Source organism: Amblyomma americanum, chromosome 9, assembly GCF_052857255.1.
Source record: "Amblyomma americanum isolate KBUSLIRL-KWMA chromosome 9, ASM5285725v1, whole genome shotgun sequence".
Taxonomy (NCBI): domain Eukaryota; kingdom Metazoa; phylum Arthropoda; class Arachnida; order Ixodida; family Ixodidae; genus Amblyomma; species Amblyomma americanum.
The window spans coordinates 60,584,528-60,639,321 of NC_135505.1; the positions used below are offsets into that span (position 1 = coordinate 60,584,528).

Genomic DNA, 54,794 nt, shown 5'->3' on the forward strand with positions numbered 1-54,794 from the left:
CAGTATTGGCCTGCCAAGCCGGCCCGCGGCTCTTGCTACCGTGTTCAAAACGGCGTTGCATGCAATGAGCTGCTTGTGTTCAAAGGTAGCGTGCCACGCTTATCGCGTTTACATATGCCCAAACCTTGGTAAAAGAACTGAAAGGGTCAGTACACACAAGAACTCTTCTTGCTGCTGCTTATACCAAAGTGGCCCACTACCCAGCACAATCATGACGTTTGCTTTTGTTTGGTTTCATTTATAGGAGTTTAACATCCCAAAAAGACTTAGGCTATTAGAGATGCCATAATGAAGAGTTCCGGAACTACCTGAGGTTAACGTGCACCGAGGTCGCACAGTACACAAGCCTCTAGAATTTTGCCTCCTTCGAAATTCAACCACCGCAGCCAGGATCAAAGCTGTGTCTTTCGGGTCAGCAGCCGAGCGCCATAACCACTGAGCCACCGCGGCAGCTGTTTACTATTGTGTTGTGGCAGTTGCTATAATATGGACGGTCTCTTATCGGAGGTTTCACAGCCTTTCAGGGGTGTGGTGCTTTCTGTTCTGAAATTAAGGAGTAGTTTAGACTTCAAAACTTGAGCTCTATCATTCACAAGATCCAGCACAAAATAAAAAGTACTACTTGCGGGCCTGCAAGCAAAGCAAAGCGAAAATTAGGCAAGCGTCATGAACACAGTGAAAATCAATGCAGCTGGTTCTAACCAAGCTTCTGGCCAAGTCAGTATAGAGCTTGTAAACTACAGTCGACAACAGATTTTCCGGACATTCTAGAGTTTATGGTCGTTGAATGTAACTAAACAAGTATGCCTGCTTCTACAAACCTAGCGAACAGGTTTGGGTGTTTCCTTGACAGGGCTGGCATCCCGGTCCCCAAGGTGCACTAACAGCATTAATCTATGCTGTAAAATCTGATGTATCAGCAGTTTAAGACTTTGTGGCAACCAATTGCTGCCCTAAGCAAGTGCGCTTAACTACGTATTAGGCATATGCTTACGTTCATAACTCAGTTCATTCCCGACACATACATATACCCAAAACAACCTGTAGCAATTAGGAATCTGCCACTTAAGTTTTCCACACTGCAGGAATGTGCGATCTGTGGAACGGCTAATCAATTTTCACAGACAAAGCAGTGTTGTGGACTATGAGATATGCCTCATAGTCTCATGGTCCACAACACTGCTTCAGCCCCACAGGGTTAGCACAAGGGCATTTTTGCACTTCACTGCCATTGAAAAATGGCTCTTAATGACCATTAACCAAATGGTTTCAGTTATTCCATTCCTCAATATGTGTGTGGATGATTTGGAAGCAGGAAACAAACATAGTAACTTACCTGAAGCTTGTCATCGTGGTTTGTGTGGGTGTCGAACAGCTGACGGAATTCATTGGTCAAGCTGAAGCAGTGAGCAATGTTTTCTGGAGAGACAAAATCTTCAGCCACCTTTATGCAGCTATGCAAGTTTCGCACCTGCAACACAAAGAAATGCAGAATATTCACTTAAGAAGGCACTGCTCTTTTGGGCCGAAAATTCGCAAAAAAAATAGGTTTTTAGAAAATGTTATTTTTGAAATCAGCAGCTATCTATCACCTATCTGCATCAGACTTATCTATCCCCTATATACCTACCTACCTGCTAAATTTCTCATCTCTAAGATCAGTATTTTAGTCATAACACCAATCTGTATAATCCATGTTGCTGAAATCAATGCCGAAACAGCAGAATTCCGCAATGCGTAGCTCCCGTTTGATGCGCGGCACCATAGCCATCCTGATTTCATTTGAAAAAGCCACCTTTCGTCATCGATTTGCCGCCACTGCTGCTTCCTTTCGCCCATTAGTTGCAGGGAAAAAACAAAAAAAGAAAAGGTAGTATTTAAAATCCTATTGGCTGCCGTGGTGCACGTGACAGCAGGTCGTCATCCGATTGGTGGAGCTGGCAAGCAGCGTCTGCTAGGCGCTCCCGAGCTGCTCCGGGAAGACGAGACGCTTTTGTTTCGGACCATGCCACGCGAGAAATGCACGATGCCTGGCTTGGCGCGCAAAGTGCATACAAGGGATCAATTCGGCCAGAAAACAAAGAAGTCGCTGGTCGCTAACTTCAACAGATTCCCTGCTCCAACTGTGCGCGCCGAGAAGGACTAAACTCCTGAGCCAAACGATCAAGTCGGCAAGGCTGCGCAGGTGGGCCTTGCAAGCCCTGCAGTACAGGAAAGTGCTAGTGGCAGCGCTTGCATTAGCCGCGATACAGTGATGCTAGAGCCATCCAATGTGCTCCAAAAGAAGATGAAAACTAAAGAAAAACTTCAAGAACTCTCCTCAACTCTGGAAACGAGGCAGAAGTCTGATTGCTTACGTGACAACAACGCTGCAGACTGTCCGCTCGACGAATTAAGTTTCACAATCATTTGCTTAGAATCGCTCAACTGCTTAACTTCTGAAATGTAAAACATGCAGCGGCGGCGACAACGTTAGCTTCGTAAAAGGTGAGTGAGAATACAGCCTCACCATTGCACTTTTTCTTCAGTCTGCAAATGACTGGGACACATCATCTACATGGAGTTCGTCACGGGTATGCGGCGATCAGAAAGTTAATCCTTTCGTGGTGAATGTGCTCGCTGCTTACATAGCACTAGGACCCAACAGACAGCTCTGAATGACATTTTCTCATCGCTAAACATTTCCCACCGCGGTATTCACACCAAAAGTTGGTAAGACGTGAAGAATAAGTTGACGCCTGAAGCAGTTCGTGCAGCCGAGGAAGTGACGCAAAAGTGTTTGCGGCCAGTTCGAGAACTTGATAATGAACTGGACCTTGGGAATGCTGGCAACATCATATGATGGCACTTGGATGACAAGCAGCCACACATCCAACATAGGTGTGGGAACCGTCGTCAGAACTGCTTACCGGTCTTGTAGTGGACTATGTTGTAGTGCAATTTCTGTGCCGGCTGCAAGCAAGGCCCGAAAGAACGTGACCCATCTTACCAGTCCTGGAGGACTATACACCTATGCCAAAAAACTCCCAAAAAAGGCTGTAGAGATGAAGGTTGAGGCAGCCCTTATTGTCTTTGAAAGGTCATTGAAGAAGTATGGCCTTCGCTATACCAGAATACTTTCTAATGGTGATAGTCGGGCTTTTGTAGCTATGCAAGAGGTAGATGTTTACGGATATATCGAAGTTTCAAAGGAAGACTATAAATCATGTACAAAAACGAATGGCAACAGCCCTGCAGACTCTGTTGTCCAAGCACAAAGATACTGAGAACCTTGGAGGCAAGAGCAAGCTAACAGGCAGTCTCATAACAAAATTAGGCTCCTATTATGCCTGGGCATTAAAATCTCATATAAGGATGTGGAGACAACCCAGAAGCCTGTGATGGCCACCTACCATTACATTACCTCAACCGAGGAGGTATCAAATCACAGCTTCTGTGCATCAGGGCCAGACTCTTGATGCCGGCGAAATGCGGCAGCAGCCCAAGGGGCATCTCCTCCAAAGCACCGATAGAATATTCCGCCGCATTTTTCTATAAAGCGCTGGTTCCTGTGTATGAGCGGCTGTTTGAGTGGTGCCATAGGGGTAAAACCCAAAAAAGTAATGAGAGTCTGCTCTCCTTGATATGGGCCTTGGCACCTAAGGAGCGCCACGCATCACTGTTTACTGTTAAAGCTGCCATGTCTGAAGCAGTGATTCGGTTCAATGCAGGCAGCAAAAGAACCTCTGTAGCAATATTAAAAAACTAGGCCTCAATACCAATGCAAGGAGCACAAAATGAATGGCAGAGAAAGATGAGTGCCAAGAGCAAAAATGTGCTCGAAAGCATTCCATTGCCGAAAATTTCTAGGAGTCCTCAAGAAGCGGCGCCTGGACACTGGCAAGCAGAAGGACTACATCCCTAGCGGCTACAAGCCATTTCATATTGTAAACATGTAACTGCACCTGTAAATACTAAACTTTACAAAAGATTGTTTATTGTAGTTGTCTGAAAATGCATACTTTCAACTACTAGCAGTCTTACGGCCTCAATATCTCAGCAACCAAGTCACACAGAGCTGAAACTTTTTTTTGCAATGGAAAGCCTAATGTGTGCTGTGTAAAATGTTGGGAGCGAATTTTTCATTTTAGCTTGAAAGATTTATTTTCATTAATTTACCATTAGAAGGTACACACATTTTGAATACTTAAATTCCGAAGGCTGTGAAATGATTAATAACTGGTATGTAAAAATCTGCTCTCAACATTTCATAATTCACTCTTCTGGCTATCAATCATGCCTTATAATTATTTTTGATGAAGTCATTACTTTGCAGTTTGGGCCTTAAACAATGGCCATTGAATGTTATCTTGAAAACGAACTAACATAAAAAAATGCATATTTGAAATCAGCCCAGCGCAATCCGCTACCGTGATCCACATCCGCAAGGACCCAACTGCGCAGCGACAGGTACGTGCTAATCAAGGCCATCTGCCCAATGTGCAGATAGCTCACCACCGATGTCGTTCATGGTAGTGGTATGCAGATTGCGCTATGCTAAATTATTTTTTAAAATCCTATCATATGGCTAGAATCCAATGATCTCACAATAAGCAGACTGAAAGCGCCACCGACACATCCAGTCCAGTCATATTCTCTAAAGTTCCGATTTCAGCATTGGATCCCTATGGCTTGCACTGAAAATGACACTGCCTGCAAGGTTAAGCAGCTACGATGCAAAGTTGAAGCAGCGTGCCACTGAATATGCATTAGAGGACGTGAACCGAGCAGCAGGGAGACAGTTCGAAGTCGATGAAGAAAATCATCCGGAAATATCCACTTTTAGGTGGGGCAATGAAGCGAACCATAAAATCGATGACCACTGAGAACTTCACGGTAGCTTGCAGTTTCTCCACTTCGGGCAAGCAAGGACACCGACGCCGTTTGCAAATGCTTGCGCCCTGAGCATTTTTGGCGTGCCTTCCATGCCACGAGATGACCAGAGTAAATCCCTGCATGCTGCAAGCCTATTTCACCTTGTTTTCATTAAGTGGGGTGACAATGTGCCTGGCGTGCATGATGCCCCCCCCCCCATATACAGACACAGGACTGACTGAAGGATTCTCAGCAAAATTGTGCTTTCCACTAGTGCTGAATAATGCAGAGGTATAAACAGCATGCAGTGAGAGACAATTTTGTCCATAAGGAAGTATGGAGTTTTGGTGCAGGCTTGGCGCAGATTACTCTAATTTGTCGTAAAGTAGCAGCATGTAGCAGGCTTTGCCTTTTGACAGAGTTTTGCGCAAAAATCACATCACTGGTGTACGCGACAACACGCTGAAGCAAAATTGAAGCAAATGAAAAGACTGGGCACTCACCTGGTGTGGAGCACCTGTGGGGATAAAAACTGCCTCCCCGAGACATTGGGCGATTGCATAGCCCTCAACGGCATACTCACGGTAGAGGCGTTCTCATAGTTCTTGATCCAGATACCAACTCTGGACATGAATAGGGTCATGGTGGGGCTCTAGCTTCTCACCATGCTCCAGTGCCACCTGCACAATGGTACAGCCACAGTCACGAAAAAATGACATACAGGATGACACATCTGCTGTGGCAAGCAAAATACATATTGCACTGGCTCGCCCTCCCAACCACCACTGTAGTCATAGCAGAGGTGTCTGACCTTCAGTTACCTCAAATTAAACCGGCCCTGTGCCAGCTGCAGCCACCCTGTCACGACATCTTTCCTAATCTCATTTGCCCATCTGACATGCTGCTCCACTCTGCGAAGTTGCACCTCTTGAAATAAACCTAACCACCTTGTGAGAACACTGGTTACCTTTTCTGCATTATATGCCCTACTTATATCCATTTCCCCTTTGATTTTTACCTATGGTATCATTAGCTCATGTATGTTGCAGTGCTGTCCGGTGTTTCATTTGGAACATTCTTGCTATAGACATTTAGAAGATTTTTTGGTATAGGCAAGCACTGGCAAGATACAAATACTGTATTTAACTAATATAAAAGTAAGGCGAAACTTTGCCAAAATCCTCCATAATAGCCCTCCACAGTGACCAAAGAAGGAATCCGTGAATAACTCATCTCAGAGCACACTGCAAAAGGCAAGCATCTCTATTTCTTCATTAGCTTGAAGAGCCGTAAGGCAGAAAGCCTCGACTTATCTTTGGCGTAAACTTAAGCACGGCGTACGAGATGGGTGAAAGGGTCCGCTTATATCAGGACATGCACAAGACATAACAGTAAACACTTAATGCCATTATTTTCAAAGCTGGCACTACACATCCAGATTTAATGGAATATGCATGTCAATGACGACGCCTGCAAGGCAGTGCAAAATTGTACCCGATTATAAACATGCTCATGCACACAAAATTTCGGCAGTATTATCCAAATGTATTATTAACACACAAGCATTAATTAAAAGCCCCATTCCCCAGAAAATCTGGTGTCAGCATTGTGAGTGAAAAATCATAAGCACCGACTGCTATGGCAGGTGAGAAACATAGGTGACGTGACCTTGCGGTGCCATCACAACCTGCCTGCTGGATGGTGAGGGAACTGCCCACTGTGGTAGGTGGCAGCTAAAATATTGGTCACCCTGGAAAAGAAACCTGGCCTGCACAAGGCCCACCACTGGGAGCACCTGCTATCACAGGGCAGTGGTGCATCGCTTAACTGCGGTACCACTGTACCAGGAGGGGTATCAGGACTCTGAGATCTATGAATGTAAATATAGAATGACCTTTTGTATATATGCCAATTTACTATGGTTTGGTTACGGGGGTTTAACGTCCCAAAGCAACTCAGGCTATGAGGGACGCAATAGTGAAGGTTCAGCCAGAAGTGTTGGTAGAAATGGTGTGCATCATCTACAACAAAAAATGCAGTGGGGGTGCCAACTGAAAGCTGTGAACAAAACATATGCTTCATGAGTTTCTAACGAAGTAACATGCTTTTCTATGTTAGCAATGTGGACGAGAGTTTCCATTTCTCGGGCGATAAAGAGTTTCGGAAAACTCAGCAGGTTGCACATGACAGTAAGGCTAACGCTAATAAATTTTCCACTTGCATAGTTAAGGCCCCTAACTACGGTGGAGAAGTAAAAATTCCAAGGATGAAGAATCAAGAATCCTCGAAATTCCACAGAAGACATAAGATGCAAGAAAGAAGCAGGCCAGTATAGAACTGAAGTGTCTCCTGCAATTTTTCGCAGATGTTTTGCTCACAGTCAATGATGCCGATGCCAACTTGTCTGCGATGCAGGATCCTTAAAGCATTAAAAACCTATTACATGCAGGTTTTTACTATTGTAAGCATTCTCCCATGCTTCCAGTAGTGCTCATTGCACATACAGGGTGGCAAATTTTTCTAGCACAACGCCTCCAACGTCCTTCAACAGATCTACAATTACTGATCCCACCTGCTGCTTTCCCCTGTACAATGCTTCATTATCTTTCGCGACCTCCTCTTTCATTACCCTCGAATTATCTACTTCTTTGGCAACGCTGCCTCTGCCATCAGCGTCACGACTACTTTAACTACTGTACTTTTTCGCACTCACACTAATGAGTAACCCGTAGATAAGGGCAACAAGCCCTTCACCAGAACAAACAAAGTGGCATACAAGCTGTAGTGAAATGAAATACACTGCTAAGTTGACACTAAACCTTGGCCGCCAATGAGCCAACCTAGCCCCACACATCATGACTCCCCAAACTCAGTCAAAATTCAGGCAGCAAAAAGGCTAAAAGGACAACCCAGTATGCAGATGAGAGAAGGCAGGAAGATGGGACTCATTGACAACACAAAATAAATTGCCCAAGGGGCATGAGGGGAGCTGGAGTCAGAAATCTCGGGCAGCAAAAAGGTGAAAGGATCACAGCCTAGTACAGTAAAAGCTCGTTAATTCGAACTCAAAAGGGACCAAAAATTTTTTCGAATTATCGAATGGGCACTAGAATGAGCGGTTACAGCGCCCCGCCATGCAGGCAGAACTCGAGGCAGTCACATCTAGGCATGTAACCGCGAGCTGGGTGCATCTACACGATTCTAGCGGGCATATCCTGAGAATTAAATGCATCCGGTCCTAATGGCAAATAAAATGAACTAATCGGCCAGTTATGCGCCAGAAACAAGTACTGGAATGCATTCGCATGAGCAGCGAGCTTTAGTGCTAGAATATATGATGCTATTCATGCTCCAAAACATATTTATTTATGGGGAAGGGTTGTCAAAATTAAAAGTTATTGGCGAAGTGCATCTGCTTGCAGCTGTTCTGCCGAGACTCCATCAGCATCATCTGCAGCTTGCCCAAAGCTCCTGCGCAATGTCAAAGTTCTCACTGACAGAGAAGTGGCATGCTGCAACATCGAGCGCCGACCCTACTTTATGTGCACTTTGCGGTGGCAGAGCCGTCGGACTCGTCACTGCCGCACGTGAGCCCTGCAAAGTATGCTGGGAGCATGCAGCTTTAAATATATTGCCGTCACTCAAGGGCTCCAACGTCTCCACACTGCTGTCCACGCAGCTCAAGCTCGCAGCACTAACAAAAGCCTACATTGCGCGAACCGCCATACTGTATTGTTTACATCACGTGAGTGATCGCGACCCCGTGACTGCGGCACAACGGAAACATTGAACAGCTCACGCCAAAGAATCAGCAGCGTGGGCGAGTGCTCCAGCAGTGAAAACCTGCTAAGGCATGCACCGGAACGCGGGCTCCGTGATCCTCGTAATGCGGCTTTTTTTTTCTTTTCCATTGTTTTCCATCTCTAGTAAATTTTGAGCTTGTTTTACTCACTATGGGTCAACTTCTATCTACGAGGAGCGGTGTCAGCCAGGGGCTTATAGTTCGAATTAACCGTAGCAGATGCCGACTTGTTCGAATTATCGGGAGTTTTCCCCCATTGAAATATGCAGAGCTGTGACGGGACCCAGGCGTCAGTTCGAATTAACCGAGTTCGAATTAATGAGCTTTTACTGTACTAGAAAGAAGGCAGGAAGATGGGATTCTTGACAACATAAAATAAATTGATCAGGGAGTATAAATGGAGGCCAGAGTCAGCCAGCCTGAGTGGACTGAGGATTCCTCCCCACCAATTTTTGTTCAATTTGTTTTGTCTATTCTAGTACACAGCAATTCAGAACAAAACAGCTCACCTTGTTAAGCAGATCTCTGATTTTATCAGCATCACGGGCATCATAGATGTGCCAAAGAGCGCCAGGTTTTGCCCCTTTCTCCCGGACCCTTTTACATGTTAAGGGATTGCATACTCCTTCGTCGATTGCTTTCAATGCCTCTGCGAACAGATGCATAGCAGCATACCAAAATGCAATCAGAACTAGAACAAACGGTAATTTCAGGCAAAGCAGGTTTTACTCAACTGACAATTTACACAGACACTCTTGTATGCAAGAGAAGGGAGTGGCATACACACCTTTGATGTGCTCTTCATCCTTGCCATCCTTAGGAATTCTCATGTACACCATAACGTTCACAGCATCGCTGACATCCAAATGAAGGTTGGTGGTGCCCTTATCAGGGTAAAGAGCAGAACCTGCCAAAAGCAAACAGGATTATAACCAAATCCACTGTAGAATAATGTAGACGCTTAGATATCAAGGCTTTGAAACAGCAAATCTTGTTCCGCACAGCATTCATCTGCTAGTGAATCACAGTTGCTAAATTTTACATTATTCAGTGGTCACATATTGACCAATTTTTTAAACAATATGGTTTAAACCAAACCAAGAGCTCAATTTCTTTCATACAGCAACATATTTTTAAAGGAAGTGCTATATGTTATGTTAACCAATGTTCTTAGATATTGCAGCTACAAAACTTGTTATGACAACATGAGCATATTACACCTGAAAGGACAATACGGGATGTAGAATAAGAAGTTGAAACAGTGACCAATTTAATCTATCATGCTAAAAGCAATACACTGCAAGGCATCTTAACTACAGTGGTACGAGATGATCAGGTAAATGAAACAAGGAGGAGGGGGTAAATGTTAAGCGAAGAAAAAAAAAGGTTCTAAATAGGGCCCCCCATTTTTAAACTGCTCAGAATCTAAGTTAAGATCACACCCTACCTACAGTGTGCTCACCCTGAACAAAAAAACAACAAAAAATTAAGCCATGTCTTCAGTACTAGACCGAAGTAAAACCTCCCTGCACAGTGAACTGAAATTATTCAAAATACACGCACCATAAGCATTGTACATCTTCGGCCCAAGATCTGGCCTTACGAAACACTCTGGCAGCCGCCCAGCCAAGTTGAACACTCCTTCCCTGTGGGTGTACTCTGGTAGTGGCAGCACCTCTATGAGATCATTGAACCTGCTGGGCAGCATGTCACTGAAGTCATCCCCAGCTGGCCAGTCCTTCAGCTTGAGAAGCATATATTCCCCATCTTGATCTTTCATGTGCTTGCTAAATTTTTCAAAGCCTTCCCAAAATTTTCTCATCGGTTGGTTGGGAAGAACGTTGTCAGTGCGGCAGTTGACCAGGTCATTCCGGATCTCGCCGAAGTCACGGCATAAGCCATCAGGTTGCCATAACGACATATTGAGGTTCTTGGAAACATCGGTGACCAGTACGGGCTGCAAAGAAAAAAAGAATATGAGAAAAAACTTTCATGGACACCCATCACTAAATTATCTTTTACTCTCCTAAAGGCAAGTTTACATTCCAATGTTCGCGGCATGCAGGCAGCAGTTCAGGTCTAACATGTTGGCGGCACCATGCCAGGGAAAAATCCCCAACTGCTAGCTTGTCTGCACAATGTTTCATACAGAGGCAAATGGCAATGGACTCAGTCCACTAGAATGTTGTGTGATATTTGGTGATGGGTTCCACCATAATAAAGCATACCATGTACAGTCGAGCCCACATATAACGGCCTCACTTAAGACGAACTTTCGCTTATAATGAACGAGGCCTACACGACTGTCAAAATATCACTGTTTCAATGGCACAAAATGACGTATAACGAACGTCATTAAGTCCTGCTGGTCGGTTACAGCAAACGGACGGCGTAAACCTGGCGCAGCAATGCGAGATAACCTGCCTCCGACCCCTTTGTGCACCTGGCGCACGTTCTGTTTTCCCTACAGTCACTGGAATGGCAAAAGTACCGCATTTGTTTTCTCTCGCCGTCGTGTCGCCGTGCGTGCGCTCCCGATTCGTTCTCGGCGGTCACATGGTCATTCCTCGCCATAAATGGTCCGCTCGCTTCTTTCTCGCGGCCGCCGACACAGATCGTCCGGAGCTTCATGTAGCACTTGCTCTTATGGGCCAAGATAAGCGTGCACAGCATTTCCAGTCGCATATTGACGCTTGTGCATTTGATGCCTACATAAAGACATCGAAGAATGCCTGGGTGCTGCACTTTTGAGTGCAGCAATCGGTGGGAATCGGGCAAAACGCTGTTTGCCATTCCGAGCGGAAAAAAGACTCCAAGCGACGAGCTACACGGCACCACAGAATCCGGCGGGAGAAATTTGTTCCTACGAACAATACTGGCATATGTTTTCGCGACAGTACGCGTGATGCATACGCAAGCAAAAATTCAGGGGAGCACTTAAGTCTCCTTATGTGCGATAATGCGATTGTATTTGTGCCTTCCAATGCGTTGTTTGTGACTCTTTTAAGCTGCCCAGGCCAAACTTGGAGGTCACTATCACGTTTCCCGTAGTCGAATTAGGTTGCACATCGATTTTGGTTCTAATTGGCCGAGGTCAAATTTCAGGGGTGAGTGGGCCAAATTCGGGAATGGCTCTGGTCCACTTTGGAGGTCATCATCGTGTTCGCCATAGTGAAATTAGGTTGGCCATCGATTTTGGTGCCAATCGGCGGGAGTCAAATTTCGGTGGCGAGTGGGCCAAATTTGGGAGTGGCTCGAGTCAACTTTGGAGGTCATCATCGATCATGTTCGCCGTAGTCAAGTTAGATTGGACATCGATTTTGGTGCAAATCGGTGGAATTCAAATTTCGATGGTGAGTGCGACAAATTTGGGAGTGGCTTGGGTCAACTTTCAAGGTCATCATCGTGTTCACCGTAGTTGAGCTAGATTGGACATCGATTTTGATGCAAATTGGTGGAAGTCAAATTTCGGTGGCGAGTGGGCCAAATTTGGGAGTGGCTTGGGTGAACTTTAGAGGTCATCATCGTGTTCGCCGTGGTCGAGTTAGATTGGACATTGATTTTGGTACAAATCATTGGAATTCAAATTTCGGTGCTAGTGGGCCAACCTTGAAGGTCACCACAGTGTTCGCCGTAGTGAAATTAGGTTGCACATTGATTTTGGCGTTAATTGGCCGAGGTCGAATTTCAGGGGTGAGTGGGCCAAATTTGGAAGCGGTCCGGGCCAAATTTGGAGGTCATCGTGTTCACCGTAGTCGAATTAGGTTGGACATTGATTTTGGTAGCAATCAGAGGAAGGAAAATTTCGGTGGTGAGGGGGGCCAAATTTGGGAGTGGCGGACGGGAACACTGTGCCCACTTCCATTGTATTCAGTGGTAGAGATGATGAAAGCGGCCTGGGCAGAGGTGATGGCCACTGGCGAGCTGCTCCGCAAGGCCAACTTCGTCGACAGTGCCTGATGCCGAGGCTCCATGGTGCTTCGGAAGATGACCAGCCCGGCAGCGATTTGTGGCAGCGTGTCATCGACTCCGATATGAGGGTCATGACATTGGTTAAAATGAGTTTATTTTTGTCGATGACGACGGCGACACCGCAGAACCGTGCATGGACGAGGGCATCGTTTCTGAAGTGCAGGACGAGAGTGACGCGGAGGAATCAGATGAGGATGAAACTTCGGAGCCAGCCCCCATAAGCAACAGTCCAGGGCAGTGCCACTACTGAAAGAATGTTGAATTTGCAAGCCACAGAAGCAAAGGTAAAAGCAAAAGAATGGGGGCCTACCACATGGCTAATTTCTGCGTTTTGATGATTTCTTTCATATACCCACAAGAATGAAGTATAGCGATGCCTTGCTAACATAGACACCTTAGTTCCCAAGAATAACTGCCCATCAAGAGAGTATCCATAATAATGAACTGTGAAAAAAAGAAAGCAAAAACGTTTTCTTTTTTTTTACAATTAAGGTATCCTTCTACGTATGCTACTTGGCAGTGAAGTAGCCATTATCTTTCAAACAATTTGGTGCAGTATGGAGTACCCAGCAGTTCATGGAAAGCATGATGGCATCTCACGGTGTGATACACAGCTTGTAGTAGTTTTTCACATGCCGCAAACCGCTAGTACACATCTGTGCTCTCGTTGGCAATTGATGGTAGCAGATGCTGCTGAGTGTTTTTGTCAGAGTAATACTGGAGCACCAGTGTTGTAGGCAGTACCGAAAAAAGTAATTAAATAGGTTACTCATTACGCTAAGAAAAAAGGAACGCGTTACCGCCCTACATAACCTATAAAGAAAAGTAACGCGTTACCATTACCAAAAAAAAGTACCGCATGTTACTTTGCCATTACTTCATGGCTATAAATTTTAATTAGTGCGTCTTCGCTGCAAGAACTCAAGATAACAATTTTATAAAGCCGATATTTTACATAAAACTTCTAGCCCAAACAACCATTTTACACAATATTTTGCACAAATGTGCAGGAGCTTAGCAATGTTATAGTGGCCTAAAGTTGCCTGTAAAGTTACATGTGTTGGATTCTAACTCAGTGGGACATGGTGAAGCCATCTTCTGAATGTGGAATTAAACACAAAACGGCACTTCATCATCAATTCTATCTTCACAAAGAAAAGAGCGCTGAACTTATTCTGAAAAATGTGATGGTCCAAAATGCTCAGCATGCTTCCACTCTTCAGAGAATTGTGTGTGTGAGTTTATTGGGAAGGGGAGGTAGGCGAAGGGGAGTGTGTGAATGCGTGTTCGTGCACGTGTTTCGTGCTTTATGGCTATTGTGTCTTTTTTTTTAGTCGGGTGTGTCGTCATGGGCAGGTGTTTTCTGGCATTCACGCGAGCTGCAACAAAGGTCGTTGACAGCACTTGTTTGTTTATTTGAAACATCACTTTAGGCGCTCTGTGCTTTTTTTTCTAAAAAAAGGGGGCGGAGTGGGGACAACTGGAGCAAAAAGTAACTAGTAACGTGACACCTCACGTTACCGAAAAATGTTAACGTAAGTATGTTACCCATTACAGGTCCCAAATGGTAACGAGTACATTACTAAGTTACCGAAAAACTGCCGCTTTACTGGTAACGCCATTACTTGTAGCGCGTTACCGCCAACACTGTGGAGCACATAAGGGGCAGTAGGAGACTATATTCTCCTAAGCCAGTTTTAGACAGGCACTATTCTACCACCACATATGAGGATAGATGTCTCTACATTGTGGGTATAAGGCTATACTATACCATACCAGGTGGGCCTGCCAATGTAACCCAGCAGTGCCTCCACAGAAAAGTCCCACAGAGGAGCAGTCGGAGGTGCCAGTCTTGACCAGTCCGGTCCTCAAGGAAGCTGTTTCAGGGAAGCTGGCCACAGTATTTTGAAAATAGGGTTTGAGGTAAACAGAAGTTTTTTACGGCATAGTAATACCAGCATTGCTGGACGTAAAAACAGGCAAATCATTGTTAACCAGTAAAGTGATTAAGTTTTAATAGTTAACTTTATAACTATTACCAATAGACACCTGACTGCCATTAGAGATTTGTAGCCAGCTGTTAGCAATAGCTATATCAGTTTTTAGAATCCTGTGAACACAATTGTCTATGTCGCTGCGGCTTGACTAATTTAGCCCATTTCTCATGCCATTCGAAAACTGCATGCTTGCAGGAGGCCACAGAGTGATGTTAATCAAATCGCGACACTCCGTGACACATGAGACATTTTCTGCCCCACTGTGCTGGAGCAGCGGGGAATCAGGAGCGCTACTTATTTGCCAGGCCTAAGGATTTGGCTGAGCCACAGGTAGTATGTGCATCATACTGGTACTCGTTTGTGGCTAGATGCATAGAAGTTAATTTAAAGTAAAAACACGACATGAGAAGGAACAGCAGACAATACGAATGCTACTAACAACTGAAGCTTTATTGCAGACAAGGCAATGTGCTTTTGCTTTGTCTGTGATAAAGCTTCAGTTAATAGCAGCGCTCGTGCTGTCTGCTGCTCCTCATGTCCCGTTTTGGCGCTAAGTTCAGTTCTATAGGAAATTAACTAGCCCAACTCTATGTGCTTACAAAGATGCATGCAGCTCCGCGCATGCATGCGTGTGTGTGGAGGAGTTGGTTTACAATGGTCACTTTCAATGACAAGAGGTAGACAGCGGGGGAGAAAACTTCAGGTAAAGACTGGAGCTTGCGTTGCAGCCGAATCCGAAACTACCGGACCGTTGGCAGTAATAAAGGAAGGATGGAGATTATCCTTCATCTGATCTGTATTTGCCTCCGACTGCTGGCTTTGCAAATGCATTGTTCTGCATTTTCGCTATAAGCTGCGCGCACTCTAATGCTAGCACATGGAGGAAGGGGTTGTGTGTGTGTGTGTGTGGACATTTATTTATTTATTAATTGAATACTGCGGACATGTTTTATGTCCAAGCAGAAGAGGGAAATACATACAGGGGAAAAGCAAAGCAAGTACGATAGTACCGAACGATACAGATGCCACAAAATAATCAATGCAAAAACACAATTGAAAATGCAGTTACAGTGCAGCTACTAAGTCAGCAGTGAAGATATCAAGAATGATTGGAAAGCAATGGAGAGTTCTGCAGTAGAGCATTACATTCAGAAACTGTTCTTGGAAAAAAAGAAAACTTGTATGTATTTGTGCGTGCAAAAACAGGTTCCAGGCTAAGGGTATGCTTGTGGTACGAGGCTCGTCTAGAATCACTAGAGATGTGATTTTCAGGTCGAATGCCAAGACGAGAAAAGTATAATGAATGAAGGAAATTGAGAGGGGCTTTCTTTCTTCTATCTGCAAGTGGTTCTAAGTTTGCAATTTTCAGCAAGGCGGAAGGAGGAATTTTTAGTCATGCACCAATAGTGGTTTCTTGGTTCAAAACAAATGTCTCGAATACTTCTGCACTCAAAAAAGTTTGTATGGAACAACAGGCATTTTAAAAATCCGTATTTTTCAAGCACACAAGGCCAGTACATAAAAAAAAAGAATGCATTAAAGCTTTGTCCCACTCACTGAGACTGTGACTTTCTGCAAAAATGGCCACAAGAAATTGAGGGAGCTAATACCGTGCCAACATATTGTAAGGTTTACGGTTCAAGGGTGTTTAACGTCCCAAAGCGACTCGGGCTATGTGGGACGCCGTATTGAAGGGCGTCGGAAATTTCAACTACATGGGGTTCTTTAACGTGCACTCACATCGCACAGTACACGGGCCTCTAGACTTTCACCTCAATCGAAATGCGACCGCCGTGGCAGGGATCGAACCCGCGTCTTTCAGGTCAGCAGCCGAGCGCCATAACCACTGAGCCACCGCGGCGGCCCGTATTGTATGGAGTTGAAGACCTATTCTTGGGGTCTCTAACTGCTGCTCTTAATTTCAACTACATCATTGTGCAGCTGATGCTTTTAAGCAACGACTCCATGGCACCTGGTAGGCGAATGCGCTGCACACCCCGTGCCACCCTGTGTAAGGCACCAGAAAGGGGCACCCATTTTTACGTGTCTCATGCTAGCTTCCCTTCGTGCTCACACCGTCGCACTTGTTTAGCATATTTCATGCAACTTTCAGGAGCTGCGGTCAGTGCAGGCTTGTTCTGCGGAAGTCAAGCGAGCTGCGCAACCTTCGATTAGCGTCCTTTGATTAAACCGATTTAGCACAATGTGATTCAGTCCTACAGAGAGCCACTACAAATTCGTAGATCGCCCTGAAGACAACACAAGGCGCCAGGCACTGGCCAGCTGTTTGCATGCCTGCCCCATCATGACCAATCAGCAGGCAGATGCTGGGGGTGCATGGAAGCTGATAGGGCTATGCTACATCTCTCCATTGATGCATGCTGCCATGGCGATAATTGCGTGTGTGCACCGCTGGTAACAAAGTTGCAGACACGCGAATCGAGACAGTTACTTACGAAATTTCGAATGTGAAACATTCAGATCGAATTGAATGTCAAATACCTTACAACCGGGCTGAATATTCTAAATAATGATATATTCGCATATACCTATGAATTTTCTTCTAAGTATGAGATCATGGGCATACTGACTGTGTCATGTATTCTCTATTGAAGATCAGCGTTGCATCTTTTGCCAGCTATAGCTATGCCTCCACAAGTAATACAGTCGCGACGATAGCAAGGCAGCACTTGCACCTTTCGCACAATATCTGTTTTGTAAGAATATTCACACAAATTGCAAATATTCAAAAAAATTTTCGATTACTATTTGGTTGTTATTCAATTTTGTTGGTGGGTACTTATTCACAATCAATTTGCTGCAAAGCTACATTATTCGTATTCTAAAAAGAAGTGCAGCTTTCTCCAACACCTGTACAGCAGACAATTTTTGCTTCAGGAGTAGACACAGAATACGGACATGAGCTTAAGTCATGTTTTGCCATGAATGGGGCACTAAATTGACTAAAAAGCCGACTAAGTCAGTGTATTCATCCTAAACTAACCAGTCCAAAAATGTCGCTTGAAAACTATGTGGTGGCTTGTTCCACTCGTTCTACATTGTCATAAATCCTGTTGTGGTTTATGGGGGCTTAATGTCCCAAAGAAACTCCGTTTATGAGGGACACCGAAGAGAAGGGCTCCGGAAATTTTGACCACTTGGGGTTCATTAACATCCATAGACATCGCACAGCACACAGGTGCAAATTTTGCCTCCCTCGAAATTCGACTGCCCCGGCCGGGATCAAACCCATGTCATATCTCCTGTTCTGCACAAAAGCATGGACAGAAGGCAAACTCGTATGCTGTGCTGCTTTTCACTGCGCTGCAATGGTTGCAGTTTTCCACTCGATCATCTGAAAGCTGACCAAAATGACTTTTGGCTTGCCTACTCAAGTTTAGAGGTAAAAGCTGCGGCTGACACCGCAGTTTTCACCGTTTTAACCGAACTGTTTTTCAACAGCTTGAAAACTTTGTGAGCAAATTTTAAGTTCTATCTCAAGTTGATAACCTATGTAGAAACATAATGCAGGTCATAACATGCAATATTTAGCCTCAAAATGCTTGTTACAATTTAGCCTCATTGTAAGAGACATGGGTAAAACAGACAATCTGGAATAAGAGAAATCACTTTGTGGGACATGCTACCTCTCCCTATTAGCGGACCTCTTTTTGTAACAGACATCAAGTAACTAAGGACAAGGAATCTTTGAATCAAGACCTTCACTGGTGGGGTTTCTTCCCCACTATGCAGATATAGCGCCATTGCTCGTGAACTGCAGTTGCGTCCGCGCGCCCCGTAGAAGGCAATGTATGATCACTCATGTGATATTTATTATGGCTAAAACTGTCCCACAATGGGCTGGCTAAATGCAAAATATCAGACGAGGGCACATTATTTCCACGAGTGCTGCATGAAGATAAGCTTCGTAACTACCCTTAGAGGCACAGGCGTGAGCGTGCAGGAGTGTCTTAACTTGAAAAAAAGGAAATCAGTCAGCGGTTTGTGCGGTATGCAGGTTATGCCACAAACAAGCAAGCCTCCATTAGCGCACCCCTCGCAGCTGCAGTGATAATCAGTGTGCACTGCCTCCTCTCCTGGCTTCGGAGCTTGGCAAATACGGCGGAATCCTTTGAAAATTTATAGCGGTACGTGAGGAAATCCATTTCCCAAGGCAATGACAGGCATGCTACCCTAAGGAGGGGACTCACAGGAGGAAGCCTGTTTCCAATCTACCCCTCCTCCGCACACAGCAGTGGTCGTGTCACCTGTCACCTATCAATGTGATGGCACATCCAAAGCAGGCGTGCTATTCATCAGCCATATTTCGTGCACTGCAGTGCCACTAACAGGACTCTGTTTATTTTGATTAACTGCCCGATTTGCCATATTAAATTAGCTCAGAGGTTGTGCTACAAAATAACGCTGGTCAAAAGGCTGCAGTTTCTACAATTGATGATCACTGAACTAAAACAGTTCAGTAATCTCGGAACTTAATTATTTTGAAATATTCATCTTGCTTTTACATCTTCAAGTTACCCAGGGTTAAGTAAAAAAAAACTTCCCAAAAGGTGTGGCTGCAATGCAGTTGATGCATATGGAGTCTTGAAAATATGTCGAACAGACGAAAGCAAACAGCCAAACAAGCTATAGACGTCTTTTGTGAAACTCCTAGTCAATAGGTGACAACAAACACAGCAAGTGGCCAGTAAGTAATGAAAATACCAAATCTTGTTATAATAACTCCTGGAATGTACGCTTCGAAACACCAGTTGGTTCTTTTTCGTTCTTCGATTGTATGACCAGCAAATATTTTTCAGTTACAAAGTCGAGCTTTAGGTCGAGGTACTGCAGCCTGCTTCAGGAGTCAACTTGTGGGTGAAAGTTAAAGGGGCCATGACATGGTCATTCTTCATGTTGCAGTTTTGTGCTTCAGTAACTAATGCAACAGCTTATGATTCAGTTTCCGAAATTTGGCTGCCCTGGACGTGCTGTATATTCCAAAAAATGCGATCGAAATTGAGCACGAGGACTCCTCCCACCGGCAGTGACCGCCATATTGAATGCTCCTGTGACGTCACTAGGGCCAACGCGGAGCAACGTCATCTGCTCACGTTGCTGCAATGTGCGCAGCGAGGTCGCATTCCCCCCTGCACTTTTGCGGGCGATCGAAGTAGCAGTCATCTTCCATATATGAGTGACTGGTGCCACAAAAGTGTTAATAACAGTAACGCAGTTATTCTTCGGTAGGGTTCAGTCACACTAGGCCGATGCGACGGCGGTCAGTTGGCTGGTCAGTATGCAAATGCTGTCGCTGACGCACCGGTCTGTCACACTAGAACGACAACACAGCCAGCACGACCAACGACCTTGTATCACAGTAGTGTAAAGAGTAAACTTAGTGGGAACTGGCAGAGTGTGGTGGGGGACTAGTTGGTATGACATGCTATAAACTTGAGAATTTTAAAACTTATTGTACCTGATGCTAGCCACGGCGACATACGCAATGTGCGTGCACCAGCGAGGATGTGCTTTCATTCGGTGTCTGCGCATAGAACCTATCAGCGAGGCAATTGAGCGACACGGGCATAAAACGCCGCACGAGAGTGCTGCTCGTCGCCTTCGCCTGGGCTTGTGCGGCCGAGCGAAAGCTTCACGCCCGGTGAATAGACGGCCCGAAATACTGCGCTTGTGCACTTTATACATATTGAAAAAAGTGAAACGAGCGGCTGCATTTCATATCTTCGCACTTGCTTACTAATCAGCGGGGAACTCTTGCCAGATTCTTGAATTTCGGTTGACGGTGGACAACCGGCCCCTTTCGTGATAAGGCCTAGCGAGTACGCAGGATTCGAGTGTGCGATTTTGATGATTGCAGAGAGCGAATTCGCAAGTTTTAGCGGCTGAAAATAGCTGTTGAGCGCAGTTTTGACCACAGTGCCCTCAAAACGACGACTGCCTACATCGCAGGGTGCGAGTGCAATAAGGGAAGTGTCTATATGTGACCCGGACTTCACAGCATGTGCCAAAGGCAGCCGGCAGAAGCCATCGGCATAGACTGTAGACAGCAAATCTGGTTGTTTTCGTTATTTCAAGTAAGGTCTGAAAGTATTTTTAGCTAAAGCAATTTAAAATCAAATATTGTAGACATAAAAGGAAGCAGATACAATTAAGCGGGAAGCGCCGGTCTTACAGGATGCGTTTCCCAAGCAGTCGATATAGCATCAGCAGGGCTTAATTATTGGAGTGTTATCATATTGTGTAAATGAGTACCCCAGCGTGGGGCTGCAGTTGTCGCATTCCTGGGCCACATTGCGCACGCACAGTAAACGCTAAATGATTATTATTTTCAAGCACTCATTTAGACGGCAGCGATTATTCAGCGGTACGGGCAGTGAAAGCATTCGAGTTGCGTAGGGTTTTGCAAGCGGCTTCGCTCCTGCAAAAGGGTTCTACGAGCCGAAGGGAATGTATGTTCGACTTAGAATTGCACACATGCAGCGGGGAAGTCGTCTCCTTTGGCATTTTTCCCTCCTCCTTTCGTGCTTCAAGGTTACTCTAGTGCCACCAATCGAGCCAATGAACAGCGGACAAGAAATTGGTAGCCAGCTACAAAATGCCGCAGCTTTCACGGCGCACATCGACAAAGGCATGCATGGCACGTGCCGATTTTCACATACGAGAGCACTTGACTGCGCAAAAGAGACCACTGTCATAACACAAACCTAACATGTTTCTGAGCGTAAATAATAAAGCAGGGGTCCATCAATTTCTGTTTCCTCAACAATCACAAAACGGGTGCCACGAGCAAGTCCTCTTTCCCAGGAATCGCTCAGCTCGCGTACTAAGCTGAAGGCTTCCGAAAAGAAAACACGGAAAATGTATTTTATTTCGATAAGCTAAAAAAAAGAAGACTTTTTGAGCAACCGCCGTCTACGGTGTGCATGCAAGCAGCTCAACAGCGCGCAGCAGACGACACGGGGCAGGTATGCCCCTGACATCAGCGATCAGAGGTTGCTAGACCAGCAAGCAGTTTGCAGAAGAAATGGAAAAAACTCGCTTTAAAAATATTTATTGCACAGATCAACTCAAAATTGGGGGAATTTAAATTTAACGTGTTCAGAATGAAATGCGATAAACAGGGTATGTGTGAAAATAGGCTGTCATGGCCCGTTTAAGCCCCTGGAAGAAGTAAAATGGAGGAAGGATGTAAAACGCTCTAATGTAATCTTTGCCTGCCAATCTGCCCTATAAAAGTAATGAATCCATAAAATAGAGGCGAGGTTCAATCATTAAGTCCAGCACTTTCTTTCCGTTGGTGGCCCACCCCATTTGATTGCCACAGTGTGTGAGTTTATTTACAGAAGTTGAAAAGACGCAAAAACAGTGATTAAAGTGACAAAACTGGTGCAAGTGATGCCATACATACACCGTGCATCATGCAACAAAAAAATGGCACACCGATATGGTGTCAGGATGGTTTTCTCTGTACTGACTAAACTGAGCAGCGTCTCTCTTTGGTAGCCAAAGAAAAAGAAAGCAAGCCACAGGGTACCACAAATCATAAGAAGTTCACGAAGTGAGATTCCGGTCTTGAATACAAAATTTCCTTCACCTGCAGCAGGTGTTACATTGGTCAGATTGGCAGATGTTTTAACGAATGATTATGTAGACACGCAATTAGGAACACTGGAGGTTGCCTAGTGCACCATTATAAAAATTGTAACGGCAAGAGTAAGGGTAAGAAAGAAGTGCCTTGTCCTCTGGTGTTTTCATAACACCATGTTACCATGTTTCGATCGTAGAAACTTTTCATGTTACGAAACTCTTCAAAAATGTCAGTACTCAATCTATTTCGCTTTCACAGAATGAATTTTTTTAGTTTTTTAGAATACCACTTACAATTTTCCGATACCTTTTATATACCATGCATGGCTGTAAATTGTTTTTCAGGCCCAAAAATTTATTCTTTTATCTGGTTTTATTTAATGTTCACCTAAACATTTGTGCCTTGTTGTTTCCATCCTGTCGTGCTTGTTTTTATACTTAATGCCACTTTTACCTTATCACCATCACCTTCATTGTTTTCTTTTTCCATTCTACCTTCTACAATTGATTGATAATAGGTTGATAAGAGGGTTTTTTTGCTAATATTGCCTATAATTCTTTGTTCCTGCATGAAGTTTCTAGGAACACTGTGTCTGATAATGCACTTCTTTAATCTGCCCTGGAGTTAGTTTTTTGTCTGCTTACCCAAAAGAAGAAAAATATGATGACTGTGTGAATGACAAAGGTGGTTGCGTGCTTTGGTGCTGCACTTACATAGCATGTGCTTACACTCATGAATAAACAGAAGTCTGTGCCCATGTTTGTCTCCTGCCCTTTCCAATTCATGCAGTTCTACCTTTTATTGAAATGAACCCCCCCACAACAACGTTCTACAATTGTACTAAATGGCATAAATTGGCAAACAGAGGCCAGATGGAACATCCATGTCCACTGTCTTTGCTGCTTAAAAAGCAAAGCAGGGCGAAGTTTGGCGCATTGCCACAAAACTGCAGCATATGTAGACTCCAGGTGCAGGTAAACGTAGGCCCTATGTTCTGGAAAGTGTTTGCACAACAAGGGTTATCTGGATGGTGGAGTAAACTGCAGTTATGCTACTATCCATAAGTTAAGTGGCAGGAAATTTGCTGTCACTATGTGGACCAAAATTACAGTATATATGCAAGCTATCATGCTAGAAATCAGTTAGCCTTGTATTCTCTCCAACTCCTGCAACCAACAACACTGTCAGAGTTTTCTCCTAAGAGTCAAGATCACCGGAGTACTTAACACATAAAGTGCACTTCACAATTTCAATACCATGATGAAATCTTTTAGAATGATGCCCAAAGCTTATTGTAGTCTGACAAAAGCACTGTCCATAATCTGCTACACGTCTAATGGTGGCTGAAATCTTATGAAGATGACGGGAAAGGGTGCAGTGAAAAGAATAGCATTTGAAGATGATGAAGGGAGAATCGACAGCAGCAAACATCGTTCCTGACTACAAGTGCGAAACTCGTGTACAACATTTCACTACGGTCACCCTAAACAGCTTAACGAAGCTACACTAGTTTTATGATCCCCTAACATAAAGGAAATCATCTAGAGCAAGTGTAACAAAGCCTTGTGCATACCTCAAAAACCCTCAAGAACTGCTGAATAATATATTTCCGTCCTTGAAAGGTTCGTAACCTAACCTGCAGCTTTTTTACATTATTGGGCTTCTTTGCTCATTTCACCATTGCAGCAACATGAAAAACTTGTGAATGTTGGAACACGCCAAGACCTTGTAAGAGCGGATCAGAGCCTTTTCGAGCACAATGCGGTGTGCACACTTCAAAAATGGTGAAGGGCCGAAAAAGGCAATGATCCCACGCAAACAAAAGGGAGGTCCAGTTCTCCTAACATACTCAGCTCATCAGCAGTCTCAAACATACCACAGCATACCTCCAGCGATGGTGCTAGTGCATGACAAATATCGATGCCTCATTAGGTCTTGCCACAGACAACTGCATCATTCGGACTAAGCATGTATCTACAAATTGTGAACTGTATCAGTTAATCAGTGAGCACCTTCCTCCAAATTCCACCTCTGTATGAAACTGCAAACACATCAGCAGACAAGCTGACTGCATGGTATGGAGCCTGCCCATAAGAGCAGCAACGTTTTGGACTATCGGCTGTGCTTTGCCCTTTTCATGACCTTGTAATTAGAAATACAAAATATGCACCCATGCAGTACCATGCAAGACACACCTGGCCCCGCTTCCACTGCTCTTGGAACGCTCCCAGGTTGTTCTTGTTCCGAGGCTCATGAAGAACCAGCAGTTTGCCATTGCAAAGCCAGGAGTGGGGCATCTTGGGATAGAGAAGAAAGCTCTCGGATAGGGTGCACACACGCACAGGAAGCATCTCGCGGTCTTTCTGTGAGCTGGAATAACGCCGGCAAAAGTGCACCAGCTGCTTTTCGTCTTTCTTTACCGTCTGCTCGACAGTAGTGGCCACTGCTTCATCCACTCGACTCTTCTTAGCAATGCCACTGGTAGGCCGTATGAGCAGCTCGCGCAGTGTGGAGTAGTCTTCGCCCTTCTCTTCGTCACCACCTTCACTTGTCTGCTGTTGATCACTGCCTTTGTCATCCATTTTGCTTGAAGAGTGAAGTGCAACATCTGCCAAGACCGACAAGTGAGAGCCTCCGCTTTCCGAGCTATAGGTGCCGCCTAGGTCATCAGGCGATGTATTGGTGACGCCATTCACAGGTTGTTTCTTGCTTTTAGCACAACACAATGTCTCGCCATTGACTGTGCAGCATTCCTTGCCTGAGAAGGACTTGCTCACAGTGCCCATGAGTTGCTGCAAGAAAAAAAGTCAGCCACTTCACGCTGCACACCGATACAGACTAAGAACTACAGTAAACCTTCGTTATAACAAAGTCATTCTACTCCTAAGTTTGCCCTAAATGCAATGAAGTGCATTTGTTTTAGATTACATCAAGTGTAGAAATGGCAAATTCCGCCTAGTACGAGGGGCATCCAATAAGTTTTAACACTTGAATATAATAGACACCTTTTTTAAAATTTTTCTGTGGGGTCAATAATCAATCATCAGAACACCTCTCATGCTGAAACAATTGTCATGATAGTTCTTAAATAATTGCTGTAATGTGATTTTTCTCAAACAACTGTTGTCGCGATCTTTCTCAGACAGGCATAGAAGAATGCTGGAACTTCCAGGCTCTCTCCCCCATCAGCAGCAACTAATGAAAGCGGCTCTCATCACGATGACTAGAGTTTCATCACAATATTGCACTCTAGTTTTTCTTCATTTCAAGTGGCAACATTCTGGGCACGGAATGCAATGAGATCTTGGATGTTTCAAAACATTTGTGAAGACTGCTTGTACAGACCCAGTAATAAGGCCGGGTTATATAGGAACCAGAACAACCGCAACACAATCATTGGTCAGCAGAACACAAACCACTTGATTCCCACCTTGCAGCATTTGCCTCAACGGCGACTTCCAAGCGGCCAAATAGCCCATGGGTGGCCTGTCTTCCAAAGTCTCACTGCCATGCCTTAACATTTCCTGCCTTTTGTTAATGAAATATGATGGTGCACTGTACCGATATGCAGTTGTCACACGCGCACGGACACCTTGCACTGTTCCCACTCACCGAAACTGTCCTTTCCTTCAGACATTGCCACATACCAATTTTGAACACAAAGTAACATGAGACAGAGAAAAGCCATGCAACATTTTGCTACTACACTAATGGATCATCTAGTATGCACACAAAATGACAATACCTTACACTCAAACATGCTTTGCGGCAAAAGAAACACCAAAGCGGGTATAAAGCTAAACACACAATACACAACATAAAATATGCTTGGCGACATCATCTTACTGAACAGCCGTAGCTGTTGCTTCAGAAATGCAAGTGTGCATGCCGTCGAACGTAAGACGAATCGGCGAAACACTGAAAGCCTGTAAGAAAAGCACATTGATCCTTTCCTTTCCCTCTCTTTTACTGCAGCAAAGTAAGAAGTGACAGAAGAGGTCACACTGTTGTACAGTGCCATCTCCTGTAACACTATGATGCATTATGCAGGTGCTAAAGGAGGTGCAGAAAAGGGAAGGAAACGATCACGTTCTGATGCAACTTGCACATGGGCGGTGGCATTTTTTTCTTTGTCTGGCCAATTAGGCGATATTTCCTACCACACACGAAAGGATGGGGAGACTACAGTGTAGTGGCAGGAAACCTAGTAACCTAGAGGAATCATCACAATATGCCAGATTTAGTTTGAACCCGAAAACAATGCTTCATAATGACGGTAATGAATATCGGTTTTCACATCAGCACAGTCAAGAGTACTGATATGCCGTTGGCATACATTTAGCATTTAGGAACTAATGTTTCGGCTTCACCTGCTTTTACTAGAATTTGTTTATAATGACGTCTTTTCACTTTTTTGACAACTTCATTACAACAAGAATTTACTGTACCTTAAAATTTTCCACACTTCACAGCATTAAACAAACGCTAGACATTTGGCAGAGTATGAACAGAATGCCCCTTTCCGCATGAAATTGACCGGCAAAATGGCTGCCCCGTTTAAAATCTTGAAAAAAGCAAACCAACTTTACTGTTGCGCTTAGATGAAGGTATAGAATTGCTTTAATGCTTTGCTGCTTGAAATAAGAGTGAAAAGTTTGAAACACTGCAAGAGACGCTTGGTGACTGATTGAGAAAAACCGAAATTCTCTTCTCTGCAGTACTCACCTTGCACAGCCCAACAGAAGCGTTTTCCTTGCAGACACTCTCACCACCCTGCTTGGAACAGCAGCAGTTGCTCAGAATGTTCCACTCCTTGCGTATCCGGTGCAGGTAGTCGCCAACATCCCAGAGAGCAGAGCTTGCTATTATCTGGGTTATCATCAGTTTGTCCTGTTCATGAGGCTGTCGGTTGGCACACATGAGCCACCGGAATTCATCCCCGTCCTTCGGGGGCGTTTCCTCAGCTGCAAGGAGACCCAAACATATACATCTCGCACATCCTGAGCAAAGATCAGGCTCACTTTTCACAGTGCCATGCTTCCTGCCCTTGTAACAGTCTATACACACCACAAAGCCACACTTGTGACACACCCACTGAATGTTGAAGAGTGTAGTCTCGCAGACATCACACATTTCCCGCACACCCTGCACTACACGCTTCCATGACATGGTCTGTCCGTCACCCATGTGTAGAGACTGGGCTTCCCGCCCTTGCTCCATGAGATCACAAAACTGGTCGCCCACGTGGGACAGTATGATTTTAGCAGTGGTCACATCCAAGTCCTTGGGAGTATGATCCATTGGAGGAAGCCAGAGCTTCAGATCTTCTTCTGATGCATCATTTGGTTCTGAGAAGCCACCACTCAGTAGAGTGCCATTCCTGCCATAACAAAGCCTGAAAGCATAAGGACAAAGAGATGGTGAACCATTTGAATTTCGAGAAAAACTGTTCTCTACTCACTTCCTGAATGCATAGAAGCGGCAGAAGATGTCGGGCATTTTCTTGTTTCTCTGGTTTGGTGTCATTCGGCACTCTCTGCACTTTGGCAGCTTTCGAGCGACATCATAGCAGGATCCATCTTGAAGAAATGGCTTCCCAGACTTCCTTAGCTGAGCTTTAGTCAGCTTCTCAGATGACCTCGCTGAAGAAAATAAAAGACATAACCCTAAATGTCCCAAGCACTACAGTCAGTTTAATCCTGACAGCACAGAAGTCCAAAATCCAGAAAAGCATTCGTAAAAAAAGGAAGGGGGGAAGACAAAACTTGGAACTACCACATATTTTCACAAGCAGAATGCATATACAAGGGGAGGAGTCAAAAAGTAACCTCGAAATGGCAATAAAGAAAATTGCAACCATGTCGCATAGCACTCTAATCTGGATGTTTTTTCTTGCTGCCAAGTAAGGCAGTGCATCAGCATAAGTTAACATCATGGGAAGGGTGACGTCTACATTTAGCAACAACTTATTTTGACAGAAACACTACATCCCTCTGCCACTAGTTTGGCTACACAGTGGCCACCTGGCATGCAGATCACTGTGTGGTTCCATACCCCCTCTACTGGTGTAGCTGGCACCATCTATGGAAGCTTTTTCTAACTGTACGTGCCTAAAATATTCACTGTAATCAAAGAAACTGCTTCTGCTGTGGCTCAAATATTAAAAATGTACTGTGATGTTAGAAATATAGCTTAAAATGAGCACAGTTAAACCTTATTACTTCAAAGTCATTCGGACCGTGAAAAATATTTAAAATAGCCAAGCCTAGCAATAAACCATGCACACGAAAAAAAATGTGATGAAAGCAGTAAACATGTAATGATGCAATTACAAGGACAGCAGTTAGAAGCAAATAGAAATCAAAAGAAAAAAACCGGTGCTCCCCCCTGCCTTCCACAGCTGCGTGCGGCCCGACTCAACTAATGGCAAACATAACTGCAAACAGTCCTGTAGATTTGGATTCTAGTGCGACACATGCTATAGAGAATATCAGGAGTTTGCTCTCGCTCTTGCTACAGCTCACGTCAGGAAGTGACCGCCAATGCCAGCGTGCCGGGTAAACGATGTGCAAGTGCAATTGAGTTACTACCCTCTGCTTGTCCAAGAGTACTTGATACCCCACTACTAGGACTTATACCCCACAAATAGGTCAGCTCCGAGTATAGGTCGACTCCTCAATTTCGTATGAACGTTTTTCTGGAGAAAACTGGACTTATACATGATGATATGGCACGTAATAAAATGCCGGTAACCTAACTCTCTAGACATGGCACATTATTAAAAAAAAACGGTGAAGACCGGCATTGTGCACTGTCAAACCATAACGGGCACGAAGCAAGAAAGGTCATGTCACGGGATGCACACAGACGCTCCTTGGAAAGAGGGGGAGGGGGTGGTTCAATGCCAGCGCCTTCACCGGGCACTGCCTTGACCACAGACGGGAAGAAATTATTAACTGCAAACCGGAGACAATATTTTACTGCACGGGAAGATTGCACGTGCATCGGCCCCCTAGCTTTGGTTAAATAACCAAAAAAGGTTGTGTTGTAATACAGAACACATTGAAGATGCTGCCCCTAAGTGAGCACGAGAAAGAGTCAACATGCAGCGATTCATTTTTGACAAGTCAGGGTGGACCATGCGCTATGTATTGCACCATGGATCCCTGTACCCTCTGAATGTGTGTGCACTGCAATGACGTTGGACATTACTGGCCCAATATCGCTAGCAAAAGTTTACGTGACGCGGGTGTGCGGAAAAAAATTTATTCCTGTACAGCCACGCGAGCCAACTGCTGAAAATGTATGAAGATACTAGGCGCCTATATGCTCTTCCCTCTGGTAACAATCTCAGAGGACTGGGTAGCGAGGTGAAGCTGCAATAAATGTTTTTCCAAAAAATCTCATCCCACAAACTTTGCTGGCAACAGCACATGCATGGGCCATGACAATTGTTTAACAAACACCGAATAACTTTTGATGGAGGGGCACAAGGATTTAAGGGAAACAAAAAAATTGAGTTTCACATGTTCAAATTTTGCAACATTGGCAAGTAAAAGTCAAAGAAATAGAACCCCAGGTGCTCAAAATTAAATCTGTAGTCCCCCTCCACTACGACATTCCTCACAGCCCATGTGCTCAGCATTAAACCCTACGCTTTGCAATTTTCGCCTCTCTGGGCACACCGATGTTGGCACCATGTGACATCAGAGACCCAGCCCTAACTAATAAAATGCACCAGCCCCAAGCTGCCACATGCAGGCCAACTTTCTGCTTTATTTTCATGACTCAGCTTCCCAATCATCATGGGATGCTTGGCATTTGTAATCCATGTACCTGCCCCGATAATGTAGGCTTAGGGATAATATGAGACTTCTGCCATTCTCTTCGTTATCCATCTAGGCTACATGGGGCTTCATTGAGGCCGGGAACCCCATCACAAAAATGCTCCAAACAAATAATTCACTTTTAGAGATCCTTTGTCATAGGTCGAGTGAATCGCTCCGGAGCTGCAATTCCAATTAACAAAAAGAATACCACAAAAGTCTGCCTCATAATGGCGTTTCTTTTCATGATCAGTACCCTTATCCCGAACTTCAGGAAGAAACGAATTTTGTGCGCTGGTAATGTTCTGGCAGAAAATAAGATTATGTTGCCTCCCAATTCTAAAGCAAATTGGAGCAATAAGGCGATACTTTATCTTTATCAAGATGGTAAAGCTAATCTGGTTTGGTATGGCACAAGGGTGAAATCACTGCACTCTGAACAGTAATACCCCTGCTACACGGGCGTTTCAAATACCTTTGAACCGAATGTAATTCGGCTCGACTGCCGAACTTCCGCTGCTGCACGTTTTTCAACGGCATTCGGTTCAGATGACATTTGAGTCGACGGAGCTCCGCAAAGACATTCCAGAATTTGGAACCCGAACACAGCCCAAACCGACCAATCGGCGTCGCTGCCGTCATCGCTTCGCCCCGCCCACAGCCGCGCGACTGCTTTCGTCTCTGTGGCTGCTCATCTCGATACCCGCTGCTGGCTTTTTCTTGCTGTTTGTTTAGCAAATTGCCCCTCTTCTCTCTAAGTAAGTGCTGGCAGATAATAGTACACCAATGAACATTTACCGCGTGAGCATGAAATTTCCACAAGAGTGTGCTGACGAGGACGGTTGGTTGCACTCATACTGTTTACATCGCTGCTTTTTGATATTTTCATATCAAAAATTACCGTTCATTTCGCCTAGACCACCAGTCAAGAGGCGGGGGTTTACTAACTTTAGTCCCTTCAAAATTTTGCCACAGGGCTGTGGTATCTTTTCAACAAATGTCTCCTGACTGTGAGATTTTGGCAATAGACTTTGTACTTCCTGGGTGCTCACCATTTTCAATAGCAAATTGTTATTTCCCCAATGGAGTCCAGGATGTTAGACCTCTGGACTTTTTACTCGTAAACTGTAAAAACCCAGTTCTCGTGGCTGGGGACTTCAATTCTCACCATGTGTCTTGGGGTTTAAGGACTAATACATGCGGCAAGCGCCTTTGGGACTGGGTTTCTGATCACAACCTGATGTGCTTAAATTCAGGATCGGCCACTTATCTTCGCTCACACACTCAATCTGTTTTAGATCTCACGTTCATTAGTCCTGGAATTGGCGTAACGAATTGGTCGACAGTTGATAGCGGCACCTCAAGTGATCATATACCTATTCATTTTGATATCATATGTCGTGTTACTCCGGCGTCTTCTCAGTTGCGGTCACATGTAAATTATGAAAGATTTAAGATGGCGTTGCGCTCTGCCCTTGCTCCAGTGTCTAACATCGCTGAGGTCCACCAGTCAGCAAGCATATGTCTGGATATTGAGGAAAGCCGTAAAAAGTCGGAGTTCCTGGTGAGGCCAACAAAAGGGAATTCTTCTAACTGGTGGAATGCGGACTGTACAAGAGATTACAGGCGGAGGAAGGCAGCATGGAAAAAGCTTCTTCATTACCAATGTCCGAATAACTGGAGTGAATATAAATTTATTGCAGGCACCTTCAAACGCAGTTTCTCGCGCAAAGGAAAAATATGACTCAGAACACTTCGATTATCTTTCAAAGGCGGGCAACCGACGTGCACTATTCGGTTTTCTACGGTATAGGAAACAGCTCATGTCCTCTCATAATTTTCAGTCATTAGTTATGTCACCTGTAGAAGCTATCCAGGCGGTTGAATTAATAGCCACAGGCCTGCAAAAGTGGTTCTCGTCTTTACTACCTTTGCGACCATTGTTGTTTGCACCAGTCGTGCCAAATGATAATGCCTCACAAGTAAATCTATCAGAGCTTTCACAAGTTGTCCAGAGAATGCCAGCTGCTGCTCCTGGTCCTGATGGTGTTACCACAAAGATGCTCAAGATTCTATTTGAAGAGTCTCCCAACTCCTTATTGCACCTAATAAACTACTCTCTCAAACACGCTTGGATACCTTCTGAGTGGAAGCTGTCCAAGGTGATCCCTTTACTTAAAAATCAGGGTGGAGGCTATGAATTGGATAATATTAGGCCAATTTCTTTAACATCAAACGTGGTAAAGTTGATAGAAAGGGTGTTACTGATTCGTGTGTCAGCCATTGTGGACCGCAAGAGTATATTCAGCCCGTGCCAACTCGGTTTCCGGCCACGGTGTTCGATATGGAATGTACATGCTGATCTTGAGAGCAGAATTCTCCTTGCTCGTCATCAACGGCTGGTCGCGACTTTGGTTACGTTAGATGTCGCCAAAGCTTACGACAGTGTAGAACACTCCATCCTGATACATAGGCTACAGTCTCTTCAATTTCCAGATTATATAGTTGCATGGATATCTGCATTTCTTCATAACAGGGAATTCTTTTGCGTCCATAATGGTGTTCATTCAGAGAGGTATAGACAAACGCGAGGTGTATCGCAAGGAGCTGTTCTTTCTCCTGTGCTCTTTAATATTCTGTTAAGCTCAATTCCTCTCCACCGCCATGTACGCACTTACGTCTATGCGGACGACATTGCGTTTTTTGCTGCTGCGCCGGATATACATTCTCTGTATGGTCTGTTGCAGTCATATTTGAATACAGTTGAGCACTGGTTGAGCGCATTACACCTGAAGTTAAATGTTGGCAAGTGCGCCACTCTTGTTTTCCCTCTATTCACTCCTGTAGTGGTCTCTCTCACTTGCCAGTTAAAAATAATACCGCAGGTTCAATCCCTAAAATACGTAGGGGTCATTTATGACAACAAACTCACCTGGCGACCTCACATTGACCATGTCGTGGCGAAAGGGGCTCGTGCCGTGGGCATGTTACGGAGATTATGTCATCACCGGTACGGCATGCGCAGAGATGCGCTATTAATGATCTACATAATGTATGTCAGGCCAATTTTAGAATTTGGATCAGTGTTGTTTTCAGGCTCGGCTACATATAAACTTCGCCCTCTCGTCCTTTTAGAGAGGGAAGCACTTCGCATGTGCCTCGGCCTTCCAAAATTTGTGGCTATCAATGTGCTTTACCTTGAAGCCCGCATTCCGTCTCTCTTATCACGACATCAATTTTTAACGGTGCAAACTTACCTCAGGATCTATGAATCCCATTTCCACCGTTCCCAAAGCATTTTCTGTTCTCAGCCGACCTCCTTTTTTGGTGTCCCCTGGTCTCATTTCAATTCCCCTCGGGTAGTGTTTGTGCAAAGATTACTTCAGCCTTATGATGTAAACATTTATGATATCCTTCCTGCGCTTCGCAATGGGCCCGCTATCCACATTGTTTTCGACGACATATTCCCAAAAAATGCAAAACTTTTGCCATCGAGTATTCTAAATGGTCTTCTGGAAGATCATCTGAGGACCCTACCTACAGATATAGCAATAGCCACTGATGCATCGCAATGCAATGAAAAAGCAGGTGTGGGAATATTTTGCTCGCATTTAGACTGGTCCTTTTCTCTGCGCCTTCCAGATTTCACCCCTATTTTTCAAGCAGAGTTTCTGGCAGTTGTACTTGCTCTACGCAAGCTAGACCCCTCTATTACAGCAGTTGCAGTAATTACTGATTCTTTATCTTTGTGTTCGTCCCTCGCTGCACATGTTGACGGTCCCATTTTATCAACTTTCTTATCCCTACTTCCTCTGCATTTGAGCCTTGTTCATTTAGTATGGGTTCCCGGTCACAGCAGTGTGACAGTAAATGAGATTGCTGATAATCTCAAAAGGCTTCCCTCAGCGGCCCCGTGTTGCCAATCATCCCGGCTACAGCCTATATTACAGCATCTAGATTTCGGCGACGTGCGTTTTTAAGCACGCAGGACACATCACTTTTAACATCGGCGGATTATGAGCACCTTAAATATTATTGGAACAGGAAAATTTGTTGTTCTCGGCAGCTTGAAGTATCACTGACGAGGCTGCGCTGCCGCATCCCCCCTCTAAATTTCTATTTACACAAGTCGGGTTTGGCGCTCTCTTCCCTTTGTGCATTTTGCCGTGAGCCTGAATCTATTGAACATTTTTGGCTGTATTGTCGCCGATTCAACGCTCTGAGGAAAAGGTTGCTGGAGGAGCCCTTGCAGCATCTTGGCCTTAGTTTGAGCAGCCCGCTCTTGCTATCATTTGGCGCCGCCACATTTGGGTTCAGCCACAGATCTGTTTGTACCGCTGTTCTAAATTTCCTGATAGAATCTCACTGACTGCCTTGCTAAGTGTTCCAACCTTTTCTTTTCTATCAATTATTACATTTTGACTAAATCAATAATATTTAATCCCTCTCTTTATTATTATTCTTAAAATTTTAAAATCAAAACACTCATCCCTTTTCTGTTCATGACAAAAAATTCACCGGTGTTGCGCTCCCACGTGCTTTTCCTTTTTGTTAGCTGCGTTCAGGTGAATAGCCACCCGATTCTTGGCCGGTCCCCCAGTGTGGGTATGTGCCATCTTTTGATAGGCTAACAACCACAACAACAACAACATCGCTGCGTATGAACAGCTAGCGCTTGTTTCCATGACATAAAACGCATTCTGCGCTTCAGTTCTATTAAATAATCTCTTCATTTGTATCGGTCGTGCCCGTGCTTGTTAACGCAGTGCGACAATCTGTGGGAAGCGCCGCTATGATCGCCTGCCTGAGAAACACTTGACAGCCGGGCCGCTGACATCACGTACGACCGGCACTTGTCCCTAATTGTCCCGACTTCTTCCGGCGTGACCAGTACTTTATTTTAACCTACTTTATCCTGAAGTATGATTGGGGATCATTCGTGCTATTGGAAATGCATAACTTGTTATCCACAAAATAGCAACGGCGACGATTACTACTTGCCGTAAAGCACTGCTCGGCAGTCTGGGTAACACCGGCGCTTCCCGTTCACCGTATGCGTGCCCTGCGATGTGAGCAATCGTTGATTTCAGATCACTGTTGTCAGAATTACACTCGTTGATCATTTGCATTTGCTTAAAATTGTGAATTCGCTGCTCACAACCGCCGACTTCACAGACGTAACTCAGCGGAATCGCTAGGCCTAGTCGTCGCGGAAGGAAAGGAAGGCACAATCGATTAAAATTAATTTGGCAAGCGCTTATCGCTGGTGAGTGTTCAAGTGTGCACATGTGAAATATACCTGCTTGTTTCGCTTATTTTCAATACGGATAAGGTAGAAGCGCGAATATATTCACACCGTCTGCTCATCAGCATGTTTTCGCTCAGCCGCCGAGGACATGAAGGCTGACCCTCCGCCGATCGGATTCGTCGGTGTCGTTGGCCAAGAAAACTTGTCCCACTACAATCATATGCTGCTGTTGACCGTGAGAGTGTTGTTGTCACACCAGTGTGACCGCAGTGACCACCGCTATTGTCATCACCGTTGTGCACTGAAAATGAGCTGAGCAAATTTCAAATGCGTTCGGAAAGTGTCGTGTAGCACCACGGGAGTCCGAGGAGTCCGAATGTCATTCCAAGTCTCAAATGGCATTAGACTCAGATGTCATTGAAACATGCCCGTGTAGCACAGGTATAGGTCTGTGTGACCAGCTTGAGAACGACGTTAAACCAAGAATCAATTCAAATAAGGCGATACTTTATCTTTATCAAGATGGCACAGCTAATCTGGTTTGGTATGGCGCAAGGGTGGAATCACTGCACTCTGAAAAGTAAGTCTGTGTGACCAGCTTGAGAACGACGTTAAACCTACAATCAATTCAGATAAGGCAATAATTTGTCTTAATCAAGATAGCATAGGTAATCTGGTTTGGTATGGTGCAAGGGTGGAATCACTACACTCTAAACAGTAAGTCTGTGTGACCAGCTTGAGAACGATGTTAAACCTGGAATAAATTCAGATAAGGTGATACTTTATCTTCATCAAGATGGCACAGCTAATTTGGTTTGGTATGGCACAAGGGTGGAATCACTGCACTCTGAACAGTAAGTCTGTGTGACCAGCTTGAGTACGACGTTAAACCTGGAATCAAGTCCAAACTCCATGGCTTGCTGTCCTCTGGTGTGCATATTACAATGGGTATGTACACAGTTCATGCAACTAAGAAAGTTACAAATCTTCATCTGAAGTGCCACATGCATCCAGGGCATTACCATTTCTAGCACCCAGTGATTACATTTTTGTGCTTAACAACATAGCTCGGTGGCAAAGGTTTCATCCTGGAATATGAAGTGCAAAAAGCGGTGCATGCAACTTGCAAGGGAGAGCTCAACTATTTTTTGTCAGAATCGATGCATTGTTGAAACACTGGCACACCTTCATTGCACAAAGGGTACTATGTTAAATTATAATGTAACACTTTTCAGGGTCTCACTTCATTAAAAAAATATTCAGGTTGCTTTTTGGCTGCCACTAGGAATTTTGAAAAAACTATCTCATGGGGTAGTACAAAGTTACAGAAGGACAACTGTTAAAGGCCCATTACCTTGCTTTTTTCGAGGCACAGTGGTGGCTTCATCCGCAGGCTCGTGCCTGATGCCTTTGGGCCTCTCCCAAAGTCGTGAAATCATCTCCTGTTTTTCTTCCTTCTTTGGGGAGCTCTCCTCAGGAGCTGCATCACTATTGCTCTCACTGTTTCCTCTTTCTTTTTTGCCTGTAGATTTTTCCGTGCCAGTAGAAGCCCACTTTCTGGAGAACCTCGTATTGCGACTCACTGTGGGCTTCTTTGCCTCTGACGCAGAGCTGGAGCAGCAGTCATCCCTTACAGAGCTGCCTGAATCAGTGTCATGGCCATTGATGGTTGTCTTGATCACTGCTTGCTCCTGCTTGCTTTTTACAGGTGAGGCACAGGCACTGCTAGTTTCCAGTCGCATTTCTCCATCAGCAGGTTTCTTATCCTCAATCTCAGAGTGCCCCTGCAACCAAGCCTTCTTCAGCATCGTGTGGTTGCTGCTGCTGTTGCTGATTGTCGTGCACGTGCTTGGAGTGACTCGTGTGTCAGAGTCGGACTCGTGCACAATAGATGAGCCACCACCCAGGCTGCCAGGTTTGCTGTCCTCGCCAGAGGCAGGAGAAGGAACGTTTGGAGGGTGAACCTTTGTTCTAGCCTTCTTGAAGAATGGTGAATAGCTGTCCTGGCCAGTGGCAGCCTGCTGCGGAATGGGAGATTGTGATGGCGTCGCTTGCTGAGAAGAGGATGGTTGTGGCACCTGCTGCTGTACAGCAGGTGCTTGCTGCTGCAGAATGGCAGCTGAAAATGGCTTAAAAGTCTCTTGTGAAGTTGCAGCTGCTGTTAACTGCACAGGTGTCAAGGCAGCCGACGTGACCTGAGGGGAAGCACCTTCAGGTGTCATGACACATGCTGGCAGAATGGCCACAGATGCAGGTACTGAACACTGAACTGGTGACGGCAGCTTTTCTTTTTATGCCTCATGTGCAGCCTTGCCTCGACCTAGGGACAGGGCACCCTGCTGCAGGTTCAGTGGTTGCTGTAATGGAGGAGTCAACCGGGGACGAGTGGAACTGGTTGGTGGTAGATGCATTGATGGTGACCGTGACTGAAGAACGGGCCCCACCGCATGCATGGGGCAATACGAGTGCTTGGTCTCTTGATGCTGGCCAGGACGACACACTTGGGTGCCTGTTGTGATGCCAGATACGGAACACACATACTGTCCAGAACTCTGCGAAGAACCTTGACCTCCGGGGGCTGCCTGCATCACACCTGGGGGCAGCAACTTGGAGCTTTGTTTGGTTGGGGTACTTGGTATGTAAAGGAGATTAGGTACTAGGCCTTGCTGGATCAGGCTGTACGAGTACAGCTGTGATGCCTTGGCAAGCTGGCTGCTATTACTGCTACTGCTGCTGTAGCTACCTGGACCGGGAAAAAGGTGTACTCAGAGGAGAGTCTTGAGGAGAGCGTCAGCACTTGACAAGGTTCTGCCCTTTTTCCTGAGGAAAACTGGTAGAGCACATCGAAAGAGAACCTTGGTGTGCTGGCGCAGGGCCAGCAGAGTTGTACTAATATGGCTGGAAAGTACCTGGTGTAACATAACATTCAAGCGGATGCTATGACTCATCTTCATAATTAGACGATCCGCCACCTTCCCCTCTTCCCCAGATCCGTTCCTGTCCCATGTTTCCAATTCCGAAGTTCTGCGCCTGCGAACACGCGCTCTAATTCCTCCGTGTTCGCACCCTCTCCCCCGTAGTCTTACTCGGCAGGAGGAGGTATCTGTGCGCCGGATTAGAGCAGGGGTGGCTCTGACACCATCTGTCCGTCATCGGTGGCGTGCCAAAGATCTGCCTGCACCTGACAGGTGCCCTCACTGTAGCGCTGCACCGGACATTTGTGATGTGCGGCACTTGTTATGGACGTGCCCAGCGACGGCTGCTATCAGAAAACGGCTCCTCAGGGAGGTGGGCCTGCGGTTCGGAACCGCGAAAGTGACTATGTGAAGTGGACTATGGACAACCGTTTCATTAGCAACCTGTGCGACTACCTCAGCGCAACGGTTCTTCACTCCTTCTTTTAACTTTCAATCCCGTGCATTCCTTCCCCCCCTTCCTTTTTCAACGTATGCCTCATGGTACACTTATCGAATAACAAAAAAAAAACAAAAAAAGTACCTGGTGTAGACATTGCTGGACTGACCCAGTCTTTAACAGGGGGCTTTGAACTTCCCCTCTGGCCATCAGGTGTTGTTGAGCGATCGAAGCGCAGGTACTTTTCTATCTGGGGCAAGTGAGAAGGTGAAGAAACAAGGGGCTGGTTATTCATAACGGGTTGACCGAAACAAGCAAAAAATTTGCATATAGCAACCAGCTTTTAACAATAATTGGGCACCGTCTCTGCATACCTATGATGCGACTTGGATTCCTCTCTGGCTTTGAGCTGAGCTTGAGTTATGTACATCTGCAGGAATGGCTGGTAACCATACAGGTTAAAGCTGGGCTCCCGTCTTGAGGTGGTCACTGCGACTAATGAAGTTAATGGAACCGCAGGACTGACCACCTTCTGTGACAGGTTACAACCAGCAAGCATCTGATTTGTGTTTGGTGATGACTGGGCAGGGATCTCCAGCTTCGGCTTCACCTGCTGGCAGTATAAAACAGTGTCATGAAGGGCACTAAGGTAGGTCACAAATACTCTTACTTCAGAATAAGAGATCCGGTGGTGCACAGAAGAAGACTGCCCCTGGCGATCCATCCTCTGCTGCTGCCGCTGCTGCTGGACCATCGAAAACCAATGCTCATGATCTGTAGCTACACGTGTGGAAGCTTCCATGGAATACCTGGAGAAAACGGTGCACATTTTTAAATGGTGAAAGGTAGGCACTGCAACACCTGAAAGCAGAGCAGATTCAGAGAATAGCACTAAGAATGACAAGATTACTTTTCATGGCGGTCCAACTCTTGCTTTTCCCGTTGCTTGTCGGACTGTGCAATCACAGAGCTGCTTGAAGGGTTTACAGCAGCTTTTAAGTAGGGTAAGCTAGCAGTGTGGCTCCAACCTGGCCTTGGCTGCTAAAAAAGAAACAGAAGAAAAGTGTGCCAGCATTTCAGATCACAGATTTCAAGGTAGCGTCCAAGGCCTCTATCAGACTGACCAATACGAGCGCGATTCATGAAAGTAATGTCCCCAAGCCCACTACTTTGCCAATAGTACTGCAAACATTTTGAACTCTAATATTATTGCAATGATGTTTAAGCTATAGAATGTCACTTGCTTCACCTTCCTATTTCTTTTTGCTCGAGGGTAACCAAACAATTCATGGCATCCGGTGGTGGTGCCCGGTTGAAACACCGGCTGTAATTGTATTTTCAGATTGCGGAAGGTTGTGCACCTATCAACATTCATCGCCATCTGACTGCAGTTTACAGGGATGCCTATGTTTATGTCAGCACTGCGTGGAGGTGTGCAAGGCAAATTCAGAGTTGTCCCACATGCTGGCAAAGTGTTGTTGACTCTCTCCTGGGATTGGGATGGTGTCATGCATACTGAATTTCTGCGACACGGTGAGATAATAAACTCAGACTGCTATGCTGATACCCTAAAGCGACTGCGGGCCAGATTGCAACGCATTCGCAATGATACGCGCAAGCGTGCAATTCTGCACCTTGACAATGCTTGTCCGCACACAAGCCACAAACCTCGGGAAGCACTGCAGTGCCTGAGGTTCATGAACAATGTGCCTTATCCTGCCTATAATCTGGATTTTGCCCCCTGCGACTTTTGGCTTTTCAGCAAACTTAAGGACCACATTAAGGGCCAATGCTGCAGTTGTAACGCGGAGGCGGAAGCAGTAGTTCACCAATGGTGTCGCCGGCAGTCACCATAATTTTTCGCCGATGGCGTGAAAAATCTTGTTCTCCTTCAGCGCAAGTATGTTGCCCGTAATGGGGACTATGTTGAAAAATGATGCCACTATTTGTAGCTGACATTGCTGGTATCACTGGTAGCTGGTATCACCTTGGAGGCATTACTTCCTGAATCGCCCTCGAATATCTCAAGCTTCAGTACTGCACTGTTAGTCTTAATTTATCAGTGAGTGGGCCAAGACGAAGGTGCCACGTATAATGCAACCTATCTTGGGAAAATATAGATGATTTTGATGTGGATTCTGAGCCATATACATCATTCTGCAGTATGTCTGGAAGGCATAAAATAACGACACTGAGTCATCCAAGCAAAACACTATTAAAGCTCTTAATTCACTCTCCACTGAAGATATAATTATCTCATGTGTTAGGCTGACTTTTCGAGCGAACAAGGACAGGGTAAAGGTGAAAGGGTACAAAGCGTCACAAAGTCAACGGCAACCTATCTAATGTACCTCTCCCTGCCTGCACATAAAACCTACGACTAGGGCACTTGGGGCAGCAAACATCCCGCACCACCGCTCCCCTAGCACTCACCTTTTGACTAGCCAAACGTAGAGACTCCTCAAAATGCTGCTGCACAGCATCACGCTGGGCATGGTCCTGCTTTTCCTTCTTATGCCATTCCAGCCGTTCTTTCTTTGCGTTTTTCACACTCCAGCATTTCAAACTTCTCATGACCCCACTTTTTCTCTTCGTCTCTCCGCTCCCTGGAAAAGCCAATTTATCCATTTTTGTAAGGCACCAATTACCACTGCCTCTTATCACTCTCAATGCAGAGCCAAGTATTTATGCAGCTAACACAATTCAGGCTGCCAGGTAAAACTCTCCAAAGAATGCAGCAGTACCTGCTAGTAAAAGTTACAGGAACGGCTGCTGTGCACTTACAGCCCACACTCGAAAGTGAATGCGATAAACAGCAAAGTTGACCACACTTATGTGGAAAACACAAATGTACCTCAAAAGCCAAAGGTGCACAAAGGAAGAACAGCCAGGGGGCACCTTGCACACCTTTCAAGCATATTCTGCCTCTCCTGGGATGCCCTTGCTTCTTGCAGTTGTACCATGGTCCAGGCAGTCTGGGTAGGTGGTGGCAGGCCAGGCATTTTCTGGCTCCAAAGCATGTCCACATATGGGCTCGGGGCATTGGCCATTAGCAGCTGCTGGTACACAAGTGGGCTGCTCAGTGGGTCCACATGGCCCAGCACGCCTAGGCCAGACTGCAGTCCATAGACAAGCGGCCGTGCACCTGGTTGCTGCACCCCAGCTCGCGGCTGGTATAGGCCTGCCGGTCACTGTTGCGGTGGTGCCTGCTGCTGCTGCATGAGCCGGATGTACTGCTGCTGTTGGTGCAGTACGTCTAGGTGGGTGAGTCACGGTACCGACAGAGTCACGGTGCGAGACACCAGGCGAGTCACGGTACGCACGGCTGTCAGGTGGGCCCGGTCATGTGCTGGGCTCTCTCGTGCTCTTGGCTCTCTCTCTCTTAGCTCTACTGCACATGGTGGCCAACGGCAAGCCCTCGTCAGGGATGCCATCTTCATGAGGGTGCTCAGCAGGAGCCGCCTTGGCCGCCCTCACACACGCCGCATCATTGGCGGCATGCTGCTGCTGCACACAGGGTGCCTCGTCCACACCGCCACGATTATGGTCAGCCCCAGCAAGCCAGTCACAGCTGGCCTGTGGCAGTGTGCTCATGGCAGGCTGCTCCCATTGAAGGCACTCTTCCTTGATGGCAGGAAGTGCCTCAGCTTCAACTTTGACTTCCTCAGATGTGTTGCTGCCACTGGTGGGGGTAGCAGCGCTCGCTACACACTGCTCTGCTGGAGGGTTCTCTTCCTTAAAAGGAGCAGCCTCCTCAACCTCTGCTCGGACTGTGGCAGATGGGTTGCTGACACTAGAAGGAGCAGCAGTGCTTACCACAGCCTGCTCTAGTTTAGAGCTCTCTTCCTTAAAGGAAGTGGGCGAGTGTACGTCAACTTTTACTTCAACAACACCGCTGGCACTACTTGCAGAGAAAGCTGGAGCTGGTGGTGGTCTCGGGCTTTCCTTGCACAGCTCTTCCTCACGGACACTTGCGCCCGCCGACTTTATGCCATTTGTCACCTGCACAGCAAGATTATTGTCACCTGCATATCAATAAATGTCCCAATGGTGATCTGGAATCAACATTGCAACCTGCCCAAGCAAGGCACTCATCTCAGAACACAACTGTGATAAAGATTTATGTACAAAGCATGCTGTTGCAAACATGGCCACAAAAGTGAACATCTTAACTCTTTCGCTACCATGAAAATATGGACGATTTGGAGTGTAATGAAAACAAAAAATTTTTTTCACAAGAAGTAACAAACCCAGCGCATGTTGCAATACATGAAATTGTAGCTTATTACACTTATGAATGAAACAAACAGCAGAATCGTGTGTGCAAAAGTACTAGAACATTTATTAGTAAAATGTGGCAAAAACACGAAAAAAGTATGCAGAAAAAACAAAAATTACCGGCTGTACTAAGTGAGACCTTGATTAGAGGAAAACTGGAATATACAAACTGTTTCAAATGTTTCAGCTCTGAGGAAAAATAATTGCACTTTCCATGGCCGGTCAAGTAAGCGGTCATGACTGTGGTGCCACTATGAAAAGCAATCACGTGAAGATGTTAATCAGAGGAAGAATTGACAGGCGCTGCACATAACGTTTGATCTTTGTTCATGTTTTGCTCTCTAATTGCAGAGCTTGCAGTTCCCTCTGTTTTCCATGTTTTTGGCGTTTTCGGCAAGCTGTGGAACATCAGGATCGATGAATATTCCTTGATGTGGTTCATAAGCCAGGACATTTTCCAAGCCTTGCCAATAGATGCAGCTGCCACTGAATCCCCCGGATCCGCTGCGTGCAGAAAAACAAGCAAAGCAAAAAACCAATTTCGGCAAATGTTATTTGATGGCTGAAGACTAGAATAGATGATTCCTGTATTCCAATACAGATATTGTCGCGGCAGGTCAACAATTCCCGTGTGTATGATGATTCCAATGAACTTCAGCACCTCCAACAGATTCACCACTTCCCATGAGCAGTCATGCCAAGCATATGTTTGCCTGTTCAAAATCTTCACCAAACCATACTTATTAGCGTCTTCATACAGAGTCTTCATCACCTCCACTGCGAAGAACATCAAGAAGTCGAGAGGTCGAGCGAATCACTGAGCACCGCTCCACAGCGATGCCCCAACATAGACTTCTTGCTGTCGCCTAGGTTGAAAAACATGAAGCGACCTTGAGCATTTGGCAAACTATCTTGGCCATATGTTGTAGAGGCCCCAAAGAATAAAAATAAACCACTCTCATAAATTACAAACCGCATGCACCGCAGAAAATGCAGAGCGAATGAAAACAAAACTCACGTGTGAATACACGCTTGCATTGCAGGAGCCTGAGACAGTCTTGGTGCCGGAACCGAAATCTGACGTTCGTGCATTGTTGTCTGACTAATCGCCGCTGCTTTCGTTGCAAAAACCAGAACTAAAACCGGCCGAAGTGCTCGGTGTTGGATTTCGATTTCGAGGAGCGCACGACGATGCAGACATCGTGTTCGCTGGCTGAGGCTGCTGCAGCAGTTTGGAGTTTTGTTTTTCACGGCACCCCCTCACGTTCGAAACTGAAAGCAAAAGCCGCAATTATGAACTTCATCCCATAGAAACAACCTAGACGGCGCAGCGTGTACACATGCACGATATGAATTTTTTCCGGCTTTTTCAAAACGTCGGTCATCTGCGTCCAGTCACCTACGGCGCAGTAGCGGAACAGTTAAGGGGTCAGGGTAGGCCCTCTATCTCCCATGTATTTTAGATTGTATTCGAGACCTTTTTTCTAAGAATCTACTAGCGTCACAGCAGTCACACTAGTATCATTGTAATAAGTGAAAGACAAACTGCAGCACAAAGATGACAACACGAGAAAGAAAAGGACAACACATAAGCATGAGTTGTCCTTTTCTTTCTTGTGTTGTCGTCATAGCCCTGCAGTTTTTTTTAGTCATACACCAACTCTCCCCACAGGGGCGTCATTTCAATGTTTTTTTATGTTCTCTTTACTGAACCACAATAGTTGTTTAGGCTTTTAGCTATTTGTTTTTTGTTCTTTAATGGACCCTACAGATTTTTAAGCCAAAATCAGCAATAAGCAACTTGTGAAACAAAGTTCCCTGGATTAATTTCTGCAATTGTGGTCCAGTAGACTTTCCCTTGCCTTTGTTATGTTCTTACCGAAATTGTTTCTAGCGCTTGTGGTTTCTGAGAAACAGAGTCAAATGTTGCAAAAAATTGATGTGAGATAATTGGCTTTCGAATGAAAAGAATTTCATTACAAAATTAGCAACAACAAATGCACATTGGTATATGATTTCAAGAGCAATAAAGCCAGGAGCCAGGACGTAATCATCATAATCATTATTATTTCTCTTTTGTTTGTTGCCGTACTTTCTGGGTCTCTTTTGTGGTGAGCTGTGTCGCCCTTTCTGGTCGGCCTCAAACAACCATTGCACTGTGATCACCTAGGTGAAACACCTAATGACATTTCTGTTTCCTTTCTTCCCATGAAGGCACTACATTTTCTTCCTCAACCAGTGTAGAGCCGCAATCAGTAAGCACCTTTACCTCATCTGTGTGTGCTGCTGACAGTGAGTGAGAATTTGCAGTGGACGCTAGCTATACTCCGTTTCACACATCAGGTGTAACACTGTGAAAGGTACGGTAGTAGTCCGAACGAGAAAATAAAGGGAAGTGTGTTCCTCTGCGCTTGTTCTGTGGCCGAGTGGTCAAAGGCACGAGAAAGGTACAGTGCGACGTTAGCAGTAAGAGTCCATTTGATCATGACAAATGTATCATGTACCAATGTACAAATCATGTACAAATGTATCATGTATCGAGTTCATGACAAATGTATCATGTAGTAAGCCTGCAGACAAAGGATTCACTATGTTTCGCTCACCACAAGAAATGCACTACTTTTTGGTCATGGATGCAGGCAGTGCAAACAAGTGCGCTAGCTTTGACAGAGTTGCATTTGATGTATGAAACTGAGTATAGCCACCAAACAGACGCTGTGCTCTGCGCCAGGCAGCGTTGCCAGAATTCCAAATGCATCATGGTAAATGTAGGGTAATCAGTACAAATTCAATGGTTCCAGCACAAATTCTTCTCCGTTTATTATCGCAGTAACTGTTAAAACTCCAGGCCCAGAGCCAAAAAGAAATCTAAACTGCTCATGAAATCGCACTGATATCTCTAATAATAAAAAATTTCGTTTTGAGACCAGTGCCTCCCCTAATGCAAACATAGAAGCTTCAGAAAACTGATTCTTTCCAATATTATGTTTACTCATAACCTTCATCAATCTGTTATTTAACCAACCAACCCAACCATGTTACTGAATACATGGCTTATCCAGTTCTATTCTTGACCTGGTATTTCTAAACCGCTGGTATTCAGACCCTTCATTCATTGTACATTAGTGCATATTAGACCTCAATTTCATCACTGTGTCATTTTCTTTACCGTGTGGCCAACAAATGAAACAAATTAAATAAATACAAACACATAAAGGTACTAGACTACCTGGAACTCACTTTGGACATTTTTGGGCAACGGCATATCAGAATTGTGGGATACGTTTAAACATAACTGTCAATCAATGTTGTCGGTAATGCGTTACAAGTAACGGCGTTACCGGTAACATGCTACTTTTTTCGGTAACTTAGTAACGTACTCGATACCAATTCGGAACTGTAACGGGTAGCATACTTATAATAACATTTTTTGGTAACGTGAGGTTTCACGTTACTAGTTACTTTTTGTTCCAGTTGTGACCTACTTTGCCCCCTTTTTTAGAAAAAGTGCAGGGCACCTAAAGTGATGTAAATAGACAAAATGGAAGGTGCTCCCGACAACCCTTGTTGGGGCTCGCATGCATGCCAGAAAACAGCTGCTCTTGACAATGCACCCAACCAAAAAAAAGATAGAATAGCCATAAAGCATGAAACACCTGCACGAACATGCATTCACAAACTTGCCTTCGCCTACCTCCCCTTCCCAAACCACTCACAACACACAACTCTCTACAGAGTGGAAGCATGCCGAGCATTTTCAGAATTACTCTAAACTAGTTGAGAGTTCAGCGATCTTTTCTTTGTGAAGTTAGAATTCATGATGGAGTGTCATTTTGTGTTTAATGCCACATTCACAAGATGCCTTCATCATGTACCACACAGTTAGAATCCAACACATGTACCTCTACAGGTAACTTTAGGCTGCTATAACATTGCTAAGCTCCTGCACATTTGTGCAAAGTATTCTCGTTAAATCAGGATATTGTGTAAAATCGTTGTTTGGGCTAGATGTTATTTGTGAAATGCTAGCTTAATAAAATTGTTATCGTAAGTTCTTAAGCTGACGAAAACATAACATTTATGGCCATGAAGTAACGGCAAAGTAACGTGCGGTACTTTTTTCGGTAACGGTAAAGCGTTACCTTTTTTGTAGGTAACGTAGGGTGGTAACGCGTTCCTTTTTTTTAACGTAACGAGTAACGTATTTAGTTACTTTTTTCAGTAACGCCTACAACACTGCTGTCAATACTGCATCAGTACATTTATTCCTAACAAGAATAAGCATTACTCTGCATATTATTCATTTTAAAGAAACATTAGAAAAAAACATTCTCCCAATTACATTCTCCCAATTCTGTCATCTTCAGAAACCTTAAAGCTGAGCTGTCATCTAGTATGAGGTCGTCTAGACGTTATTTTAATGAAAGCCTTCCACAGTTTATAAGAAATGACCCAAAGAAATTTTGGAATCACATTCCAGACACTTATTAGCCTACTGACAAAGTTCTTGTAGACAAATGTCGCATGTCGCACTGTTGCTGAGTATTTAAACACTTATTTTCATTCTGTTTTCTAAAGATGATGAACCAAAGTTCCAATACGAGCCATCGATCGACAATGCACTCTTCATATCCTATGAAGATGTGCTTGGAATGTTGCTTAAATTAGACCCCAAATGTTCTGTTGGCCCTGACTATATCCCGATCGCTTTTTTACGGAGCTGCTCAGAACCTCTAGCACATTTTTTAACGAAAATTTTTCTTGCGGCTTCATCTTTTTTTTAGGCCAGGCTTGCTTACAGGTTAAGTTGTCTATAAGAAAGGAGACCGATCGTGTGTGAATAACTACCACCATATTTCTCTCACATCCACTTGCTTTAAGATTTGAACATTTCGCAAATTACATCCTTCAGATACTCAACACTAAAGCAGCTTTAAGCCCGTGCCAACATGGTTTTAGAATAGGGTTTTCAACTGTCACACAGTCAAGGCTATTCATAATTTCAGTACCACGTTAGATAATTCTGGACAAATAGATAGTCTTTCTTGATAGTAGTCAAGATTTGACAAGGTTCTACGCATTCAACTGCTTCTAATGTTTAAGATAATTGCAGTCCTTTTAGCCCTCATTAATTGGATCAGCTCCTTTTTAAAACACCATACGCAGTTTGTGGAGGTTGATGGCGTTTGTTCCTTACCTCTTCTTATCTCCTCAGGTGTTCCCCAGGGGAGTGTACTTGGCCCCTTACTGTCTTTATTTAAGTTATGTAAATGATATAGTTATTCCGGTGTTGTGATAAAATTCTTTGCTGACAATTGCATGCTGTATAAACCAATACACTCACCTTCAGATCATTTGAGCCTTGCTAATACTGCACTAAGGATGTTATGAACAGGTGTAACAAATGGGGAATGGTGATTAATGTAGATAAAACAGTATTAATGTATATAACAAGACAGGAAATGCCACTGAGGTTTAAGTACTGCATAAATAACATAACATTTGCTGCAAGTACCTAGGCAACACAATTCTCAGCTTAGTTGTTGGACAGACTGCATTAATTATATAAAGTCATCTGAAAAAGAAAATTAGGCCTCTTGAATCATAAACTCAAAGGAACACCCAGCAGCATTGAGAAATTCGAATATATATCACTCATTAGGCCCAAACTCAAATGTGCACACAGTCTGGGAACCCCAAGGTACAGAGGTGCACAGTGTGTTTTATAAAATACAGAAATAAAGACTCTCTAGTCTGCTCTAATGGTAGGCAATGAAATAAAAAACCCTCCACATCAGATGCAAAATTTCTCCAGGCACAAAAATAATTATACATAGGACCCCTAGTTTGCAAAGACTGACCAATATAAATATTCGTATTTGCCACACATGATAACAGACAAATTGATTACCTAAAGGGATGTTCGAAAACGAAAATTTTGGAAATGCAATTCAAAACATTCGGAACGTACTGTTTTTCTATTTCATGTTTCTGATAACCTGTTTATTTCCAGCCTTATAGGGTAACCATTGTGTGTTGCTTGTCCTGTATTGAATTGTAATACTTGGTGTTACAAATATTAAACCTTCCTAGTTTCCACCCATCCTGCCTGTACCAAATGAGGTTTGCAGTATTGTGTAAATAAATAAAGGTCTGAAAGGGTGATAGTGCCACTGTGTTTTTTTCCTTGCAGCTAAAATGGTAGATGCCTGGAGTGAATACACTGCATTTCATTACTATGCCCCAATATTGTTCTGGCAGTAATAATGTGATTATATGGCTCATCAGCAACGAAACCTGGTGTTGACTAGTCGCAAAAATCCCAGCTGAAATCACCGCGGTATCAAAAAAAACATTTTTTGAAGGTGCTGCGAATTGAACACAGGACTTTCAGATTGCGAGGCGAGCTAGCAACCCTCAATGCCATAAAACCACATTGCTTCTTGCCTCATGACTGTATGCTAATGAGTAGGTGTGTCATTAGAAAAGAAGGGAAAAATTAAATTTATTTGGGCAAGGAGCTTTCTACTACTGCAAATAATCAGCAGACTACCTTTAATGCGACCAGGAGATAGAGAAAATGTATACACTCCGAGTCATAGTCTTAAACTGACCAGTTGAATTGAAATACAGCAATGAGCCAAACCATGCGTGTGTGTGTGTGTGTTCATATGCAAACTTCAGAATATTCAATAAAATATAATCAAGTGTGTGCAAAACAGTGCAATGGAAAGCCTGAAATGCAAGACTACAACATGTAGACAAAGGAATGCTCAAGAAATGAACCAGGCTTAAAATGTATGTGTAATTCACAAAAGGTCCATTCTGTGTTGATATGTAATGAATAGAGTGGTATGTCCCAGCTACAGCATGCAAACAGAGGCCGCAGCTGAAGTGCGGTGTTGATGTGTACATGGCTACATGCTAACATGAAAGTTTGAATTCTTTCTGCAAATATAGAAAATTCATGGTGGCCAAACACTAACAAAGGAAGGAAGTTCATCTACGCTTGCTGGTTCCTATCACAAATATGTACCAACTTGAACAGCTTTCTTTGCTACGCAACAGCCCACTGCTCCGCACATTAACGTACCACCACCAAGAAACTTAGAATTAAAAAAAAACATGCTAAAATTCCTTAACTGCAGCACGACTAACAAGCACCAAATTACTAGCTAGCTTCTAGTCCTCTCAAACTGTGGCAAGATACAGTGCATGTACGTAGCATTTTTGTGATGAAAGTCATGCAACCCCAACTGCTGCAAAACCACCAGGCCAAATGGCACTACTTGCAAATATCATGGGATGAATACCGGGACAATGTGGCAGCTTTTCGCCAACTGCATGGTAACTTCATGTCTACGCAACCTTTCTCTATGAACTGCAGGCGGCCTAACTTGAAAAAAAAAAAAACTTCAAAGACGCCATGACGTGTAACCCACAGTACTGGGAATAATGTTCCCCTCGAGCTGATATGAGAGGTTGTTGTTGTTGTTGTTGCCTGAAAAGATGATGGCACATACCCACGGTGGGGATTGGCCAGAATTTGGTGCAGGTGCAAACAGGGAGTGTCTAATCCAAGTGAATCTCAACCGATTTATCAATTAAGATTGGGAGTGAAAAGGAAATCCTTAATTTGATTGAGCATGAGGAAATCGAGTTGTAAATGAAGGAAACAAAGCTGTGCGAGTAGAATTACTAATGTGAGGATTGATAAGAAAGGAAATAATTTTGAGAGAATGAAAGTTTAAAGAAAAAAATAAACAAATAAATCTAGAAATTAACACAAAAATCTCCCAGTTGCACTGATATACTTGTGGAGTAGTTGGCACACCTGCTAAATGGCACGCCCTTTGACGGTTGCACCGAATGAGAGGAGGACAGGAAGAGTAAATGGCAGTCCTAATTGAGCAAATGGATTTACCAAAAACTGAATTCTTTGCCAGCAGTAGAGGATGCAATGATCTATGGATTCAACATCCCCGCATGACGCACATAGATTCGACAGCGTGAACCCCGCACGGCATAAGTATAGATTAAGGCGAGGTATCCTACAACGCAGCATTGTCATAGAAACCTCACATTGTCTTGATGTACAGTAACGTATATTCCATGGGAATTTAAAATGTTCAAAATCCGCTGTACCAAGGATGGGCTCATGGCCCAGGTAATGGTGAATTTGGAAGCGTTCATACCGGGACGTGGTCAGAAGTATGAGGTTTGGAACGCCCTGGGCAATAGGGCCATTGATGGCAGATTTCGCAAGGAAATCGGCCATAGAATTGGAAGAAATGCCACAATGTCCTGGCATCCACTGAAAACGCACCTCTATGACATGACGTGGCACGAAGTACAATAGGCATCGGTAAAGGAGAGTATTTTGCGAGCTTGCCAGTGCAGCCAAGGCTGAGCGGCAGTCCGAGAGAATGATGACTTGATCAATATTGCTGGGAACGCTTTGAAGGGCCAAACCGATAGCGAGAAATTCAGCAGTGTAAATTGGAGTATAATCAGGGATCCGAAGAGAGCAACGCCAATCTATTGTTTGTGAATAAACACCTACTGCTGCCTTTTCGGCTTGTTAAGAGGCATCCGTAAAAATTGCAGCATGGCTCGGATACTGCAATAGATGATCCTCCAGGAGACAATTTAGCATGTTGGCAGGTAATTGCTTTGCGTAAAGCGGCATCACATGGTCAAAGCAAACAGTTGGTGCAGCCTGCAAATCGGTGACGCATTGCACGGACCTAAGCGTGACTGCAATTTTGGACAAAAGGTGCTCTGTGAACACAAATTAAGGCAGTTTGTAGATCGGCCAATGTTTATCTAGAAAGAATGCCGGGGTTGTCAAAAAAATTGGAGGGGCCACTCCAGGCATTGGCTCAAGTCCCCGTAGGAAGGTGCGCACTTTGAGAAGTTGGAAGCGGGAGTTCAAGTCCCGTATGCGAGCTTCCAGAAAGAGGACACAATTGGCCACTGATTTTGGGAGACCCAGGCATAGCCGTAGAGCACGTCTCCAAAAGAATCAGCGGTTGAATTTTCTATCTAGGGCAACCGGAGAACAGAACGCAACCGAACTCCAAAATTGGTCTAACGTAAGTTTTGTATAGAAATAAGAGAGTGTCTCTGCGCATACCAAATTTCCTATTGCTGATTCGCATGAGGCGACCGAGAGCTCGCTCACCATTTAAGGCTATACTTTTGATATGAGGTCACCAGTCGAGGTGAGGGTCGTAAATGACCCCTAGATACCTTAAGGACTGCACTTGCGGGATTTGGGCGCCACAATACTGTAGACTGATATAAAGAGGGGACGCTGGAGGAAAAAGGAGAACTGAAGATTTGTTCACGTTTAGAGTCAAGTGTAACTTGCCCAGCCATACTTCCAGTGCATTGAGGTAGGTCTGCAAAAGCTGGTAAAGTGAGTGTATGTCTCTAGAAGAAGCGAAAAAGGCAATGTCGTCTGCATATACGTACACCTTGACGTCACCCTGAATAGGTATATCTCATACCAGTATGTTAAAAAGTAACGGAGACAGTACGGAGCCCTGCGGCATACCTCTAGGCTGTGAAAAAGTCACGGTCGTAAAAGAACCGTCCGAACAGAAGAATCGCCTTTCTTTTAGGAATTCCTGAACCCATGCAAGACTATAAAAAGGTGGCCGAATTTCGTCCAGCTTGTTTAATAAAATCGAATGTTCTACACTGTCATACGCTTTAGCAATATCCAAGGTGACTAAAGCTGCGACCTCTTTCTTCCCCATTGCCATCCTAATTCTACTTTCCAAATCCAAGTGTGCGGTCCAAATCGAGCAGCCCCGATGATACACTATCTGAGAAGCACTGAAGGCTTGTACTGCAAAAACGTGATCTGTAAGACGGCTGTGAACAATGCGTTCAATAAGTTTAACTAAATTAGACAAGAGGGAAATCGGCCGAATGTTATCAATTACAAAACCATTTTTTGGATCTTTGAGAAGTAAGATTATTTTCGCAATTTTCCATTCAGGAGGGAGCCAAGCTCTCTCCAGGGACACATTAACCATATGCAATACATCCGATATAAATTCTTCCACAAGAGACTTCAACATACCGATAGAGATCCCGTCGCATCCGGGAGCTGCAGGTTTGAGACCAGAAACAATGGAAAATAATTCGGAGGGTGTAACCGCAGTGAAGTCTGCGCACGGAGGGGGTAGTACGAATGGAACCGCCAACCGCGCCTGAAAGCGCAGAGCAAGGCCTTGTGCTATGTGGTCAAGTTGATCTTTTGCATCCTCTGGTGATAAGACTACGGACTGCGTGACCTGAGAGGTCGGAGTTGTATGGGTGCGTTCCATGAAGCAGTACAAAGCTTTGCGGTTATTAGGGCTGGATAGATAACTGTTCAAATTCTCATTGTACTCCTCCTTCGCTTGACCAATGGTCCTCTTAAATGAAGCCACTAGAAATTTGTAATTTAGCCAATTCCGCAAGCAGTGGTTATGAAAGAGGGTTTTCCAAGCAGCTTTTCTAAGGCGATATGCTCTCTCAAAGTCATCATTCCACGATAGGGAGGGCTGTTTGTTCTTAACCGTAGTCTTCACCGTGAACACGGAACGCTCGGAGGCCCCTAACACAGAACCGAGAATTCGGTTAGCACGATCCAAGTTACCCGATGATGCAATGGAGGAAAAAGAGGACTGTACAAGTTTTTTGAAAATTGTGTGGTTTACAAATTTTTGCGGAGACGCAGCCGTCCTTGGGGGAGAAGCTGCTATTTTGAAAGATATCGGAAAGTGGTCACTAGAAGTACCACAGTCCACTGTAGACCACGAAGAAACCTGCGCCCCGTTCTCAGCCAGTGTAAGGTCAATGACAAACTGAGAGTCCGAACGCAAGAAAGTTACCCCTTGGACTGTTACAGCAACGCACGTTCCTTGTCGACATCCATGACCATAGAAACTGGCCCCATGCGTCAGTCCGAAAACCCCAAATTATGTGGTGGGAATTGAAATCTCCAGCAATCACCACTCTATTGTTGGACCACAAAAGAACATTTAAATGATCAGTATTGTGTACACCCGAAGGAAAGTAAACATTAGCAACGGTAAGGGAAGCACACTGTGGATATGAGAGGTGTGCATCTAATTTGCGCATGCACGTGCTCCGCACCCTGCGCAGCGCACTAATCATCCTGTGGTTCTGCGGTCACTTACACTGCGTAGATTGGCGATGCACCCACGAGACATGTGCGCCACCGACGTGCTTGGTCACGAACATGGACTATAACGCGTAGAGAATGAAGCATAGAGCAGCACATATCACCTTGCGCTGCCGTAGACAGAGTGTCAGTTGAGCGACACAGTGACGTTGGCGATTCCCTGGTGCGCACGCAAAATACACACAGGAGATTCATCCACATCACCCAACCAGCGTGGTGCACGCCGCGGCTTATTGCCGTACCACTAAAAACACCAATATCCACACTAACACTGTGCTTCGGTATTTTGGCAGGCAAATCAGTGCCTCTTCGCTTTCAGGGGGCGTATTAAAAACCGAGCAGAACCCGCGATGCTCCGCCTTCTTTCCCCACGGCTACTGAAGAATACCTAGGTTCGGCTCGGTCGGGGATATCGCTATACGTCCCTGTTTTTTTGTGCCTGTTGTGTTTTGTTTAATAATAACCTTCCACAAACATGCCTAAAGGTAAATTTTTAAACCTTATCTCAATATTCAGTTATTTTTCTTCTACACTATAACTCAATTACGTTTATTATGATCGGCGCGGTGGTAAATGCGTTTACCACGTCACCATGCTTGCCTTGTCAAGGCCTTGGCTCATCGCCATTGATGCTAGCTGGTCACCGAGCAT

At 44.8% G+C, this 54,794-nt stretch overlaps 1 pseudogene across 1 annotated transcript; it reads right to left on the reverse strand.

The window, feature by feature from the left end:
- Positions 1-1,258: 1,258 nt before the first annotated feature.
- LOC144103370 (uncharacterized) lies at positions 1,259-41,236 on the reverse strand (annotated as a pseudogene). Its single transcript, XR_013308289.1, has 15 exons — positions 41,096-41,236; positions 39,573-39,703; positions 39,333-39,471; positions 39,038-39,275; positions 38,807-38,968; positions 36,663-38,217; positions 27,696-27,876; positions 27,256-27,629; positions 26,960-27,198; positions 24,430-25,026; positions 10,220-10,613; positions 9,444-9,563; positions 9,166-9,305; positions 5,358-5,534; positions 1,259-1,471 (listed from the first exon to the last, which is right to left on the reverse strand). The product of XR_013308289.1 is annotated as an uncharacterized LOC144103370 (transcript).
- Positions 41,237-54,794: the final 13,558 nt, after the last annotated feature.